The sequence below is a fragment of the Nannobrachium achirus genome, assembly GCF_963921795.1.
Source record: "Nannobrachium achirus genome assembly, chromosome: 19".
Lineage (NCBI taxonomy): Eukaryota > Metazoa > Chordata > Actinopteri > Myctophiformes > Myctophidae > Nannobrachium > Nannobrachium achirus.
The window spans coordinates 31,359,006-31,431,094 of record NC_137826.1 but is presented as its reverse complement, the minus strand read 5'-3'; the positions used below and the strand labels follow the sequence as shown (position 1 = coordinate 31,431,094).

At 41.9% G+C, this 72,089-nt stretch overlaps 4 protein-coding genes across 5 annotated transcripts; 2 read left to right on the top strand and 2 right to left on the bottom strand.

The window, feature by feature from the left end:
- Window positions 1-2,162: 2,162 nt before the first annotated feature.
- On the top strand, window positions 2,163-5,207 carry LOC308304765 (dicarboxylate carrier UCP2-like; the record flags this gene model as incomplete). The annotated part of the gene is made up of 6 exons (XM_080749395.1): window positions 2,163-2,288; window positions 2,518-2,737; window positions 3,393-3,590; window positions 3,718-3,819; window positions 4,140-4,320; window positions 5,093-5,207. The coding sequence occupies 6 exons, from the start codon at window positions 2,163-2,165 to the stop codon at window positions 5,205-5,207; spliced, it is 942 nt and encodes a 313-aa protein (XP_080605521.1).
- A 995-nt stretch (window positions 5,208-6,202) lies between these two features.
- Window positions 6,203-11,872, bottom strand: dnajb13 (DnaJ heat shock protein family (Hsp40) member B13; the record flags this gene model as incomplete). The annotated part of the gene is made up of 8 exons (XM_080749394.1): window positions 6,203-6,356; window positions 6,543-6,619; window positions 7,213-7,326; window positions 8,038-8,151; window positions 8,890-9,050; window positions 10,171-10,332; window positions 11,588-11,691; window positions 11,805-11,872. The coding sequence occupies 8 exons, from the start codon at window positions 11,870-11,872 to the stop codon at window positions 6,203-6,205; spliced, it is 954 nt and encodes a 317-aa protein (XP_080605520.1).
- Window positions 11,873-12,696: 824 nt separating this feature from the next.
- On the bottom strand, window positions 12,697-28,026 carry LOC308304992 (ras-related protein Rab-6A). 2 transcript variants are annotated; one of them, XM_080749616.1, is made up of 8 exons: window positions 27,703-28,026; window positions 22,529-22,587; window positions 21,530-21,583; window positions 20,207-20,312; window positions 19,429-19,540; window positions 17,925-18,018; window positions 15,884-15,950; window positions 12,697-14,291 (listed from the first exon to the last, which is right to left on the bottom strand). In XM_080749616.1, the coding sequence occupies exons 1-8, from the start codon at window positions 27,770-27,772 to the stop codon at window positions 14,227-14,229; spliced, it is 627 nt and encodes a 208-aa protein (XP_080605742.1). In that variant the 5' UTR covers window positions 27,773-28,026; the 3' UTR covers window positions 12,697-14,226. The 2 variants fall into 2 exon arrangements, with proteins under 2 accessions (XP_080605742.1, XP_080605743.1); XM_080749617.1 differs by lacking the exon at window positions 17,925-18,018 and adding an exon at window positions 17,381-17,474.
- Window positions 28,027-35,971: 7,945 nt separating this feature from the next.
- LOC308304989 (gap junction delta-2 protein-like) lies at window positions 35,972-54,927 on the top strand (the record flags this gene model as incomplete). The annotated part of the gene is made up of 2 exons (XM_080749613.1): window positions 35,972-36,042; window positions 54,072-54,927. 2 exons carry the CDS (start codon window positions 35,972-35,974, stop codon window positions 54,925-54,927), a joined length of 927 nt encoding a protein of 308 aa, XP_080605739.1.
- Window positions 54,928-72,089: the final 17,162 nt, after the last annotated feature.

Sequence of the window (72,089 nt, the reverse complement as noted above, 5' to 3'; positions counted from 1 at the left end):
ACAACAACAACCTGTAAAGGTTAAATATGGACAGGCTACTGACTCAAAACTAGGACTAACTGTTACGTAAGTAATAGAATAGGCACTAAGGTTGGAATGGGGACACGGGCAGTGGTGAGATGCTGTAGTGTTTCTGAACATATGGATGTACTTTTAGGGAGGGGGAGTGGGGCGTATTTTGGGGGGTGGGCCTTGGTTTCTCATCATGACTCAGCATTGTACAAACACAACAAGCACATTCTGTAATGGGATGTCCAGATTAAGCACTATCAAAAACTGTAACTATTACAAAACAAAGTTCCAATTCAATTGGATGACACAGTCCACACCACAACTGAAGACAGGGGTGAACAATATAGTTATTGTAGTCAGAATTATTAACAATTGTTTTTATTTTAAATGCATTGTCTTTCTCTATGCAGCTAATCTAATTTCCTTCAGTGGGTCTAGTTCAGTGGGCACCATTTGTGCATCACCATTTCTAATGGGTCACGACTGGAATAAAAATCCCATTTTATTTTCCTACATTAAAAAAATATGTATATTTCAAAATATAGAAAATATAATATAATTGTATAGATTTTAAAACAAAAAAAAAGACATTTCCACCAGTAAAAAATTATAATAGGCTAATTAAGAAGTAGTGAAAATAGCCGATCTACAAGCTCACAACGTTGTGCGCTTGCAGATCTGCTATTTTCACTAGTTTGGGAACCACAGGACTAGTTGATGAAAAATGTTATATAACGGCATATTTATTTAGCTCAAGTACTGAGAATGTCCAGAATGTTGTCAAGGCATTTACTAGATTGTATTCTAATCATCAGAGAACTATGAATAGATGACTTGTGAGGGCCATACAAGGTGCAAACCGCAGCAGGATTGATAGAAGGTAACATGAGGCAGTAGATCAGAAATTTAACTTTTGCGTAACTGAATATTCTTTCCATTGGAGCCACCCATTTCTATTATGAATGGATCAATGAAAGAATGAATGGGTCTTGTATTATGTTTCAGTGCTACACGTTCTATTGTTGTGCAATACAGATTCGGGGTGTTGCTGTCCAACACGTGCATAGTATCATCTCATCTGTACAGGTGTCTCATCTGTAATGCAAATGAGGTCTCACAAAGCAATGCAGGAGGCCTTGACAAAACAAACCACACAGCCATACACAGCTGCCTTGCTGTGATGTAATAATGTGGGGGTAATAATGGGGGTATAAAAGGCAGCAGCTTTCTCTTCTTCTCTCTCAGACCAGCGTTCCATCCAGTGGCATTGGCTCAGGTTTTATACTCAGGTTTTTTGTTGTAAGAAATTGCCTATTGATTACATATACATTTTAGCCAATTGAAACATTTTCAGAATTTGGAGTATGTTTAGGCAGATACTTTTTGAACGGTTTTCTATGGACATACACGAAAACCAATTAATAGCTGATGGTAAATTCAGCCAGAGGGACGCCTTTAGAGAATCTTGATCTCACACTGACTGATGACTGATTGTCATTGATTGAAGGTAAGAAATTGTTTTTAACAGGCAAAACTGTCTTAATGTTGATTAAAGGTACAAGTGATATTTAGTTTAAAACAAAAGTTTTTTTGTTTATTGTTAAATAGTTAAAGCTCTATTTTCTCCTATTAATCACTGCTATGGATGGGTCTCTGTCTCTCCAGCTCTTTAGTAAACAGAAACTGTTTATCCACATTGATGCCAATTTAATCTATCAACTCCAATTTATTCTGCTCATTTTAATCACTTCCAATACATCACTTGTTTAGCCTGCACAAGTTTTATCTCCTGATTGGATAAAATTGGTATCCTGACATTATCTTTGCTGCTCATTTGAGTAACTGTAGGCTACCTACCCCACTTTACACTTGTGGTTCTGGCTAGTCATACCCAGGCTGGACAGTCAGATATGAAGGAGAAAGAAGGCCATAACATGATCCATTCATTGTGACGTTTATCTTTGACTGGTTCGAAACCAATGTACAGGACAGGTAACCTGCTATACAGCCTGCTATACATGGCGAAAGTTATGTGACGGTCTCAATCCTTTCTTAATTTTGTTTTCAGATTTCATTGCCAGCTGATCACTTCCATTCCACACACGAACAACAACCGTCACATTTGGAGGTATCTTGTTTAGTTTGTAAAAATGGTTGGATTCAAGGCCGCAGATGTCCCTCCGACGGCAGCTGTGAAGTTTGTGGGAGCTGGAACAGCAGCCTGCATCGCTGACCTCTTCACCTTTCCTCTGGACACCGCCAAAGTGCGGCTCCAGGTAGGCTACTGAAGTTCTAAATATCCAATAGAAAATTATTTTAGGTTGCTTGGGGCGCTCTATACAGTTCTGTAGGTAGATATGATACCTCACCTCACTAAATGTGCATTTTACTCACTTTTGAGAAAAATAAAAATGCATAATATATTTCATCAACATAAATGCATGACACAGTCTTAATGCTTCTGTTGTAGTGTTTTAATGTTTTATGACCATTTCTCCTGCACAGCTTCAGGGGGAGGGTGGAAGCTCCTCGGCTGCAGCAGGCAAGGGTCCAGTACTGAAGTATCGTGGTGTGTTCGGCACCATCACCACAATGGTCCGCACAGAGGGACCCAGGAGCCTCTACAACGGCCTGGTGGCTGGACTCCAGAGACAGATGACCTTTGCCTCTGTCCGCATTGGTCTTTATGACTCCGTAAAACAGTTCTATAACAAAGGTTCCAACAGTGAGTACATGCCATTTCATCTTTGTTACTCCAGTTAAATTTCAATATACTTTGTTGTCAGTGTCAGAAAATAGTTTTTCAGTTGTTTGTCCATTGAATAATGCGTGATGAAGAATAAACTCGAAAAAGTGCTCTTCGGAGTACAGGTCTCTGGCAGATCTGATCTGGTTGTTGTGGGCCAGCAATGTCTGTGGAATCTGCTGCGTTCATGGTTTGAAGCATTTTGTAGATGCCAATCTTAGCCAAATAGGATGGACACACGTGTTGAAGTGAGCGGTGCTGATGATGATAGACCCACATGACGTCTCATCATTATATTGTCCAATCAGAAAAGGGACATATGGTTACATAATAAGTATTTGATGGCCTGTCCATTTTGCACGGACATACGCAAATGGATATACACAAAGCCATGTATTGAAGCGGCTAGCGTACCGCTCAAAAGATTGGACAGATCCATCTTGATCACACGACTATAGACATAATGTGTAACAATTTTGATGTTTGGACAAAATCTGTAGGAGTAATATCAAAAGACATGTTTAAAAAAAATTGGCCTCCTGGTGGCGTTGTAACTGTTGTAATCTGTGCTGCTATTGTTTTTAATATTATACTGTATATACCGGTATTTATTTCTTTATCATTTTCACTTCAGATGTAGGCATGGGAAGTCGGCTGCTGGCAGGATGCACCACCGGGGCCATGGCGGTGGCTTTTGCTCAACCCACAGATGTAGTGAAAGTTCGCTTCCAGGCACAGGTCAGGTCTTCTGGGCTTGCCAGACGCTATAATGGCACGATGGATGCCTACAAGACCATTGCTAAGGAAGAAGGCATCCGTGGCTTGTGGAGAGGTAGCTTCATTGCACTACTTATTGCATTTATAAGCATTTGGTGTACTGCATGCATTGTACATATTATTAATTATTAATGAATTGTTGAGTTATTATTAAGATGTTCTTCTTTTGCTGTGCTTTGCAGGTTCTGGTCCAAACATTGCTCGTAATGCAATTGTTAATTGCACTGAATTGGTGACATATGACTTCATTAAGGATACACTTATCAATTCCAAAGCTATGACAGGTGAGACAAAGAACTTCAGTTCAATACAATACAAAACAAATTTATTGCAGCCTACCTTTTTCTGTCATTATGCAGTTCAAAGACCATTCTTTTGGTAATAATAATGAATGATACATAGTTAGGAATGGACCCTTACAGGTCTGTAACTCAGAGTGTATGAGGGTCTAAAATTTGCTTCCGTTTGTACACTCTCAGAGTTAAATTAACAATGAGGACCACAATCTACAATGCCGATTGGAGGCCCAGAAACACAAATGGTGGGAGTCTGGGAGAATCAAGCCCTAGACATTTCATAACTATTGGCATTTACTCTTCTACAGATGATCTACCCTGCCATTTAGTGTCTGCTTTTGGCGCGGGCCTGTGCACCACGGTGATCGCTTCTCCAGTTGATGTGGTCAAGACACGATTCATGAACTCTGCCCTTGGCCAGTACAGCGGTGTCCTCAGCTGTGCCATATCCATGGCCAGAAGAGAGGGGCCGTTTGCCTTTTATAAGGGGTAAGCATTACTAAGCAATGACCTGATATAAAACAGTTAGATGTACACAAAATAAACACATGGGAGAGCGTTCAACGGCTTTTAGCCTGTTGTCCCTATTTTGGGCAAGTCAATATATAGCTAGACATCTTAACCCATTAAGACCTGGAACCACTTTAAACATTGTATTATGCTTTAGCTATTGAAAAATCAAACCTCGGTTCGAAGTGGAGCGGTGAATCTGAGCAGCTATACTGTGTGTGTGCGTGTGTGTGTGTGTGTGTGTGTGTGTGTGTGTGTGTGTGTGTGTGCCTGCACAACAGCGCCCCTCCTTTAACATGTGTGGCCAATCAAGGTATTGCCAGGCTACGGACATAGCCAGCCACATAGCCACATAGCCAGCCACATAGCCACATAGCCAGCCACAGACATACCTGTCTATTGGGAGCGCTTTCACCGCTCCAAAAATAGCAGAGATACAAGCTCACAGCAAGGCACCGAGTGCCTCGCTGTAAGCTTGTAGATCTGCTATTTATTTTTTTTAATCTGGAAATGTTTTGCAAATCTTTGAATGTATCTGTTTAAAAGTGAACATTTGTAACTCAGATATTTGCTTCTTGTACATCTGCTTCCAAAATTCTTCAAAAATAGCAGATGTTCAAGATCATGGCGGGTTCACAGAATAGTTTTTCTTTCTTTCTCCTGAATCAGATTGAAAACAGGGGTTAAGTGGTAAATGTTTCAAGTTGAGTGGGGCTCAGTCTAACATCATACCCTGACCCCGTTCATTCAGGTTCATGCCATCCTTCCTGCGTCTGGGCTCCTGGAACGTGGTGATGTTTGTCACATACGAGCAGCTGAAGCGGGCCATGATGATGGCGCAACACAAAGGCTCAACTACACTATAAAAGCTGCTGCTAACTGGCTGGATGACGATTCCCTACCATTACGGGAGACGTGCTGTTGTTTTGTTGTTTACAGGTTCACCTTCACTCTTGACTTCCATCCCAAGTGTGACAAAAGCTCTGCAATAAATTGTGGCAACAAGAAGAGAAATGTAACTTTATTTCAAATCTAAAGAGTCATGTCCAGATGGCAACGCATCTACAAATATTTATTTATACTGTTGTATTATGTCACATGACAAAAATTGAAGATCTACTACACATTGTGAGCTTGTACATCTGCTATTTTTGATGTGATGTGCCATATAAATCAAGCTTTAGTCAGTCATGAACTACCTCCTTCAAAAAGAGCACCTACAGGTGGCTGCAAATTGGCCCCTGTAAGAAGTAAAAAGTCTAAGCTCATCACCAGAAACGATACCCCCCCCCCCCCCCAACTATTGCTGTACATATCTTTCTTTCTTACTACTCGAATATATGATGTTTTTGCATATTACTGTATATTATGTTGATTGTTTGTCTTTAAATGTCTCGATGAGTTGAATACACAGGACCTTAAGGGGTTGGTCTTTTAGCATTCTTTTGTATGAATCTGTGCCACCTTGCCTTTTTTTGCAAACTGTTAATAAAGTATTCAATCAATCGAAATATATCACAGAGTACAGCTGTGGTTGTCAGTGGTGGGAAAAGTACTCACATTTTTTTTAAGTAAAAGTATCAATACTGCAATGTAGAAATACTCTGTTACGGAATGCAAAATGTACTTGAGTAAAAGCACAAAAAGTGTTGGCATCAAAATATACTTAAAGTACCAAAAGTAAATGAACAAAATGTTTGGAATTAGCAGATCTACAAGCTCACAACGCGTTGTGGGCTTGTAGATCGGCTACTTTCAAATAACCAAGTAGGGCAAAATAGGGCTAAAAGTGGTTAATGTATGTTTTATAATATAAAATAAACTCAGTATGTAGTTACTTTACACCACTGGTTGTTCGTTTTTAGGAAGTCAGGGCCTGTTTGATCACACGTTTCTTTTCAGCAGAGAGCTTCTGGGGGAATTGGGTGTCAAAGACAATGATTAGGTTGCCTCTTCTGGATGGGTCCTGGGACAATGGCATTCCTTCTCCAGTCACCACTTTATTGTACTGGGGGCTGGTTAAGATGTGACAGACAAGAACACATTAATTCCAGATATTAACATAGGATGCATTATTTACATTTACCTTGTGATTATGCCTAGGAGCTCAAATAGTATGTGTTAGTATTGTTCTGGGATAATAAATAATATAGCTATTCCATCTGCAATATCAGCAGCATCCATGATAGCAGAGCACTTACTGCACAATGTCATTGATTGGAATGTTGAGCAGCCTGCCATCTAGTGTCTCCACATCCACAGAGAAGCCAGTCAGAGCCTGCAGGAAAGGGAATAAACATGTCCAAAACCGTTACTTTTAAGGAAAAAAACTTCCAATGGATCCAAAGTACTTATTATTTAATCACAACCCACACTTAACATTTAACCATTTCACTTTCAATTTAATGTTTTCCAAAATATAAAAAATAACAGACCTACATGCTCAGAACGCATTGCAATGCTTTGTGTGCTTGTCGATCAGCTATTTTCACAGTTCGGAGTTCGCCACACTCTTGTATGATAGATAAAAAGCTAAAATATGGAGATATACAAGATTTCTGCCCAACAGTGACGATATACTGGATAATATACAACGATTCACAGAGGATAAACAGCAATAATGTAATGGCAATAAACAGTGATTAGTAGCCATTTGTGAAAATCCAGTAGCAGATGTTATGGATTTTACAGCATTTCAGCTTGAATCAAATATGTTCACAAATGTAACTTTATTGCTCTCAGAAATATAGAATAATAAATAAAAAAGTCAACAGCGGATAAAATATAAGAGGAAGTCATATGAAAACATATACACTAGACTAGTATCATTGCAGATGTAGAAAAGGTTTTGACCTTTCAAGCCTGACTCACCATTTCTAGAGCAATCTGTGCCTTATACACCAGGTCATTCTTCTGTCTAACAAACCAAGGATGACTTTTCTGTCGCACTATGAAGATGATGTCAGCAGGAATACTGTTTGGCCCCTAAAGACAAAAGGTGACATTGAAAAACATATTTGCACTTTTCCAAACACGAGCCTTAGGAAATAATTGGCCTATCATGGTATGCGTTCCGAGAGTGTGGTCTAGCCCAGTGTTTCTCAACCACTGCGCCGCAGACCTTTTGTGTGCCCTTTGAGATGCTGTGCTAAGTGAGTAGCAACTCACCTAAACAGTGATTTTAATGTAATTCACTCTTTAGGTGATAAGGTTATCACCTAAAAGGTGAGTTGCTTATCACCTAAACTGGATTATGTATGGGCCTTAAGCCTTAAGTGTCATTCACCCTGTCTAACAGGACGTTATTGAATTAAATCACTTATGTGTTTTTGTATTATTTTAGATATGACAATGTTTGTTGATGTTTTCATAGTCCCAAGTTGGTGTCGGCTAGACCAGTCTTTCTCAACTTTTTTCTGCCAGGGCACACTTTTTATAGCCAAAAGATCCCAGGGCACACCTAGATATACGGGGTGTGTGTGGCTATTTTCTAAATGTTTGCCTTTTTCTTATATTATTTTACAATTTGGCCAATGTTTTACCAGTTATTATATAGTTTGTTGATTATTTTTGGATGCAGTAATGGTCTATTTTCCTTTCTTTCTTGAGGTATTTAAAAGTTTTAAAAGTCCTTAAATTGTGACTTCACTGTCCCTCAATTACAAATTCAATACATTGGATAGTTCTCTTAATTACCTGGTCACCCTCCAGGGGGAAAGTTATCCTTGTGCCTTCATTCCATCCAGGCTTTACAACTATAGTCAATATCTTATCTCTGATGCTGGAGGTGTATCCATCCTCGTTCATTACCTGGGTAAAAATAAATAAAAAATAGGATATCATTTTATTATCATTCCCCGAACAAGGTGATTATGCTTGAACTTTATCTTGAAGTGCACAGGAGCTATAGTTTGCATCATGGATCATCCAATCTACACAGTAAAATCCTGTGTTAATTGAACTCAGAGTCTCCATTTGTACACTATTGGGAGTTACAAAATGGATAAATGAACACTACTTTAGTGTGTATTCATTCAATGTTAAAGATCAACCCAATACAGTTGCAAGATGTATCTGTATGTACTTGAGACAGATAGAATAGAATAATTGAGTACCTGAGACAAATAACAGTCTAAGTCCATATTCTAATTTTTTTGAATATAGATATTTTTGGATTTACCAGACCGTAAACCACAAACTAGTAATTTTTAATCTGTTAAATTGTTAATGCACTCCCCCTCATGTTGTTCAATTGTCTGTTTTAATGTTATCTGCTCCCTTTGTCTGCTGAATATTGCTTGTAAGGTCTTATAATGTTGTTCCACAAACTGTTGGAGATATACTGTTTTTTCCACTTTCCTTAAGTATTATGTCTTATAATTCCTAATATATATGAATTAAGTAAACAAATCTAATTCAACAAAATGAGGGGGGGTGCATTAAGAATTTAACAGATTTTTACAGTTTACAGTCTGGTAAATCAAAAAAATATCTACATTTGATTTCTTTTCCCGTCTCAGGTACTCAATTGACGTACATTATCCTTACCCTACGAGATATCTTAATCTTTTTTGTGCATCCATGGAAGAGGTCATCCAGGGACAAGTGAAGATCTCGCTCTATGGGAGGATCCTGTGTTTTCACCCCCTTGCCTTGCTTCAGGCCATTCAATCTGACTGCCATCTCTTCCACATCTTTTGAACGGAAGTCTTACAATAATAGCACAATACCTTTATTAATCTCAAATAGGGCATTAACGAAAAAGTCGACAAGTCGACTGAGTCGACTTCATTACACAAAAATCCTTTGTATTTTGCTCCATGTGTGCGTGTGTACAGCATTCAAACAGTAGGATTGCTTATTGTCAAGAACGGAATGATCCAATATTAGAGTGCTACATTACTTTTGGTATAACATGGTTCTATTGTGGAAAATAGCGGATCTACATGCTCACAACGCCTCTCGTGTAGATGGTAGCCAGATAAGTCGACCTCTTTCAAAGTCGACCCAGACTCTTTTCCCAACGGGTCTGTGGCTAAAATTAGCCACAGATTTGACTAAAATCAAATCTGTGCTTCTGGGGGTCCCTGGAACAAAAATGTTAGCAATAGGGGTCCATCCGTGGAACAAACTATTTTGAGATGGGGGTCCGCGGCCAAAAATACATTTTGGGGGTCCTTAACCACTGATAGGCACATTCTACAAATGTCTTCTAAATCATAACAATTTTCTGAAAAAAACTTATGTGGCCATCAGTGTTTCTCAAACTTTGTCATGTGAAGGACCCCCAGAATGATATGTATTTGGCTACGGACCCCCATCACAAAATATTTTGTTCCAGGGACCCCCAGAAGCAAATATTTGATTTTTGTCTATTCTGCATCTATAGCTAAAGGCCTCAGACCCGTTGGGAAACAAGTTTGGGGTCGACTTTGAAAGAGGTCGACTTTTCTGGCATTCGTGTAGATTGGCTATTTTCACAATTTCTGTCACTATATAGCTGACAATTTGGACAATGTTTAATTTGTCATTTTAGAGGTATTAAAAAGTCCTTAAATTGGCACTTAAGAAATGTAAAGATACCCTCTATACACTTAAACTTTGTTGGTCTGTTTACTGTTGAGAGAGAAAACAATGTTCCACATTAAATTAATTATCTGAGGACCCCCCAAATAATTGGGGGGTCGTGTGTGATGATGTCATCAAACGATAAAGTTGACTTCAACTCAACCTTTTACTGAGTCGAGTGGACTTGCAAAAATCACAAGTCGTTAACATCATAAAACATATATCAACAGCTAAATCGTACAATTGAATACTTTCCTTTACCTGCAAATGGATTGTCACCTCCAAAAAACTGTTGGAAGGTTTTCGCTGGGTTCCCATGATACACGTATCCAGATGTCCAAGCACCTGCTGCTCCAAACTCTGGTGGGATGCCAACTTTTAGTCCCTCTTCTCCAAACTTGTCATAAATAGCCTTTTTGCTAGCTAAAAAAAAAGTCACCTCAATGTTAAATTGTCTATTTCTTCCAAAATGTAAAAAAAAAAAAAGTATGCTGTGGAAAATGGTTGTAAATAATGGAAAGTATACATGATTTGAACATGCAGCCTCTAGTGTCCATAATGACTTTTGCAGCAATTTGTATAAATAAATATTATGCCTTAAATGTCATTCAAAATGATTATGTGTTTGCCACCACATTTGTAAAATAAAAGTAAATAAAACATAAGAATATAAAATAAAGAAATGCCAAGAGTTCTCAGATGCCCTCCCTTCCAGTTAACCTGCTTCCTACCAAGACATATGGGACAGTGTTGTTAAGGAGTCACACACCAAAAGGACAAATAACCAGTAAGACTCCCTAAGCGGGAGATAAGCGAGCGGTCAGGTCGCAACGTGATTTTAGGCCAAAATGTGTAGGAGCAGTGTCCAAAAATGTGTTTGAAAAAATCGGCCTGATGGTGGCGCTATTTGGGACAGATCCATGTTGATGAGATGAGTGTAGACATACTGTGTACCGATTTGCGTGATTTTAGGGCAAAATCTGTAGGAGCAGTGTCCAAAAATGTGTTTGAAAAGATCAGCCTGATGGTGGCGCTATATGAGACAGATCCATGTTGATGACATGAGTGTAGACATACTGTGTAGCGATTTGCATGATTTTAGGGCAAAATCTGTAGGAGTAGTGTCCAAAAATGTGTTTAAAAAAATCGGCCTGAAGGTGGCGCTAAATGGGACAGATCCATGTTGATGAGATGACCGTAGACATACTGTGTACCGATTTGCGTGATTTTAGGGCAAAAATTGTAGGAGCAGTGTCCAAAAATTGTTTTGCAAGAATCGGCCTCATGGTGGTGCTAGAAGAGGGCCAGGCCATGTGAGAATTGATGGGTGGAGGTTGTGGTTTGGCAGGCAAGGAGTGTGTGTGCAAAATTTGGCATGGATCGGGGCAACGGTTGGGGAGATATGAGCACTTGAGCAGGGCAAAAGTGTGACGTGTGACTGACTGACTGACGGACTGACGGACTGACTGACTGACGGACGGACAGCCGGTGGAGGTTTTGATAGTAAATGCGAACTGACGGTCGCAATAAACATTTGCCATCAGAATAAAAGTAGCTTCTTTTGTTACCTTTTTTGCAGTAACTGTTTTGTCTCAATGTCTATGTTCCTATCCTGTGATTACAAATGTAAGGCTATATCAACGCTGAAAAGATCGTTTAAGATGTTTAAAATGCTTACGGTTGCTCAGGACATCATAGGCTTCAGCAAGTTGACTGAATTTCTCTAGGGCTCCAGGTGACTTGTTTGTGCTGGGATGATACTTCAGTGCCAAACGTCGATATCTAGCCAGATTGAGTGAAAAATGGTTAGAAATGACCATCATGAACAAAGTGGTTATCTCAACATTTTAATTTACATCAATATAAAATGACACCTTAAAGACAACTAAACTTACGATTGCTTGATAATTGCATCAGTCGCAGTTCTGTTTATTTCCAATGTTACATAGTAATCCACACCCATTATGAAATTATGCTTATTCCTGACAAAGAGTAGCTATTCATAAAGTCCAATCTAGAAGCAGTTTGTTTTTGTTTGGGTTGGTTGCCATGGAGTCACCAAAGAGAGCACATTACCAGAGCGTCAACAGCAGTGGTTTATGGGTATTGTAGTGTGGAAGTAAGCTACTACAGCAAGAGCCAGCCAGCTATGATATAATATCTATACATAGCTATACATAATGATAGTCTGTTTAGCTGTTTGTTTTTGTTTGGTTTGATTGCCATGGAGTCACCAAAGAGAACACATTACTGCAATGGTCAGACTCTATGGACATCATTTTATGGTGCAGATTTGCTGTAAGTAGGCTAGAGCTAGTGTGTGTGCTTGTGCCATATTGCACAAGCTACTGACAATATGGTATTATAGTTATAATTACAGACTAATAACCAACAACACCAGCTGTACATTATAAAAAACCAACATACAGTATATTGTAATAAATATGTATCTTCAGCAAATTGCACTTACTGCTTAATCAGGTTTTTATACGGGAACGTATGGATTCCTTGTCATGTTTAACTCAACACTCTGTAATCTTTATCACTGGGCCATACCGGCAAGCCTCCTTCATCTAGGTAGGATGAGCTCTGGGACCAGTGTAGAACATAATAAAATAAATAAAAACTAAGCTCTCACTTTAACCGATATAAAAAATAAATGACTGTTTTGATCATGTGTCCAGCTATTAATTATTCAGCAATATAATTATAAATCACAACTGCAGTTACTAAATGGGGCTTACAGATGTCAATAAGACAATGATGAGACTTGACAGTGAAGCATACTTTTATTTCCACTTAAAACCAATTCAGACAAAAATGTTAAAGACTATGATGAAAAACCTCCTCCAGAGGTTCATACACTCTCAAATTGCACTGTGTCAGTCAGCTCAAATTGCATCTGATAAGTAGTAAACAGAATAGGATGATCCTGCATGGTGTCCTCATTACTGTATGTTAAGGTGGACCAGATGAAAGAATATCTTAATAGCAATTTAGGACTCATCCAACAAGGGAAGAAAGATATTAACAGCCTTAAAAAAGAAACCTCATCCAGTAGAAATAAATATTACAAGTCATTGTGGATTAAATACACATGTAGAATAATAATCACTAACAAAACAGATCAAAGCCAAACAAAAAGTATTGTTCATATACTTTCATACCAAACAGAACATATCAAACTAGGTAAACCCACAGCTGAGGAAGCCCTCTACAGTTACATTTTTTAAAAAGGCATGTCACCATATCTAATAATGATGCTGGGTTTTATAATGATTATGACTCTTAATATAATATGAAAGATCTCCTGCTTAAACACTAAAATTGCGAGCAATCTCCCCCCCATAATAGTTGTTCTCTTTAGAAAAGTAAAGATCTATCCCAAGAAAAATAAAATAAAATAGAAAATGGCAGCAAAGGTAAGGAGTTTTGTTCATCCCTAAGGACAGGTGTGAGAAGAAAGGACGGTAATGTGGAGGTAATGTGTGGTGTGGTGAACAGTAATTGGTGGTGGTTCTGTGCATGTTTGTGGGGTGTTAGTTTGCAGAGTCATCAGATCATGCAAGTATGCAGTAGCGGCTCCACCAGTGGAGCCCTCATGAGACACAGGCAGCTCGGGTTCAAACTCAGTTTAAAACAGGCCCTCAGCTGCCAGCTGTCACTAAACGTTTCCACACAACCTTGCAGCCATTTCAACATTCTATAGACAGTAATAAAAAAAAAAGACCCATTAGTAATTAAAATATTTTGTATTGGAGACATGTCACATGTCAATATTGTGCATATTAAACTTGGAAGCAATATTTCACTATTGCAGATAGGTTTTTAATCCTGCATACCTCAATTTGAATTCACACACAATCCTCCATCAATTTGGCGGCTTGGAACATCAGTAGAATGATCACATAACTGCTGTCATTTAGAAAACCTAGCCCCAACAGTTAGTTTTTACACACAAACACAACAGCCAGATGATATTATTCCTTCCATATCTACAGTATTACATTACTGATCATATTGAATTTGGACAAATAAGGCTGATGGCAAGCAGTGAGCATCTTTTCCAAGCACGGCTAAGGTCAGGGGCTGTTCATCAGTCACATCAAAGTATGCAAGTTATCCTAACATAATGACAGAGAAAGAATGTCTCCACAATGCTGACAATTACATTATGTAGTGTATTTTCAGGCCGTGGCTTTCAAGGTGCTGGTAAAAAAGGGAGGAGGGCATAGAAAGATACAGTACAGAGGATAGAGTGGGTCTGAGAATATGCAGGTAGGAGAAACAAAGAAAGGTAATAATTAGAGGTGGGAATTAACAGGAACAGCCTCCTTCACTGACAGGTTGTTCTGGTGGCTTCTCCAGTTTTATGTCGATCACTGAAGGTAGCAGGTGTTAAGGAAATAAAGTGATTTATGAGGATGGTTCTAAATTGTACCGGGTGTAAAATGGTATGCTCCTTTTTACCCCAAGCCCTTTAAAATGTACATTACATTCATCACATACATTACATTCATCACATCAATGGTGGAGGAAACCACACTAAGCACCAGCCTGCTCATCTGTAGCCACTAAGCACCAGCCTGCTCATCTGTAGCAGTTATGGGTTCAGTGTCTTGAAATGGGTCATTTTTTTATACCAATACTTTTGTACTTTTACTCGAGTACATTTAGAATTCCGGACTTTTACTTGTAATAGACAGAGTATTTCTATATTGCAGTATTGATAGTTATATGATATGTTTTGGGGCTTTTAATGCCTTTATTGACAGGACAGTAGACCGACGGGAAACGGGGAGAGAGATGGGGAGTGATATGCAGCAAATCTGGTCGGGTTCGGGAATCGAACCAGCGACCTGCTGCAGGCTAAACAAAGCCTATGTGGTATGCGCCTGGACCAGTAGGCCAGCGGGCGCTCCAGTATTGATATTTTTACTTAAAGGACCAGGTCACCTCTGGGACAACCAGATCTTATTTTATTGTTGTGTGGGACACGATCAACACAATCCTGAGTTATTTTTTGTGTTCAATCTGTGTTTTTAGATATTTTAGTATTTCAGCCGATTTCAGCATGCTACAACTGGTCATATGATGCAAAATGCATCATATGACCAGTTGTAGCATGCTGAAATACTAACATATCTAAAAACACAGATTGAACACAAAGAATAATTCAGGATTGTGTTGATTGTGTCCCACACAACAATAAAATAAGATCTGGTTGTCCCAGAGGTGACCTGGTCCTTTAAGTCAAATATTTTTTCCACCACTGCCCAGGGGGCATCGGGTATTGAAATGGCAACCAGTAAACCTCCGTTTCCCAAGCGGCCGCTCTACCACCTGAGCCACTGCCCCCCACAGTAATATAGGCACAAAAGGCCATATATTTCACAGGACAAGCTTATTCAGCACTTTCACCGAGTAGGGATGGGACGATAAGCGATATTATCATTTATCATGATAAAAAAACTCACAATAATCGTATCGTGGAAATGTAATTTATCATGATATCGTCCTCCGTCATGCACTGGGATCAATTCACCTTTTATTTGCCGAGCTGCATATCCGGTACCTCTTAAACACTCTATAATTGGTAAAAGGTACTTCAATATACTAGTCCCCCCAGGAATTTATCGCAGAATTCCGCAGAATCAGGATTGTTCTCCGCGGAATCAAGATTTTTTCTCCGCGGATTCCTGGGGGGACTAATATACGTACTTGATAGTCTTTTTTTCACTCTCTGTCAAATGTCTTTGCCAAAAATAGCCGATCTACAAGCTCACAATACGTTGCATTGCGACGCGTTGTGAGCTTCGTTCCACGAATGCCACCCAGGATAATGGATTTTGATTATCGCGATAATATCGTAAGTCACGACCTCTTTTGTCACAATTATCGCGATATGACATTTTCATATCGTCCCATCCCTATCACCGAGTCATTATGGCACATGCTTGTACTGAAAGGATACTGTCTTCTCTGCTCTTATCCTGTGTGCTGTCCATGCCAGGGAGGGCAGCTGCCACGCGCCGGAAAAGCTGAGCAGGAGAGAAGCAACAAATCTCCTCAGTAAATCAACTAAATACAATAATGTATTTGTATGCATTTAACATTTTCTGAGAGATAGAAGAAGGAAACTGAGGGCAGAGAGGAAAAGTAGACAGGCAAGACAAGACAGGAGTCGGATTCGAACTGCCTGAACCTCCAGGCACAACCGTTTATTTCAAGAACCTTTTGTCTTCATTTGCTCAAAGATTCTGTCCTTGCCAATTCACCCCAATGAGTAGTGCGGTTCCTGTCAATGCTAACCCCTACAGTTGGCTTGGTTGGGGATGGTGTCACACTACACTAGTGGTTTTCAAACGTTTTCAGCTTCCAGCCACTTCTTTACACCGACAATGAGGGGTTTCACAGGGAGGGCATAACACACATTGAGGTTCATGCTATCCTCCCTCGTTGCCCTCCCCAATGAACAGGCATCCCAACCAGTGGGAGTTGCTAGCGCAGTGACAAGGACACGATCTCCTGCCAGCTTCCCACCAGCGAGCAAACACTGCCAATTGTGTTTGTGCCCAGTCAAGCCAGAGGCACCGCTACTGGCTAATGGCTATTACACCCGGGCCTCAGTGGTAGTGGCTGAGTATTTAAAATATTCTTATATTTAGCATAATCTGACATTACACCTGCCAGCTCAGCAGAATGTATGTGGGGTGCTGTAAGCCAACATTTCCACTATTATGTAACCATTCAATTTTTCCCCAAAGCAGAACAGATCAAGTTAAGCTTTTTTTCCATTTTGAATGACGTAAGCAATATTGTGTGGTATATTGTACCACTGCAACAGGTATTGCTGAGTTCCTTATAATGCCTGTAGCCATGTTAAACAGTACAGTGTATTATTGCTTTTAACACACAACTGCCAGTAGGCAACCATATTTAAATAAAAAATGTAAGATTGCAACCCAAAAATTGGTCAAGTGCCGTGTAGGAGTGGTTTCATGAATACAGCAGAGAATTTCAATGAGTTCCAGTTTGACCATGTGATTAAGAATGATACCTACATTAATGTGTATCTTAATGGACAAATGATTTTGTGAAGATGCTTTGCATGCCCACACATATTTTAAGCAATATTTGAGACTTCAATTTCACAGCATGCTGGTTGCATGACAACAGAATTAGTGATACTATGCCAAACGGATGAGATGATCAAATGAAACCTGGGCCGAGGATTACAGGTATTCAAACCCTCACCCACCACTGGGGATTTAAGATCAAAGGGCTGACCAGTACAAATCAGCATTTGGGACAGATGGGAGAGAATTTGAAAACAAATCCGCAAACGCCCAGTCAGAGTGGGGGAAAAAAGCTGACATTCAAAGCAAAATCTATGTGAACACGCGTGCATGTGAAAAACAGAAGCCACCAGATGAGAGCATGAGCACTGCAAACACGCACGCGCATCTACCTGTTTGACATTGTAGCCTGTCTTTGCACTCGTTTCAATAAACAGAACATTCATCTCTTTCGCTCTCTGTTCTCCCTCCTCTGTGGTTATCTGTCTGTGATGAGCCAAGAGTCACCACACACAGCGGACATACAGACATGGGAACGCACATTCCAGCACAGACCACACACACACCGACAAGGACACAAGGAAAGACAGAGAGAAAAAAAACAGAACGTAATTATTTGGGAAGTGGATGAACAAGCCGTGCCCTTTCCACCAAACCACTGCCACCTCTGCTCTAGTCTAAGGGTTACCAGACATGCCGTGTTCATTTCAGAGTGGCAGGTCAACTCCATATAGGAGATTTTTATAGTCGGTTAAGTGTCTGTTCTGAACAGGATTATGCTCCAATGACCTTCTGCAGGCGCCAAAGATAAATTGAGATAAACGTGTCTGTCCACAACGTTCACTGGCATCTATCTGTCTGGTGACCTATGGAGGTGGAGCACACGCGGCAGCATCAGCGGCGAGGCCAAAGAGCACGACTCACACACAGCCTTACCTGCTTCACATTGTAGCCTGCTTTAGCGCTAGTCTCAATAAACATTACATTTAGTTCTTTGGCCTTCCGCTCACCCTCCTCAATAGATACTTGCCTGTGGTAGATAAGGAAGTTACAACAAAAAAGCACAGCAAATGAGAACACAGAAATTACTATAAAATGGATGGATGTCATGGGTCACCAGAAAGATACTACAGTATTAACAATAATGGATTATATATTTTTTAAACAATGGTATCCATTTCAATGCCATAATAAAATGACATACAAACACCATTGACTTATAGTTCCAAGACTCAGTGATCTTACCTTCAAAACCGGGTCCGCATCAATATGCCGACGGGCCGGTATTCCGACACTAAAACTAACCCTAACTCTAACCCTAACCCTAAACCTAACCTCAGTAACCGTGACGAGTAACTAACCTGACGACGCTAGTTGGAATAGCGGCCCGTCGGCATATTGAGTGGACCCCTCAAAACCGCCCTGAAAGCCCACCTGTTTAGAATAGCTTTTTTGAGTCGACTTTGATTTCAACTCGTCATTTTTAGTGTTTTACAGCTTTTAATAATTCTTATCTTTTGCTTATCTTGAATTTTTCTGACTTGTCCTCTCCCCTGGCTCCCACACACGTTAAGCGTACAGTACGAGTACTCAGAATAGTGCTATATAAATCCCAGATATTATTGCGACCGTAGGTCGCAGTTACTTGCACACTATCCAAACCTCCACCGGCTGTCCCTCCGTCACTCCGTCACTCCCTCTGTCACACGTCACACGTCACACTTTTGCCCTGCTCATATCTCTGCAACCGTTGCCCCGATCCATGCCAGATTTTGCACACACACTCCTTGCCTGCCAAACTACAACCTCCAAGGACCCCCGGAGTTTCGGGGACCCCCAGGTCCCTGGGGGACCCCCAGGTGTAAAAAATTACCAAATGTGCAAAAATGACCAAATGACCACCCCAACGGGGCTGCTCACGGGGCATTCCCGGGGACCACCCACTCCTGGTGCTCCAGAACGGATGCAAAAGTGGTGGCGCCCCCAGTGGAGGACCCCCTGCCACTGCAGCTCACATAAAATGCCGTAACTCGGGCTAGGAGCGACCGGGAGAGCCGGGGCCGGTACCTATTCGTCCGCCTTGGCGGCGAGGAGACCCCACCCCTCATTTCTCACATGGCCCTCTAGCGCCACCATGAGGCCGATTCAGATTTTGCCCTAAAATCACGAAAATCACTACACAGTATGTCTACACTCATGTCAACAACATGGATCAGGAAGATTTTGGAAAAACACATTTTTGCTCTATTTATGGAGATAAGCGACCAACGGTCGCTTATCTCCCGATTAGGGAGTCTTACTGGTTATTATGAATGCGCAAACAACCAAGTTTGTGTCAGTGGGAAATATTCTTCTGACCAAGTCACTCAAACCCTCCTAAATGTTTTCATTAGCATTCTCCTTTAGACTGAGTACCAAGGCAGGAGTTTGAAAAGATTACCTTTTGTCTGCAAGATCCGTCTTGTTTCCCACCAACATGATGATGACATCACTTCCTCTCTCTGTTCTGACATCATCAATCCATTTAGTGGTTTGCTGGAAGGAGTTGACATCTGATACAGGAAAGGAGAAAAGGGGGGCACTGGAAACTCACAATCAATATCTGGGAGATTAACAAATCTCAGTTATGAAGACACAGAAGAGACTGAGACACAATAAACCAATAATAAGCTAATATGTCATTAATAAATCCAGAACATGTTTGATGTTATCCCATAGTTAGACATTTGTAATGGCAACAGTTTACAATTATTCTACTTCTCTATAAAAAGCCCAGGGACAGTTCTGGATTAGGGAAGGCAGGTAAAGAATAATAGGTAGTAAACTGGTCAGTGGGTTACCCCAGAGGTTAGACAAGCAGACTAGTAATCCGAAAGTGCTTGGCCGGATGGCACAAAAACCTGGCCAAATGACAGCTGGCAATCAGAGGGTTGTCAGAGCGAAGATCAGGCACAAATAGTATTCTAATTCATAAAGAACAATTTGAAGGGTATAAAATATACATCAACCCTCTGACAAATATCTATCTCAACATATCTAGCTATTTTGAAGTAACTTCTTAGGGCTTTTAATTTATATGATTCAATAATAATAATACAAATCTGAATCTTTCTAAGAATGTCAAAGCAAATCCTGTTACTATTGCTGAAATATTTATATAAGCACAATTTATAACATTACTTGAGTAAGTGCTCATGAACATGGGAGAGGGTACCTACTTGTGATGTCGTATACGACGACGGCAGCGGCTGAGTCACGAATGTAACTAGGTATGAGGCTGCGGAATCGCTCCTGGCCGGCAGTGTCCCACAGCTGCAACCTGATCTGTGGGGTGGAGGGGGTCAGGTGGAAGGGTGGGGTGGGAGGATAAATAAAAGAAGAGGAAAAGAAAAACACAGGAAGAATGAAAACAAAATGACAAACGAGGTCAGGAAAAAAACAAAAAACAAAACAAAACTATGTTTAAAAAAAGCAAAGAAAGCTGAATGTAGCCATAAGAATGGGAAAAGGAGATGCAAGATGGACAGTTCAAGAGAGACAGAAAGGCAGACCGATACAGGGGAAAGCGGAGAGGTACAGAGAGCGAGTTGTGTATATATACTGAGTGACCAGCAACGAGGGAGATGTCTAGATTTGGGGAAATAATGCCCAGACCGCTGGCGAAGCGGCACGGGCACCTAAGCACCTAAGTAACCTTAAAGCATGTTGCAGGTTCGAGTCCCGATCCTGGCGGCCTTTGCTGCATGTCACTCCCCATTTCTCTCCTCTTTTCCTCTCAACCTACTATGCTATCAATAGCCATAAAAAAGCCCCAAAATAAATCTGCTCATTGACGTCATCACGCATCGAACAGATGTAGAGGTGTATGGAAGCAACAAGTGAGCAAAATATAAAGGCTTGGGTTATAATTAACATGGAAATGTCTTAAGGCAGTAGCCCCATTACAAGCAGGCATTGTGTGGAGAAAGAAGGGGATGGAAATGGTGAAATAAAAATATGCGATTGATTCACTATGTCATTGGAGTGCTGAAAAAAGTTGAAACCAGGCAGCTCAACCTTTTTTGTAGGTTTCGTAGCTGCATCAGAGCCTATATGTGGTATGCGCCTTAACCACTAATCTATCTGGTCCACCCTGTTGCTGCTATTGTGAACGATGCAGAATAAGGCAGGGCTCAAGACAAAAAAATCTTCACCATTCCAAAATACAAATTTAACTGTCCCAAAAAGTTCTCGTTGTCCCTTCTGCATCCCAGGGGAGATTTAAAAAAAACACATTTTAATGCCCCATGGATGAAAGGACATTGAAAGTCCTTAATTTCAATACAGGAATGCACAGAAGGAAGGAAAGGGAACATAATTTGTGTCGAGTGGAACAATCAAACAGAAGGATGTGGTTCCCGGTATTCAAAGTGTGTTATTTAACTGCTAAATAAGAGCAAGCAAAGTTGAGACAGTAATTCAAACTTTGATAGTACATGCTAGTTTATACAGTATGTTGGCATTTGTAATGTGTAAGACAGTATACAAAAACAAAAACTTACTGTTCTGTCTTCAAGGTACATGGTTTTCGACAAGAAATCTATTCCTATTGTTGCCTGAAAATGAACACCAGGTAAGATTATGAGGAAAAATCACATAAATTAAACCAATATACATATCAATGGGATACATGTCAGTCTATACCTTTACATTTTTATCCCACGGTGTGTTTGTATTTGTGACCCATTTTTTCACCCGGTGTCAATTGTCTAATCATGTAATCCTGGGCACTACATTCCCTCTGCCAACCTGGGGAGAGCAACGGACTGACCTCATTTTATGCATGAGGAGTCCAAGCCGCTTCTTTTCACTTGACAGGGGGGAGTTTCCCCGGTTGGACGTAGCGCGTGGAAGGAACACGTTATTCCAACCAGTTCCTTTCCCCTCCATCAGGCACCACTGTTGGCCAGGGGGAGGCAGTATAGAGACCAGGATTACTGCATTTTTTTGTGAGAGTACCTACCTTAGGACAGTGGTTCTCAAGCTGTGGGTCGGGACCCCCAGGGGTAGGTTCCCAAATTATTTGAGGGGGTCCCCAGATGATTAACTTAATGTTATTAACTTAATGTTAAACATTGTTTTCTCACTAAAAAACCAACAAAGTGTAAGTGTATAGTGGGTATCTGCACACTTCTAAAGTGACAATTTAAGGACTTTTCAATACCTCTAAAATGACAAATTAAACATTGGCCAAATTGTCAAATATTACAGGCAGAAATTGTGAAAATTGACGATGTGAGCATGTAGATCTGCTATTTTCACAATAGAACTGTGTTATACAAATGTAATGCCTTAACTCTTAGTGCTCGTCAGGGTGTGGGGGTCCCCAGTTAAAATATGATTCTTTTGGGGGTCGCGGCCTGAAAAGGTTGAGAACCACTGCCTTAAGAGACACGGGGAGAACATGCAAACTCTACACAGAAAGGCCCTTCACCAACCCCACCCAGGTACTATGGGCACTGATGACACGCCCCCCCCCCCCCCAGTGTTGTTCATCTCACCTGGTAAGTATTGTCAAAGCTGTCGTACATGAACCTGGTTATCAGAGATGTCTTCCCCACTGAAGAGAAAAAACACACAAAACAAATGCAAACACTGATCATCACACTTTTCAGTAAGAGTGTATTTGTTATTTCCTAAAACGTTCTTGATGTGAATTTAATAGATGATGGATGCAGGAATCATACTCTAGGTGCACAAATGCCACCAGTCTGATTCAATGCATTGACTGTCTGAAAGTAACAAATAAAAACAAGACATAATATATGTACTCGCCTAGGTCGGGATTGACTGCACAATTTAAGTTATTAAAGTGTGTCAACTCAACAACAATCATTGTCATCCAAACTGGCAATGTTCCCCTGCTTTCCTATCGGCTTACATCTGGAGGCAATGCTGGCATTACTGCAGAGCAGGCACGTGCACATATAGACTATCAAAGGGGGCTCGAGCCCCTGCCCTTTTATCCGTCTGTAAAAAGTGCCCTCTCGCAGTTTCAGGGGTTATAGCCAAAATAAATCCTAAGACTGAAATGTATTTTCAGACCATGTCCCAATATGTGATTTTTGAAATGTGGCGCGCGCAGCGTACACCAATATTTGGGGTGTTTCCCTGAAGTTCTGAACTGCTTTCACTGAATGTGTGTGTGCCAATCCATGCTTCATTTTATAGAAGTATCTTTTGTATTCTTTGTTAATCTGGCCAATGCAAATACTCATATCTTGAAATTATAACAGCTTTTTAGTTTTTAGTTATAGTTTATTATTTTGCGGATCTGCACTGATCTAAGAAATAGCTCCTATGGAATCCTCAAGACTGAAATCAGTCCCCAGGACTGAGAACTTTAACCCCTGCAGTTTTTACAATGGTGAAAGAAATGCAAATGCCCACTTTCCATGCCATAACTGAAGGCAGCATTCAAGAGAATTGCTTTGTCCTAACTCTTCTGAAGTTGAATGCAGCATCTTATGTTGAAAAAATTGCCCTCTCTATGTAGAAATCCATGCCGTTACGCCACATCTCCAGTATTCACTTGATTATGCTTAGTTCAGTGTGGTATCAAGCACTGAAAATAGCCGACCTCCAAGCTCGCGACACGTTGTGAGCTTGGAGGTCTGCTGTTTTCAATATTTTCACCAAAAGGCCCTTATTTCAGCCCCTGCCTCTCTAACATTCTCTGCACGTCCCTGCTACAGAGTGGTTAATATCTAGTTACTACATGTGGCACTGGTTACCATATGGACAACAGGATTCAGAAGACATTTCTTGTGTGTTTATCTGAATTGCTGGTTAAGTACAGAGACTACAGACTCGTAATACAGTTGGTAATAGCAGTGATGTCATTACGTGCGCATCCCGCATCAAAAACTCATTCAAGTCGCTCATGGACTCATTCATGTCATGGTCCTGGGGTCCCGGGGATGCGCCTCCATTGGAGTCCATGTTAAAATAATTTACCGGGTCGCGGTAAAAGAAAAACATTTTAAAATTCCACAGACACCACCATTGTTCATGGGTGAAAGCATCCTACTTTACCCTACGTTAACACAAATAAAATCCACGTAGAAAGTCTTAAACAGGCGATAGAAACGTCAATGTTTTGATTTCTGGGACCCATTTGAATGACCACCTGTGGGTCCCGGGACCCATTACATTGAAAACCTAGTAACATCACTGTAATAGTAGATGAAGTATCGCAACTCTGGAAAGCTAGAGGCAATAAGCAACATGAAGTGCCAACTGCCAACAACACAGTGTCGTGTGGTTTATGAACTACAGTCCAAAGTGTGAGCCACAAGGCTAACGCAAAAAAAAGGTGTTCGAAACTTTCTGAATTCTGAATGATTGATTGATTGATGATTTTAATGACAAAAATGCATATGCAGATCGATAAGTTCAAAACAAGTGGCTTTGAGCCGTGTTTCGAGCTGGCAGATCTGATACTTTTGCGACCCTGTAGTATGATTAAGTATGGAATTAATTTAAGAAAAAGAAAAAAAGGAGATATGAGGTTTCTGCCTGACATCAACGATACATTTTACATTATGTGTCAAAAGGATCAAACTTCTTGTCAAATAAATGTGTAAAGCGAGTGCCAAGTGCTCGGGAGGACGAGGACAGGGTGTGGGGGGGGGGGGACCTGTTACAGCTCAACTAATTGATTGTCCAGCAGCTAGCTATTCAGCCAGCTATTTATGGAGGACTTCAAAGTTAACAATGGACTGAATGGAGCTAATTGACAAAATAAGCCCCATTTAAAGAAGAATTTTGAAAATAGCTGATGTACAAGCTCACAATGCCTGTGTGAGAGGGCTTGGTCCATTTTCATTATTATATAATGCCCAAAATAGGAGGTCAGGTTAAAAAGGGTTTAAGATATTTCAAAAAACCACAAAGCAACAAGCACTGCCGGATGATTCAACTTATTGTGTAATGCCAGTGAAGGGTGTGTTGTGATCTCATTCTCCACACACACACAAACACACGCCCTGACTGTGAGCTGTGACTCATACGCTCAGATTTACAGAAGTGACACAGCTCTTGTGCTGAAAATCTGAAGTCTTTGTAAACACAAATATTTAACAGGTCATTAAGTCAAGTATGCCTGAGCAGGTGTTCTACTACTATACAGCTTCCCAGAGCTCCTGTCATGACTTCAAGGTAAGCCTTGGGGCAAAGCCAGAACAGTATGTCATGGAGCAATGGGAGGGTTCAGCATCCTTTCATCATTTAAAACTCTTGAGGTGAAAGCAAATATTTGATTTTTCAACAGTTAATTTTACTAGCTAAGCTTGATTTCAACCACAAATAGTATACCCACCCACCCCCCCTCTTTAAATGAGATCTGTTAAACTTTTGATAGCTAAGGTTAACTGTATAATAATATGTAAAAAAGTTACCAAACTTGAGTTTAGTCACACACTGTGGTGCTAAACTCAGATCCATAGCCAGCAACATATCCATCCAAACTCCCATAACCCTCCTCACGGATAGTCTTGATGTAGCCAAAAATCTCAACATCTACTTCACCTCCATGGCCAAAAATCTGGTCAATAAACTGCCCGCTCCATCTGGGCTGTTTGGTGTTAGGCACATCTTGAAATTCTACAGGAACCTTGGGGTATGCAAAGACAACTTTAAACTTGCCACGGTGTCAACTGATGAAGTGTTTAAAAAACTGCGCACCCTACCTCAATTCAAGGCCGCTGGCCATGATAAAATTGCCCCCAAATTTCTCATAGACTCAGCTGCCACCATTGCCCCAATCATTACCCATATTATTAATCTATCTATCAAGCAGGGTTATGTCCCCCAGGACTTCAAATTAGCCAAGGTAACCCCCCTGCACAAAAAAGGCAGTAAACTTGACCCTGGCAACTACAGGCCAATCTCAATCCTTAGTTCCATCTCTAAGGTAATGGAAAAAATTGTCTATGAACAGGTGGCTAGATATCTTGAAGAGAATAAACTGATCTACGAGTTCCAGTCTGGCTTCAGAGAGTCCCATTCCACAGATACATGCCTCATCTATTTGAATGATTACATCAAACGTGAAATTCACGATGGCAAATATTGTGGCATGGTCATGCTGGACCTCCAGAAGGCATTTGACACCGTCGATCATTCTATTCTGATCGAAAAACTCAAAGCTATTGGTCTTGATAGCACAGCAGTGAGATGGATGCACTCTTACTTGGTGGGGAGGGAACAGATGGTGGAAGTCAACGGAACCCTGTCCCCCCCCCTCCCAGTAAACTGTGGAGTACCTCAAGGGAGTATACTAGGACCACTGTTGTTCTTAATATACGTAAACGACATGTCATCTGCTTGTGACTGCAATCTGTTTCTGTTCGCGGATGACTCGGCTCTCCTAGTCTCAGGCAGAGACATTTTGCAGGTTGAAAAGGCCCTTAACTGTGAACTTAACAAGATCTGCACCTGGCTCAATGACAACAGACTCTCAATTCACCTAGGCAAAACTGAATGTATCCTCTTTGGATCTAGTCAGAAACTTAGCCTAGTTGAGAACTTCACAATTAAAGTAGGTGACACTGTGATAGAAAGAAAAAACCACATCTGCTACCTGGGTTGCATCCTGGAGGCTAACCTATCCAGTGAAAAAATGACCACCAAGGTAATCAATAAAGTCAATCAACGAATTCGCTTCTTGCAAAGAGTTGCCCCACTGATCAATATTAAATCCCGAAAGACACTAGGAGGTGCTCTTATTGGGCCCCTCATTGATTACGGAGTCCTTGTCTGGTATCGCGACGCCCCAGCTGCCTTAAAGCTAAAGCTCCAAACAGCCCAAAACAAACTAATTAGGGTTGTGCTTGGTCTCCCTCCTCTGACCCACCTTACCGAGCATCACCACGAAAGCGTGGGGTGGCTCAAAGTAGCTGACAGAGTACAGCATCTTGCAATGGGCCTGGTGTACAAGATACACTACACCTCCAAGATTCCCATGTACCTGACAAACTACTTCTTAAAGGTCAAGGATGTTCACGATCATAACACCAGAGGCAGCTCCACTAATCATCATCAGCGTAGATTTAACACTAAACAAGGCGCTAACTCGTTCTCCTGCTATACCATCAACATGTGGAACGCCCTTCCACAAGCCCTAAAGGAGAGCAAATCCCTAGCCTCCTTCAAAATTGGTATGAAAAGTCACCTTCAGACAGCAGCTACCCGTGACTTGTAAATAGACTAAGCCCCCATGCTCCCCCCCCCCTTTTTCTTTGTATTCTGCCTTTTGTATTTGATGTTATGCTTTTGAAACTGATATTATCCTAGATAAAGTACTATGTTCTATCCGTCTGTCTTTCAATGTTATATGAGATACTTAAAGTGTGGTTCCTGTGGAAATAAGCCTCGGCTTTCTAGGATCTCCTTTTAGTTGACCTTGTACCAGTGATTTGTACTGTCATGAAACTGTACTTTTTTCTATTGCAAACTTCTAATAAATTCTTCAATCAATCAATCAAACACATCAAAGACCAACGGGGCAGTTAGCCAAGTTAGCTTGCTGACGTTGTCAGAGTACCAAGACAGTGTTATGTTACAGCTAGCAAGCCCACTGTGTCTGACGTTATAATCACCCGACAACAATCGTTAACCTGTAATACACAGGTCTTCAACTTCTGTCAAAACCAAGCCATTGAATCACACTCACCGCTCTGCTCTCCGAGGAACACCAGCTTGAATTTCCTCAGAGGATTCCCGAAGTCTCCTGCCGCAGACATGGTGATGATGACTGAACCTGACTCTGTGAGAGATCACCACTACTAGCTAGCCAGCTAACAGCTAGCTAACCAGTTGGCAATTTTCAAAGTTCTTGGATCCGTGGACCTTAGCCAATTCGCCAACAATCAACGCGGGCACCCCTTCTTTGTCACGATAACTCGTTTTGTGCGACGATTCTTTCAGAATCTCAGATACGTCCGGGATAACTGAACTACGGCGAGTTTGACGTTAAATGCACTTTAGTGACATGTCTACTCTTAGCTAAAACTTAACTTAGCCAGCTAGAGCATTCCTTCTTCACGTGAAGCAAGTTGCATGCATAGGCATCTCAAGCTCTGTGCTGCCCTCTAGAGGCGATGAAGAGAAGCTCTATTTTGTACCAAGACATTTTTCATAAAACGATATTATAATTTGTAACAACAACAGTGCGCCCTAATTACTTATAATCAACTGAGTTTTTTTTTTACTTTTATTTTATTTCATTACATGTAGCGCAAGGTGATGCAATAATACAGAAGTAGCCTACAGTACCAGGCAGGCAGAGATCATTGGGAACATTTAATTGTGTCTAACACAAGAGGGCGTATTAACACTGTACCAAAACGTGGACCCAAGAGGTAATGATTTGTTTTAGTGGTTAAATAATGTTGCTCACTATAAGGTACTTGAAGAAACCTGTAAAGAAAATACCCAAACCTACAGATGTATGAGTATGGCCTGTAATATAACTTTCACAATTAAGGAAACTAGGCTAGCCCTATTCACGGCCTGCCCACTCAGCAATTTCTCAGCAACTTCCTGGTGGTCAGTTTTGAAGGGGAAATTAATACAGAAATAGCTGGACTTAAAGCCAACAAATCATTATTTCGAACAGTAAAGTAAATTATAATGCTTTGTGCCTTTTACTATCTTGTGTTCTTGATCATGCTAGCCGTATTTTATCCTTTACTATTTGGAAATTGCATTAAATTTGCGATTTCTGTGTTAACTCTATGGGCTTTTAGCAGGGTTTTTACCCTTCAAAACGTGACTTCAGCACCAGGGGGATGCTGAGTAATGGAGAAATACTCTGTTACAAGTAAAAGTCCAGAATTCAACATTTATTTGAGTAAAAGTACAAAAGTATTGGCATCAAAATATACTTTACTTAAAGTACAAAAAGTAGAAAGTAGGCTACTCATTGTGCAAAAAGTCACATTTCACAAGTTTTCAAATGTAAACATCTTTTGAAAATAGAGATGTAGTGGAGTAGAAGTAAAAGTAGGCCTATTGAAAATTGGAAATTTGTACAAGTAAAAATACCTCAAACTTATACTTAAACTTAAGTACTTAAGTAAATGTAGGCCTATTTAGTTATTTTCCAACACTGAATACACATGTGATTTATTGTTGGACCATGTGACGTAAGACCCATTTTCATGAAAACAGACAATAACGTTTTCTTTATCTTATATTTTTCAAAAACACGTATGTATTTGTATTTATTTATTTATTTTATGCTAGGTGGGATCAGGGAAAGAGGAAACATCTTAAATGCATTGCTGTTGGACCCCACAGGAGGGGCTGAGCATGATGATGACTTCTATGTAAAGACAGATACTTTTCTACTGAAAGGCTTGAGCTGAGCCATTTCAAATGTGGTGTTCCATGACTATGATACCCAAGGTGGCTTGAGACGGTCAATAGATAGCAGTACAAAAGTGACATTTAAAGGTAAATAAAAATGTCTTGAATTTGAAAGACATTATTGTTCTACAAAGAAAGGATGAAACTAGAGGATGATTTGCTGAATACACTTAACCTCTATGCTGAGGTGACCAAGTGATTCTGCAAGTGATTCTGCAAGGTGAAAGCAACGAAAGTTCAGACAACATATTATCTTAATATAAAACGGGCGAAGTGGGGGAGGGGACGCAAACCTCTAGTTTAATTTAAAGAAAGACAAAGCCTGTTTCTGCCCATCAATGCAATAATAATAATAAAAATAATACATTTCTCCTTTAATGGCATACCAAAAATTGTAATGCCAGGTTTTAAAGTGGTTAATCTTTATTGATGGAATATTGGGTTGCTTTGGTAGTGGGCAGAATGGCTTCTGCACACTGTTGCAAGTTTGTTGAGCAAGCTTCTGAGTCATCAGGGCAATTATGTGCACATTCATTACAATCATAATTCATTAGTATTCACTGGAAGCCTTACTACACCAGCCAACCGGTATTAGTATTACAGGTACTCATCATTGCCCGCAATGGTAAAAATGTATATCAGTACATGTCAAGCGTTTTGAATGATTGATTGAATAGAGAAACGGTGGCAGTGAATGACGCACTCTTTCGATGGGAATGTACATTTACCTTCCCTTGGCTTATGGTCTCCTGTAGATTTTTTTTTGTCAGGCCAATTTAGAAAGAACCGTGATTCACATGCTTTATTTTAATTTAGTGCAGAGTATGAGGATTTTCCCATGTTTGTTCAAAATTTGGGGCGGTACCAGAACATGTTGCCCCCTCTAGTATTGTGGATGTGTGGGTGTCATTCACTTTGGAGAGACACAGACAGGTAGGGTATTGAGGGCTTCAACTATCATAAATATCAATCCCATTGCTTTTCCCTTACACACGTCTTCTAACCTGAGCCATCACAAAGTAAATTAGAATTAGGTGGGTCATAGGCTTAATGCAGAGAAGTAGCCGAGTGGTATCAGTTTGTTTTGGGAGGTCTGAAGCTTACAGTAGACACTGAGATGTTGGAGAACCAAGAGGTGCAAGATAATCAAAATGACATTGAATTAGGGCTCCAGCTAGAGTCTTGTTGTCACCTTTTTCTTTGATTGACCTTCTTGATCACGTTTGATGTCACTTTTTCACATGTCAGTTGTCACAAATACAGCCCAAATAGGTAACCTCTTCTTTGCTTGTGATTACTATATTGTCAACTCTAACCTTGAAATCATTTGCATTACTAGGTATGTTTGGACCAAAAAAGAATGGATTCTGTTTTACCAAGGTGTAATGACAGTTTCTTATCGGAAAACCAAGTGTGGAAAGGATTTTGCTGAGTTCAGAACTGAGGGCTTCCTCAACTTTGATTTTGTCCTCGCCCGAGGCCAGGAGTGCTGAATCATCAGCGAACAAGAACAAATTGCAGTTACGGGCTGCTTTCATGTCCTTAATGTATGGAAGGAACAGAAACGGCCTAGTATGCTTCCTTGGGGGAAGTTGATCAGATCTGACCACAGACCACATTGACGGAAGCTATTTTAGAATTACTCTCATTTGTTCAGATTAAATATGATGACTATTCATCATGATCATAGTTATTTATTATTGACCTGTCCTTTGTTGGAAGGACAAAATGTAAAATGGTGTGTTTATATAGTGCCTTTATCCAAAGCACTTTACATTCACCATTCACACACCAGCGGGTGAGGCAACCTTGCAAGTCACCAACCTGCTAATCAGGAGCAGTTAGGGTTCAGTGTCTTGCTCAACACTAACCGGGGGGCTGGGGATCGAACCGAGAACATTGTTATTCTCAAGTCCCCTATACCTCCTGAGCCACTGCTGCCCAGATAGCCAGGATAGCTATATAAATGTTTTATAATGTTACATTTAAATAAAATCATTACATATATATTTACAAGCTAAACAAACCTGCGCTTAGATATTTCAAGAAAATATAGCTGGATATTTCCAATCATGTCATATCTTTTGGGACCTAACCATTCTGATTTCACCAAGGTCATTATGATATGAATAATGCGTTTGTGGCATCTCAGTTAAAGTACAGAATGTGGTAATTTAATGCTGGATATTGCCAATCATGTCATATCTTTTGGGACCTAACCATTCTGATTTCACCAAGGTCATTATGACATGAATAATGTGTCTGTGGCATCTGAGTAAAAGTACAGTATGTGGTGATTTAATGCCTTCATGACTGTGTGAATACAGTATGTGCGCGTTTATGCATGCTTGAGCTGGCTGTTCTAGGTCAATGGTGACACACCTGCCCCTCTCTCTCTCTCTCTCTCTCTCTCTCTCTCTCTCTCTCTCTCTCTCTCATGTGCCATCCAGCACAGAACTCTCTTCTCAAAGCGTGAGCTGTGCCCCAACCCTGGCCCAACCCGGCTGATGCCAGCATTTCAGAGGCTGTGTTTATCGCCCAGACCAGGTCACACCAGGCCCATCCACACTACAAAGCCTCCCCTCCCCCATTCCCTCTCCTCTATGCCACTCCTACGCCATGTGTCCTTGGTACAGCAAGAGACCCCAGGTTCCCAGCTGAAGATGCTGAATAAACACAATTCCATCATTCTCTCTCTCTCTCTTTCCCTCACCCCCTCCCTCTCTCTCACACACGCACTCTCGCACGATCGGCACGAATGCAAAAGGTATTCACGTGTGCACGTGCACACACCGAATGAGAGAGATCAATCACTAATTCACCGTGGAAGTTGCTGTGTAAGGATGTGAACTTGCTCTCCGCTCCACTAATTGCCAGTGCCTCTGCACATTTGTAAAGAAATACAATAAGATTGGATCTTGTGAGGGAGGATTCCTGAGGCTAACGCTACAGCATGACAAGACACATACCGTCGCTGTTGTTGGGGCAGAAACCTCATATCTCCATACTTCATCATACAAGAATGTCGCACAAAATTTGTGAAAATAGCAAATCTACAAGCTCAAAACACATTGCGGTGTGATGCGCTCAGAGCTTGTAGATTGGCTATTTTGATATTAAACAGGAACTGTTTTGGACATACAAGGTTTCCACCCGACAGCGTCAATATGCAAAAACTAGTCCAAGGAAAAAACTTCTCCATAGAAAACTATATATTGCCGTTGAAACATCACAGAAACACACTGGAGAGCAATTACAAGATTTGCTGTACAGGGAATAGAACTCGTCGTCACCTCAGGCAACCGTTGAACTTTGTATCGCTTGTGAAATGTCCGGCTGCTGTGTTATTTATAAAAACATCATCATCTTCTAGATGGAGCGACCATGGTCTGAACAATTGCATATTTAATAGGCATGTAAAGATTAATCATAAATCGATTTAAAACGATTCAAACATGTGACGATTTAAATTGATTTAATAAAAATTCAAATCATCTCCCCATGGATATATTTTAGTTTTTGTCACATTCCTGAGCCAATAATTTGATGTTCGACCGCAGTTCCCTATGGAGACACAAAGGATAGATGGGGTAGGAGAAATAAAAAATGTATATTTTCACTGTAATTTGTCTGGAAAATAATTTTGCGTTTAAAAAATCCTATTGTGAACCTAATATTGTGTGATGCGAATCGTATCGCGAGTTGAGCCTAAAATATTCAACATCTTCTCCTTTTCTCCCATTAGACCTCTCAGAAACTACTTTTTTGTCCTTGCTCTCTCTTCTCTCGTCCTTTCATAGGTCAAGTCACATTCATATACACCTGGGTTTTCTTTCTGTGTGCAGGCACATGACTGTGTGTGGTGTGGACAAATGCATGGTAACGATAAACTGTGCATGTGCGTGTGTGTGTGTGTGTGTGTGTGTGTGTGTGTGTGTGCGCATGCGTGCGTATGTGCATGCGTGCATTGTGTGTGTGCGTGCGTGCGTGCGTGCGTGCGTGCGTGCGTGCGCGCGTGCGTGCGTGTGTGTGTGTGTGTGTGTGTGTGCGTGCGTGCAGGAGGAAGCTCCTGCAGTCTACGCTATACCATTTACACACCACCTTAATATTAATCTAATGAATGCAGCTTTCAATGTCACGGCAAAGTACAGTACAGTGCTCATCCCTCCTGAGAGGGAGAGAGAGAGCAAGGGAGGATGGGGTAGGGGGCACAATAAAGAGGAGGAGGTGGGGGGGATACAGTAGAGTAAGGGCAAGAGGAGGGGTGGGTCAGAGAGACAACTGGGTGTGCTGTCACGCTGAATACAGAGAGATGGAGATAGGTGGGTTGTGGTATGTGACAGATGGTGCGTGTGTGTGTGTGTGTGTGTGTGTGTGTGTGTGTGTGTGTGTGTGTGTGTGTGTATGTGTGTAGGGGGGCTGACGGGGCACAGCTGCAATTTCCCAGTAAACCACTCCTTAGAGCCATGGGTTGAGTGATGTCACAGTGAGAAGAGAGAGAGAGAGAGAGAGAGAGAGAGAGAGGGAGGGAGAGAGAGAGAGAGAGAGAGAGAGAGAGAGAGAGAGAGAGAGAGAGAGAGAGAGAGAACTGGGGGGGGGGGGTGATGAACAAGGGAACGGAAAGCACTGCCTCAAGACTGAGACAAAGGATTGCAGAGATGGGGGGCTGCAGGAGGCATTGTATCATCACCCATCTCTCCTCTCCACAGTCTGTCAGAGGGGGAACAGACACAGCACCACGGAGGGAGGCTTTCTTGCAAGCATAGGTGAAGCTGCAATCAGGGTAGCAATCCAAGCACATTTACACCAGAGACAGGAGGAGGGAGGGGAGAGAGAGAGAGAGAGAGAGAGAGAGAGAGAGAGAGAGAGAGAGAGAGAGAGAGAGAGAGAGCAGGTCTGATCGGGGGGTGTTGCATGCTTACAGAGTGTGACAGAGATAGAGCGATTGCATGAGCGAGCGTGCGCGAGAGGGTGAGGAAGGGGGAGGAAGAGGGTGAGAAAGAGAGGGAAAGAGAGAGAGAGAACATAAAGCAGAGCGAGAGAGCGAGAGAGAGAGAGAGAGAGAGAGAGAGAGAGAGAGAGAGAGAGCACTGAACACAGAGAGACCAACATTACCCAGTCGTCAAGACAAGCTCTGCACAGCAGCACACAAACACCAGGCAAGACAGAAGGCAAGACAGAAGGAGGAAAACAAAAAGGGAAAAAGAGAAAGACAGAGAGAGAGACACAGAAACAGACAGAGAGAGAGAGAGAGAGAGAGAGATGATGGAACCCAGAAATAGGTTCTACAGGACAGCATCTCATCCTGACTCTCTGCGGCAGACATGACTCCGGGCATTGGACTGTGCTGAAATTAGCCGGAGGAGGGAAGGAGGGAGGGGGGGGCGACAATACAGGACAGCAGGTCTGCAGCACACTGCCTCCGTTCACCCTCACTGGATGCAGCAAAGGCAGCTGATTTATTACTAAGGGACTGGGTGGTGGTACATTCATGTGTGCGCGCACACGTGCACGCTCGGCTACATGGATGTGTTTGTGTAGGCAGGCTTTTTTGTGCAGTGTGTGTGCATTTTATGGCTCCTCGTAGCGCTTGGAGCTACCTCGCAATGACATTTAGCAGGCAAGGCAGTGTGCGGCACGGGCGTCGTGCAGTGGCGCGGATCTGCCGGCCCCTGTAGGAGATGGAAGAGCGGGAAGAATCAACGCCGCGGCAGTCAGTCGTCGAGGGTGAGCGCGCGTGGGAGTGTGCGTGTGCGCGCGCCACCGCGGAATAAAGGCAAAGGAGCGGAGGAGGACAGGAGGACGGTGAGGCTGAGAAGTGATGCGGGCTGGGGTCAGAGTAGCCAGGGTGCGGTAAAGGTACGAGACACTCTACAACAATGCAAGGACAAGCGCCAAAGCGGCACTAATGGCAGGGGGTGCATCTGAGGTACAAGGAGTGCCCTGGGGGTAGGGCGGAGGACAGAGAGAGAGAGAGGGACAGAGAGAGAGAGGGAGGGAGGAGAAGATAGATAGATAGAGGGGGAGGGGGTGAAGGGACAGAGAGAGAAATGAGCAAAGCGGAGAATAGGAGAGAGAGGGTGATCATGGCTGTCATAGAGTGAGCTATAGCATATGCTATGGGGTAGAACAGAGTGGTGCGGCAGGAGGAGAGAACGAGCATCGCGGCACAGGGGAGGGGGAAGAAGAGAGAGAGGAGGTGAGAGATAAAGGGGGGAGAGGAGAGGTGTTCAGCTCAGCACCTCTCCTTTTGCCAAGAAGAAAGGCATAACAGGACAGGCCTGTACACACACGCACACGCGCACACACACACACACACACACACACACACACACACACACACACACACACACTCACAAACTCACACACTCACGGACAAGCAGTCAGGTCAAAGAATAGAGGTCAAAAGGAGCTGGTGCGGGACAGGGTCGGGTGCACCCCTCATCAAACACCCTGCTTCCCCCACAGAACGCTGATACTGGGTGAGCAGGAGAGTAGGGGTACCAGGCCCCGGCCGGAGGAGGAACCCCATTTTCTTCTTCTAACTACTTGGACCAGACCCTCTGTGAACCATGGGCGAGTGGACCATCCTAGAGCGTCTGCTGGAGGCTGCGGTCCAGCAGCATTCCACCATGATTGGGAGGTAAGAGTGATACCCTCCCTCGCTGATGTGTGCAGGCTGGACCAGCACCCCCACCTCCCGTTGCTGTTGTTGTTTTCGAGTGCTTTTTGACGTGAATCACATCAAGCTGAGTGTTTGTGTTGTTTACGTGTACGCTAAAGATGTAACTGTACGTATGAGTTGACCATATCCCATGTTGGATACTCGGGTTCGTCCCTGTGGTCCCCTGTGCTCTGCTGTTCTCCCCAGTGAGCCCTCCCTTCGTCCCCCCCTCTATCCCTCATCCTTCACTCTCTACACTCCGCCTGCCGTCCTTCTTACCACTGTCACCCCCACACCCATCATTATTTCAAGGGGAAAACTACAGTAATTGCACATAATCGATCGGTGTACTGAGCGTTATTGTTAATTCAGCGAGACTTGTGACCCGTGCTGAAGCTACCTAATAGCCCAGCCATTGACAGATACACAGGTTTGACGATGCTGGCCGGCTGGACCAATAGGACAGAAGGACAGAAAGGGGGAGTGGGAGGGAGATCAGAACAGAGGTGTGAAGGATGAAGAGATCATGAGAAAATAGGTGAGGAAGGAGAAACTGAAGGTGGGGAGACAAGTGTCTCTGTGTCGGAAATTTACTTGGGAGAGAAATGGGGGGACGTAGTGTAAATAGATTGCTCACCTTCCGTCCGTCCGTCCGTCCGTCCGTCCGTCCGTCCGTCCGTCCGTCCGTCTGTCCGTGTCCGTGTGTGTGTCTGTGTGTCCGTGTGTGTGTCCGTTTGTGTGTGTGGACATGGTGACTGAAGCGTAGGTGGCAAAAGCATTATACATGAACAGAGGAGCATGCAGTCTTGATTAGCATTGGGGACATGAATTGTGCGACGTGCTGGAATATCTGGCGTGTGAAAAACATGCTCCATCATCTGTGTGATTAGTCCGAATCAAAGGTGCAATTTTCCACCTATTAAACACACGTCTATGTGTGAGAATGGCTATAAGCTCTAGCCGTAATTCTGATTTATATTAGCCGTGGGATGGTGTCCTGCGCCCAAAAGAGCCCATGTGTTGTGAGCTTGTAGATCTGCTATGTTCGGCACCGGACACCAGTATAAATCTTGTTTCAGGAAGTGAAACACATAAAGATACCGATTCACAATTTGAAGGTCACATTCCAGAAAAGCACAGCAGGATAAATGTGGCTTAACGAGATCAGCACAAGACACGAACCCACATGCACTGCTGTGTTCATTATCACAGACCACAGGTAGTCCACAAGGACACAGCCTAACCTATGCTCTCTTCCAAGTAGTTTGATTGGTGTATGTGTGTGTGTGCGTGCGTGCGTGTGTGTGTGCGCGCGTGTGTGTGCGTGCGTGTGTGCGTGGGTGCGTGCGTGTGTACGGTATGTCCATTTCTTTGAGAAACCGTTGTGGATAAAAGAATGAAAGGCTAGAAAATCAAGTTTACATTCATTTGGTTTGGGGATTACATTACACAAAGTTACAATTAAAAACATGGGTGAACTTAGGCAAATAACTGAACGGAAAACCTACAATCTTCATGTTTCACAATGTGGTAGCTGGAGTCATTGTTAGCACAAAATACAAACACAAAACATAAATCTGCGAATGATTCAGTGAATGAAAGCCATAGACCATTTTAGAAGCACAGAGATGACTCTCAGTTTGTCTGTAATGATCTAATCTGAGCTGGGTCATACACAGTTTACACAAACATATACAGTAGTTTAAATAAATGCGTTCCAAACCTGGGCTCATCCTCTTCATCTTTTAATCTCATTGTACTCTTGTTAAACGATAAATGGTGCATTTATATAGCGCCTTTGTCCAAGGCGCTTTACAGAGATTGTGCATTACATTCACCCATTCACACACACATTCATAGACCGATGGCGGAGGAAACCATGCAAGGCACCAACCTGCTCACTGGGAGCAACTAGGGGTTCAGAGTCTTGCTCAAGGACTCTTTGACACCTACTCTGAGGGAGCCTGAGATCGAACTCCATGTTCTAAGACGGCAACTCTACCCCTGAGCCACTGCCGCCCCATGAATGTTAAATGAATGAATATGAATTGCGAACTAAGTGACTGAAATAATACAGCCCTATTCAGGAAGGATCCAGGGACCGTTGTCTCCCACTATGGGGAATAGCACTGTAACTGATATGCATGTGTTTTGGCTTCCGTCAGACTGTGTTTGTCCTACATGGCACAGTAGTTGGCCGCAAGGCATTAGCTGTAACTGAATCTCAATCTATTCTGCTTCTTGTCAACATACAGTATGTGGTCCTCTTGTTGTCGAAACACTATACAGTATGTGCGGGGGCCAGATACCATGGAAGGCATTTATAGTTTACTAGTGCGTCTGTCTATATACGTCTGCACATGGGTGGGTGAGTGTGTGTGTGTGTGTGTGTGTGTGTGTGTGTGTGTGTGTGTGTGTGTGTGTGTGTGTGTGTGTATGTGCAGGTGGTGGTGGGTGCGTGCATGTGTGTGTGCATGCGTGCGTGTGCATGCGTGCATGCATGCATGCTTGTGTGTGTGTGTTTATGCGTGTGCTAGTCAGAAGATTAAAAAAACACTTCACTAGAAAGGGGCGCTCAGTGGAGCGCAAATCTCCACCAGGGGGGTCGCCCCTACCTCCCTCCATCATTGTGTCTGTGTGGTACATGGGGGGCTGCCCGTTAGTCCAACGTCTCAATAGTACAACGAATGTTAGGTTAGTGTGAGGGGATTGTTTTTGTGAGGTTAAAGGAGTAGTTCACCCCCAAAATGACTTTTTTCTATTGATTATTCACGCCATGGAGACTAGAGTTCAATAATATTTAGCATTCCTAAGACAAAAATGTCATAACAATAAATGTACCCCCATTCGTTCCGGATGGGGACCTGTTTCTAAACGGGTCCCCATCCGGAATCAATGGGGGTAAATTTACTCGAATCAAATCTTTGTCTTAGGAATGTGACAAAAACCAAAAAATATTATTGAACTTTACTCTCCATGGCATGAGAAATCAATAGAAAAAAAGTCATTTTGGGGGTGAACTACTCCTTTAAGGTTAGGGTTAGTTATAGTGCGCTGTCAGACCAATGGTACCTCGGAACAATGGACCGTCGTACTAATGCCATGGCCCCGGTGCATATGGTGACATTATATTGGCATTGTGGATGGATGGTGCATGTGTGTGTATGAAAAGGCAATGGGGAATGGGGAAAAAGACTTTAAGGATGCTGATCATTAATGCTGTGGGTCAGACTGGGTACACAACTGAGGGCGGAAATGTAAATGACAGCGGCCCCCCATGTCTATCTACCGGTACATCGACAAGTGTAACCAGCTGATCAGTAAGTCTATGAAAGTAATGCAAACTAGACAATTCAAAGAGATTGCAAAGTATGTTTGTCTCTAAACGCTTTGCTCAATGGAAACTAAGGACAATCTCCCAGCTTTCATTACACTGTGTGGAAACAATTAGACAAGCAAAAAAAAAAGGAAAAAAAAGAAAAAAGAATTGCAGAACAAATCCAAACAAGAAATCCAAAATCCATTCAGAGAGCTCTGATCGTCTGGCAAGTGGCAACGTGAGACTAGGCAGAGATAATAGTGCTAGTTCAATTAATAATGAATGTCTGCCCCTTTATGTGACCCTTGTGACAGGGAGATGATCGTCTAGAGTTCTCGAACGCATGTCTGGGGACTTCTAAATGCCAGGTAGTTGCAAGAACAGCAGTCTAAGGAACCTACTCCTATAAACTAATTATGTCACAATGCCCCAATATGGAGGACTGCCTTAAAGATTGTGGATTGGTTCTGCAATGCAGAACTTGTTGTTTTCACCCAGTTTTAGAAATGAAAGCTGGGACATTGTCCTCCATCTCTAAAGAGCGAAGCATTTAGAGGCTGACTTGTAAATAAGTCTATGGAGATGAGGGGTAGCTAGTGCTGACGTTAGGAACAAGGTTCAATAACACATGAAGTGTATGTGACTATGGAAGGGTTAAATAAATGTTTTAGCCACATAGGCTTGGATTTTGGTCTTACTTTGCCACAGCTTGTATCACAGAACCATTAAAGTGCCATTTCACGTCTGGGACAACCAGATCTTATTTTATTGTTGTTTGGGGCACGATCAACACAATCCTGAGTTATTTTTTGTGTTCAATCTGTGTTTTGAGATATTTTAGTATTTCAGCATGACTAGTGATGCATTTTGCATCATATGATGCATCACTAGTACAGGCTGAAATACTAAAATATCTCAAAACACAGTTTGAACACAAAAATAACTTGTGTTGATCGTGTCCCAAACAACAATAAAATAAGATCTGGTTGTCCCAGAGGTGAAATGGCCCTTTAATTTGTGCAATTGAGAGTCAGCATTTACAAAATTAGACTTCATTCCTCATCAACAGCGGCCAACAGTGGTGGAGATTGGATTCCCATTTCTTGTTTATTGTGGAGAAGACCAGGGAAGAATAGTTTGGAAAACCCCTTTAGATGTGCCGTTAGATGGCCACTATTTGTTGACCTGTAGGCCTAAATGCTATTTTTGCGGTCTAAGACTCTGAGCCAATCTAATTGTCTGCTCTAATAAAGACTCATAAACCAAGAAAAATTGTGTACAAGCTCAGCATCATTTTACAGAATTCTTATCCGAGTCTGTTTGATATGAAAATATTTCTGAAGGAAAACACAGTTTTGGGATAATCCGGAATTTGTATCACCCAAAAAAGAATGTTTACCAAAGAGAAGAAATGCTCCTCATGAACAATCATAATATTCGTGAAGGTACATTTGGGTGTGATATTGTGATCAAAATCATTATTTTGATTAAAACAAAGGCTTAATTAAACGTTTATACAAATGTTATCTAATTACTATAGAACATTTGTAGAGACCACAGATGTGTGTGCTATATGGGTTTGTGTCTCTGTGCGATCCATGTGCACGTATGCACACACACACACACACACACACACACACACACACACACACACACACACACACACACACACACACACACACTCTGTGTGATCTCCAATACAAAATGTTCAAGCACTCTACCATGACAGGAATAAGCCCTGCAATCCTGCATTAAGTCAGTGTTACAGACGTTGCAGGTAGAAAGGGAAGAAGGGAAGGAAGTGTGTTGATGCATCATTTTCTACACTGCAATGCTGTAGTGAGGTCAGTGCCAGAGACAAGTAGAGCGAGGAAAAAAGAGAAAATAAAAGGGGGGAGATAATGGCAGACTAGAGTGATCTGGTAAAGATGAAATAATACAAATCGGAGAGGGGGATGGAGACAGGATGACGAAAATGATGATGAGATAAAGGGAGACAGCGAGGAAATTAATACTTCATTGGCCGGAGTCCCCCAGGGGTCTATGCTAGGCACCCTCCTTTTCCCCCCTCTACATCAATATCTTTGCCAAAAATAGCAGATCTAGCTTGTAGATCAGCTACTTGCACCAAATGTTTGCCCCAGACTAGGGACGCTATAGGGTTCATGTAGTTAAGGAAGTTCCTTCTGCACAGCGAGCAGAGGTTATAATCACCGTATAGGATCTGTGTCATAGCTAGCAGCTGAAGCTGCTAACTGACACTTCTGCAGAGGAAAGAACACACTATAGGTCATGCATCTATACACATGCACATAGTGTACTGTACTGCACACACACACGCTCATGCATGCAAATGCACATGCACAGGGACACATTCACACACACCTATACGCACACACGCCAATCGATTTCCTGTAGCCGATGCGAGTAACCTTCATGATTGACAGGGAGGAACCCTTGCTGCTTTAGGTTTGCACACACTTGACAGCCAACCCAGTTGTAACGGGATACGTTGCAAATTAATTTATGTTTCCTTTTAAAGCATGCAGGGGACATTTCAGGTGATGCAGCAGCACTCAGTATATGTCATTGTGGCATGGATCCAAAATGGACTGAGTTCTCTCAAAAATCCCCAGCTCAGTAATGGATGGAAACAAAAACTGTGTGAATAAATCATTCATAAACTATGTCAAATTGATCCAATCTAAGAAAGTAGCTCTGGCAAATCTTAATTAGTAACTACTTGAACATTATAAGTAGTTAGCACATGGTATAATTAAAACATTTTTTTAAAGGTTGCACAGCAGGAATAAGGCATTTGTTCAGTATTATTTAAGGTTGTTAGACAGACCTCTCACTATAAGGTTTTTTGTGTATTATCATAATAAAGTATATACAAAGATGAATACATTCTAAGTCTATTGCTAAAGCTTTCTCTTTCTGGTGGATTTCTAAAACAGAGCGGAATATTCATGACAAAGAGGAACCCTCCATTCTCAAGGACAACCTGCTTACTCCAAATAATAATCTAATATGGGAGAATTGTCCTTTATGCTTGAGGTATGCCCAATAAACACCATGCGTAGGATTCTCTCGGTGTGTGTGTGTGTGTGTGTGTGTGTGTGTGTGTGTGCGTGCGTGCGTGCGTGCGTGCGTGCGTGCGTGCGTGCGTGCGTGTGTGTGCAGTAGTCTGTATGTATGTAAGGTCTATGTACTGTATACGTATGTGCAGTGCAGTATATATGCATATTTATGTATCTATGAATATGTATGTATTCATGTAGATATAGCATACTGTATGTATGTACTGTATGTATGTATGAGAGGTATGTATGTGTTTTTGTACGTATATAAGTATGCTTACAATTTACAATTTAGTTATTCAGATGCTTTTATCAAGAGCAAGTGTGAAATCAGTCTCTTTCAGAGATACGTTCCTTTGTCAGAATATGAACCACATATTGCATTCTATACCACATCGATTCAGCATCTGATGACAGAATTAATTATTTACCTCCCTGTCTCCAGGAGCTAAGCTTTCCCTTTTTTCCGGTTATTAGTTTGTTTGCACAGCAATACCTGATGTTGAATGCTGTTGAAAGTATTGACTGAACTACTGGAGCAGAGATTTTGCCAACAAAGCTGATCTCAGCTTTCATTTGATACAATCATTCTTTTGGGCAACAGGATTTGACTTGAACTTGAGTGAGACCCTTTATTTATGGCAAGAAGATAGTGTTTCAATGATGTTACAGTTAACCTCACCTGTATAAAGAAGGTTCATCAATAGTGTACAAAACAGATAAGCAATGATGATTAGTGGGCCTATTTGTAATGCTAATCAATGATTTAACTTCTCTCCCTCCCATGGACGAATTACCTTCCTACTCAAATCAGAACAAGATGACTCACTCTGTCTTCCGTTAATAAAAAATCACACCCGTGTGAACTGAGCGGTGGTTTACCCACCTCATAGATCATGTGTACCGATTTTTGTGACATTTGAAGAAAATATGTAGGAAAAGGAGCAAAAAGTGTGTTTTGGAGAAAATTCAAGATGGCGGAAAATCTATCCTGGCGCAAATGGGCGTGGCCTATATGGGGAGATGCGTCTTGACCCAAGGAATCCAGGGAAAAAAGAATTTTAATTTTCCGATCTACGGTTCAAGAGTTACGGGGCAAAACGTAAAGTGGGCCGTTATAGCACCACCATGAGGCCGAGTGATGTAATTATTTTTCGATTCATTCTTAAAATCATTATGAATCTCCTCTCCGAGGTTTGAAACTGTAGCTCCTATGGTTTACGAGAGAAAAATACTTGAAAGTGATTTCTTGCATTGTCCCATTATAAGTCAATGGGGACAATTAAGCGTCGTTTTTTGCCGATTACGTCGGCATGGTAAGGCGGATCGGAACGAAAGGTAATAGAACACCATTCCCGGCCGAGCCGCACATTTTGATGTATATATTGCGCGAGTGGCGTAAATGGTGCGGCACTAGTTACGCGCCGAAGTTTAGGCTACATACAGACAGACAGACACGGACGGAGACCCACACACACGGCCACGTATAGGAGCGTTGTGACCACCGCTCAAAAATTGGAAACACATCTCTTTATGCAGTGCCCTCTTCTACCCTCCAATCTGATTCCTTCTCCAGTAGAATTCTTCTCTTCCCACTAGATAATGTCCATGTCTTGATTGATAATACTTGATTACTTACTTCAGATTTCCACTTCATATCAATTATCCGCTATTATTTGTTGTTGCGCTTCTGTACAGGCTCACACTACAGACAATCGGGGAGATTTGCTGTCGGGAATGCCCCTCCCGAAAGTTCCTGGTTTGAGACTAATTGGAACTGATTATTTCAAAATGTATTTCAAAGATCTGATTTTAAAGCTGGACTATGTAACGTTCCTCTTCTACCCCGGATTTGATTGATTGAGTACTATTAGCAGTTCGAATAGGAAAAACACAGGACAGTGCAGGGTCTGCCTGCTTGCTCAGGGGATAAATCTAATCTTGTCTTCATGTCAGATTCTGTGTGTAGGTGAGACATGACCTTGACACAAGATAAATGTCTCAGTAGAAGAGCAGGGAAACACAATACAACTGCCCCAATTATATTGTAGTATTACACTCTACCTATACAGATTGGTCAAAATTACAATTAAAAAAAAGAAGAAAAACAAATCAGAGGCATTAAAACGGCAAAAGAAAAAATGAAGTATGAAATAAAGATGGAATGGCTTTTCAGTCTAGGCTTTCTAGAAATGGAAGTTTATCAGACCTATGTGTAAATGATACTATCATCCTTAGTTTAGAGTACCCAGGGGCCAGGGCTCCAGGCCTCCTCCTGATTTCACTCTAAATGTAACACAATATGCTTGTAGATCGGCTATTTTTGTTGAATGTTCCCTCCTAGAACAGTGACGCTAGGATTCATGGTCAAATCACACTGTAGAAAGAAATTAGATAATTCAAATCTTGGCGGTTTTGAAGGTTGGCAAGTCAAGCTATTGTAAAGAAGGTTCTATTCAAGCTCTTGATAGAAATTTGACAATTTGTGCTCATTTGTATCGATCAATGAATCAATTTTTACATTTCTGTGACACCCCTACTCATTCATTGTGTTCTCTCAATGAGTTGTTGGGTTCCCAGTAAGCTATGTATTTTGCCACTGCAGCTGTAGCTAAACCAACCTTCAAAAACATGTCACTCTCTGATCACATAAAAGGCGCTTTTCATGCACCATACATTACAGTATGTAGATTGTGTCTGTGAGAATGTGTCAGTATGTGTGTTTTCTTTTGCACCTACTGTGATGCTTAGGGGCATTGTTGTCCCTAGAGACTCATAGCAGCAGCTGCTGAATGGAGCGTGTGTGTGTGTGTGTGTGTGTGTGTGTGTGTGTGTGTGTGTGTGTGTGTGTGTGTGTGCGCGCGCGCGCGCACGCGCGCATGTGCAGTGCACACCATGCAATGCCATGGCCAGCCAATGCACCAGCCTAAGAGGAACTACCTTTGCACTAAACACAGTCTCACAGGTCAAACAGATGCCGTCCAATCAATTAGTTAGACATAATTAGCTGCATTTTAACGTGTTCATATTATCATTTCACTGTCAAAATGTTAAGAGTGTTTAAAATACCAATGGAGCTGACCCTCCATCAGTCGTTCCAACCTTTTCTGGGTAAGAGCCCACTTGGAAATCTCTCTCCATGTGTTCCGGCCCACACATATGACCTCTTAACACGTTTAGTGGTCATATGGGTGGGCCGTTTATTTTAAGGATCAATCAATCCATTGTATTCCGGTTTGGATCAATGGAGCTAATGTATTTATCGGTATCACAATGACAACTCATTCTTTCGAGGTTTTAAAGAAAAAGTATATTGTCACTATCAGGCAGACACCTCGTATCTCCAAGTTTCAAATTTGTATGTTTTTTTCCCGTAAATTAAAGTCCTACATCATACAAAAGTGTTGCAATTTTTTTATTTTATAAAATAGCAGATCTACAAGCATACAACGCCTCGCGATGGGAGGCGCTGTGTGCTTGTAGATCACCTATTTTCAAAATAATAACAAAAAAGGAAGGTTTTGGACACACAAGGTTTCCACCCTGACCCAACAACGGCGATATGCATTTTTTAACGTACGTTTTTTACTATTAATGTTATATTATAAAGATCTTAGTGTTTTCCAATTATTTGGGGGCCCACTTGCAATATCCTCACGGCCCACCAGTGGGCCCCCCAGCCCACAGGTTGGGAATCGCTGCCCCACATTATGATAACATGATGACAGCCAACATGTCCTCATGCATGTTATAGCACCCCATTTGGGTCAGTCATGTCAGTCCGTCAATCATGATCTGAGCCTTGATCTGAACAGGAACGTCAGCAAAGCTCACAACAGATGGAATAACAAGCTCGTCTGTGCTTACATATCTTACTGTCAACTTTCTGACTGCCAGCCTACGCACTCATGTATATTTAAACCGGTTGCCTGTTGATATGCTCATTGCTCAACATTGAAACAACCCAGCCGATGAAATCCCCCAAAACAATACACATTAAGGGTTTCACAGTCTAATATTTGTCTCACTTTCATGCCAGCAATCATGTGTCAGTGTAGGTGTAACATACAGTACTTAAAATGGTCGAGCCGATTTTGAAATGCTTTGTTAGACAGTTCAGGTACGCAGTCGACCTTACACACAAATTGACTTAAGAGCTGCCATAGACATCGAGTGAAACGCACGTATTTAGAAAAACGCACGCGGCATTAGCTACCTAATGAGCCACATAACTAATTTGGCAAAAGATGAGGTAGAGAGTACGCTGACCAGGCCAAGAGCTTTCAGGCTAGCTCCATGTGAGCCGAGCTGTATGCTCACATGTCTCACAGTGATGTATTAAGCCTTCCTCCTTTATTAGCTCCTTGCTCTCTCCTCATCCTTCCACTACATCAAATGTCAAGGCCTGTAGGTTTGATGTGGCCTATATTATAACTCTATGGATGTGGCCCGGAAACTAATTTATCTGTTGATGCCGTGTTGCGCTCTTGGCTAGCAGAAACCAGCCTCACGTACAGCAAAACACGCTTTTGTATATTGTATACTTTTGTATACTAATGTTTAATTTTTGTCTTGGTTTGGTTAGTTTTAACATGTGTATGTGACCTATGGAAACATGGGCAAATGAAAACTATATCACTTTGATGTCCCCTAAGCTCACTTTTTCTCGACGTCGGGTCTGTCCGGGGACGGGGGATCACCAAGTGTCCAAATGAACCCTCTCTGAGAGTGTTTGTTTGTCGCTTCAATCGCTTCACTTTGGTTGCGCGGGTCAGCATTGGGAAAAAAACATGTCACATCAGAATCAAGGCGAAACACCTGGCAAAAAGGGAGTCCCAAAACCAAATACCCAAAACATTTCCGTGTCTCAGGACAACATCAACGCTCATTGGCTGTCAGGACGTGATGGGTGGAGTCGGGGGGAAGCGAAGCGATTTTTCCAACTGGGGCGAAGATACCGTATAGCGCCCGTTCGCGCGTCGTCTCGTCTTTGCATTCACTTATTTGTATGTAATCGCACAGCTCTAACTATCCAGGTTTGAACGCAGCTTTACGGGTCCATTTGGTGCTAGCCACTCCAATTCGTGACTTTGTGTGTGTCTGGGGAAAATAAGTCATTGATACACTGTCCATTTTGAATGGAGAATGGAGAAAAATTGCAGAATGGAGAGGTTTCCCTTTTCTGATTGGACAATATAATGGATTTGAGGATCAAGCTTCACGTGACATCACAATATACAGTATATATAGATAGGTAAGACGGAATTCTTCAGGAACAGTATTTTCTTAGCCTGGCATTAGCCATATAGTCCAGTAGCCAGCCCATAGAGCCCCATTGTGAACCCGGACATTTTGAGTACCCTAAAGTTTTATGTTAGAAATGTTGAGTATGGGTCCCCAGCAGTTAGAAACTGCCGGATGCTAACTTGCATATGTTGGGCAATTTTCATAATTAGCATAATTAGATTAAATTAGCATAATCACCTATAATAATGAAGAATATGTCAAAAACTGATTGGACGATTTGAACAATATTGGAGTGGTTTTGGGGGTTATTGAGGATGCTGAATACATTTCTGACATTTTCTAAATTCAAAACGTCCGTTTTAAACCGGAAATGGCCATATACCAACTTAAATTTGGATGATTTTGATACTTTTTTGTTGATTTTGATTATGAATTAAATTATAAATGTGGTTATTTATATGCTTATAGATTATCTGCATTTCAAAAGCAAAATATAGACAATCCACACAAATTATTAGAACAATGACTGCCACAATAGCCTATCAAAAATAGTCACTTCATCATTTGGAAAATCAACAAAAAAGAAAAAAGAAAAGAAATCAAAATCATCCCAATTTAAGTTGGTATATGGCCATTTCCGGTTTAAAACGGCCATTTTGAATTTAGAAATGGATTCAGCATCCTCAATAACCCCCAAAACCACTCCAATATTGTTCAAATCGGCCAATCAGTTTTTGACATATTTTTCATTATTATAGGTGATTATGCTAATTAAAGCTAATTATGCTAATTATGAAAATTGCCCAACATATGCAAGTTAGCATCCGGCAGTTTTTAACTGCTGGGGACCCATACTCAACATTTCTAACATAAAACTTTAGGGTACTCAAAATGTCCGGGTTCACTTTCTGGCTACTAGACTAATACTAATGCCATGCTAAGAAAATACTGTTCCATTATGAGCCATACTCATAATGTGGATTCACTCACACACTCACACGTTCCTGCACTGGAGCAATGAGTGAATGAATCCACATTATCAGTAAGGCTAATGCCAGGCTAGTATTTTCTAGCACCGCTCCCTTCACACCGGTGTGATTTTATTTTTTATCAAATGGGGTTCCGTGGCAGATTACACTGGGGAGCCTCAAAGTGAAAAGAGTTTAAAATCACTGCCCTAGCTTTTCTAGGGCACACTCATGGCAGTGGAGAGATAAAAGGAATGACACATCTTAGACATGGGCCTCTACTGACCACTCATGAAGTAAGGAATGAGATGCCACATGATCTGCTGCTGCTTTTTTTAGCTGTCCAAGTTGGTGGCCTCATTTTATATAGATAATAATAATTTTGTTATATGACAGTGTAAAAGTAAAAGGCGCCCTACAGTTTAAGCTCAATTGTGTCATTTAGTTTAAGACAATGTGTCGCATTGTAGATCTGCTATTTTTGCTACTTTTCAAACACTTCAAAATAATAACTAGCTTGGATCCATAATTCTTTCCATTTCCCGAAAAGTAACGTGTGTGCACATACAAGGTTTCCGCCCGACTGCGACAATATTATCCCTTTGGGTGTGATATCATAGTCAGTTCCTCTGGTCACTGAATATTCTAGTATACAGTGGAAGCCCTCAGGGCTCTTCCGCCTCAACCTGCAGTAATGTATGAGCCCCTCTGCAGCATTTAAACACTGATGTTTGCAGATGACCTCTCACTGCTTTCTGCTAATGCAGCAATTTGTTCCCTGCTGATTATCCTGTAACCACAGCAGCAGAACACTAAACGCGCGCGCGCGCACACGCACGCACGCACGCACGCACGCACGCACGCATGCATGCACGCACACACGCACACACTCACACACTCCTGTGTGTAAACATGCATGCCACAACACCCTATATTGCAGCACGTTGGATCTTGTTAGTGAGAAATCCAAAGCCACTGCAGCAGAACTCTGCATACAGTACAGCAGCCACACTGCATGCGTCCTCATAGTAGGCAACAGCACTGAGAAACCTGCAGTGCTTAAAATGGAAACATCACAGATTTCGAACCCAAATCCCATTTGTTCTGACGTGATGTTGAGGAGTTTCCCTTTAACAGACGAGAGGACAACTTAATGAGCTCTGTGCTTTATCTACAGACATTTGTTACGACAGTGGTTACCTCACTAGCAGTTTATGACAATCGAAAATGACAGTCATTTAATATTCTGCTCTTTTTATTATGTTAAAACTATATTTACTTTTAACTACTTAAACATACTTGGTCCTTCTACAACAAATCTCTTCACTGTAGACAGCCGATCTACAAGCTCACAATGTGCCGCGTTGACTATTTTTCGCCAAATGTTGGTCTATTATGACATGCCCAGAATGGGGATGCTAGTGTTCATGTGGTTATGGTAGCCTATATATGAAGTTATACCTTATACCTGAAGTTATATAATGGCTGTCACTCATCGACTTGGTCTGGCTGAGAAAGGTGTCTGTTAAGTGAATGTTATGATTGTTCTTATTATCACTGACACAAACACGTGCTGACAGAATCAGGGGGTACCAGGAACCTGCCTTGTATTGTAGATGCATTATTTTTCGGCATACGATTTCAGTGATCAGGTACAATTCGCAAGCATGCAACTTGAAACACCAAAGGTGAGGTAGAGGCTACATATATATATATTTTTTCTTTTACAAATACACTGAAAGGCAATGTAGCGTACACAGCTAGCTCACAGCTGCTCCAAGCACAGATGCTCAGAGGCGAGTGCCATCCCGCACCAGGGATACACATGGCTCTCTCTCCCTCTCTGCACTCTCTCGCCTTACAGTATGTGTGCCGTTCCCTCCCTCCCTCCCTCTCTCACAGAAATACACACACTCGCAGGTGGTGCAGGAACAGTCCTGCAGCAGCACGCTGCTCTATTTTAAGTCAGTTCCACGGTAACATGTTCTGCCCTGTCCGACACTTTTGCCCTTGTAAGAATTTATACCATCACGTCCTGTGATTTCATTGTTGTTATTTTAACGTAGTAGTTAATTCCTATTCCGTCTTTAGGTACCGTCTCCTCTTCCTTATCCACAATCTATTTGATTTGATTTCCCCAGGATTTCACAAAACTCTTTTTTCCCCCCCTTCCATGTCTCTATTTCTGTTATCCCTTCTCTATCTGTTTCTCTCTGAGCCTCACCTCTCACTGGTTCATGCGGTGATGGTTACTGTGGTAACTGGTCACGAGGAGTTTGTGTTAGTGGGGCTCATTTAAGACACACCAGACTCTAGAAGATAAAGAAAATCTAATCTGCCGCCCATCAGGCATTCATGGCAGTCATGTTGTTCCCCATGGTCAGTCATTTACAAGCTGACCCATATGCCCTCAATCCTAATGGTGGGTTCTAGGTGGTCTTTTTTAAAGAATGGCGTTCATTCTTCTTACTATAGAATCAGCATAGGTCACAGCCATAGAGTTATAAAAGAACTAGTGTGGTAATAGGAAATCCCAGCCCATTCACTACTATGGAGTTGCTCGCCCAGTGTATACTGTTGGATATCAGTGATTCACAACTTATTGACTGTTTATTTGAAAAATATGTATTTAAACTGGCAAACTACTTAGAGAAAGCCTGAGACTTGAGGAAAAAAAACCTTGTACAGTACAGCCAGTACTGTACAAGGTATTCATTCATTCATTCATTAATTCATATACTCCGTCGTCGTCCCCCCCCCCCCCCCCCTGTTCAGTGTTTGGGGATGATGACGTTGCAGGGATTCTCTGCGTCGTGTCACGTCATAGAGTTATGTATCGCATGCGCAGTAGTATCACCTCTGTGCGCAATCTTGTTCGCAAGCTTGTGAGTCGAGCCCATTGGTCGAAAATGTATCTGTGTCTGTAGATCTGTTGTTTGGAAGAAACTGTTTCAAATGGGGGGTCCGAGGCCTAATGCATATCAAAATGAGGGGACATATTTTGAGAATGACTGTCATAGAGCACCGGCCCAAACTGTGACATCCGTACCTCTACCATCAGCCTCTCCAGCCGAGTCAGTGAGGTCAGGTCAGTCTGCCGTGCTGTGCTGGTTCCCCTGGGGGCATTCTATCTATGTCCCCCCAGTTGCCTCAGGTGGCCTAGTAGTGTGATAACAAGCCACTCAATGTAGCTCCACACCGTCAGTGCGTGGGTTGTAAAGAAAATTGGCTCCTCCATGCTCATCCCCCCCTCCGTTTCCCTCCCTGCAATGAAGCATAAAAAAGAAGAGGGAGTCCCACAGTATTCAAGGCTTTCCTGAGTCATCAGAAAATGCTGACAGTCCAGCCTCAAAACTCTGGGCCCTCCTCTGCAGTGCTGCCGCTGGACCGACCCCAGATGATGGAATAATTGTACATACAGTATAGCAAGCCTCGGAGCGGTCTCCACTGTATAAGCAGCATGCAGCTCTAGTCTCTTTAAGTCCACCAAGCCTTTCTGTGCGCTCCTATGCAGCACTGCAGCGTCAGGAGAGATCTGCAGTTCTGCTCGAATAATCTCACCACTTTCCTCTGTAATCCCTCCAAAAGGCTACCTGGGGGATTTTAGGAATGCTATCAGAGAGAGATACTGTACCTCCACTTTTGCCCATCTTGATGCCAATGGCTACAGTTTACCCTGTTTTCAAATGGACCCTTACGGGTCTGTACTCTGATAACACAGAGGATTTTAGTGTAGATTCAGATGCCAGAGATAGAAACTGTATCAAATGGAGGTCCTAATGTGCCCTTGGGAATCAGCCAGCCTCCCATTAGGTACTCAGTGCACACCCTCTGTCTGTATGAGTCATGGGAAAGAGACATCTCCATTTTGCCAATCCTTATGCCAATGGGTACAGTTTCGCCGTTTTTTTTTTTTTGGCACAGTTCTCAGAGCACTGGTGCCCCCCCACCCCCAAACACACACACACACACACACACACACACACACACACACGCACGCACGCGCGCACCAGTGTTGTTTTTGACAGCAAATTTTGATTTAGTTTTAGTCATAGTCTTTTGAATAAAATGTCTTTTAGTTTTAGTCATAATTTAGTCACCTGAAAATCTTTAGTTTTAGTCAAATTTTAGTCATACGATTTTAGTCAACTAAATCTACAGTTGATTTAGTCAACTGAAATGAATATTGGCGGGCCTTGATGGCATCGTAATGACTGATTCTACACTTGGTTGTGTGCTGAAAATAGCAGATCTACAAGCTCACAACGCGTCGCAGTGAGCTTGTAGATCGGCTATTTTCAGCACACAACACCTGAGAGCAACCAAATGACTTTCTTCTCCACTAGTCCCTCCCTAACGTTTTAGTCTAGTTTTTATTTTGTTGACGAAATTGTCAATATATTTAGTCTTAGTTTTAGTCATCACAGCTTAGTTTTTATTTCGTTTTTATTTAGTTTTCGTCAGTGAAAAAAAACACAGTCGACAAACATTTTTAGTCATAGTTTTAGTCGAAATCAACACTGGCACGCACGCACACGCACACACACACACACACACACACACACACACACACACACACACACACACACACACACACACACACACACACACTGCAGCTCCCTTGGTGACTGTGACACTGTGCCCTCTAACCACTGACCCATATAATAGTGCATTGCCACTGCCTCTCTAAAGTGCCAAAGAGAAAGCTGAAGGGAGAGAAGGATATGGAGTGAAATAAATACAGTAGGTCCATTCAGTGGTACTATAGGTGTTCAAGACTCGAGAAAACAACAGCTATACTTGGATGAGTCATAATTAAAATTGTAATTGGTTAACACACACACACACGTGCGCGCACACACACACACACACACAACAGGTGTGAATGTGAGCTGATCTTCCCTTTCACGCTCAGTAGTGATAAATCACCTCTATCTCGTGACGCGAGTTGTTAATTCGTGTGAGCATGCTATGTTGAGCACAGCAACTCCACCCTTCTTTAGCACTGCAGTAACTGATTGACAACACGTACATACATGCGCGCTCACACACACACACACGCACACACACACGCACACGCACACGCGCGCACACACGCACACGCACACGCACACACACACACACACACACACACACACACACACACACACACACACACACAGCACACAACCAGAAACACACACATGCATAGTACATGTGGGTGATGAACACAGCCTTCTGCATGTGAACTGCTTTTGTTTCTATTGATTTGAAGTGGTTGCGCTGAGAACAGCACTCAGTCACACTGTGTACACTTATCTACCCATCCACATATCACTGACATGCTGTCTTTCTCTACCGTGTCGACCCCTCCCCATCCCCCCCTCCGCCCCTTCTTTCATCCCTCTGCAGGATCCTGCTGACAGTGGTGGTAATATTCCGCATTCTGATAGTGGGCATAGTGGGTGAAAAGGTGTACGAGGACGAGCAGATCATGTTTATCTGTAACACCATGCAGCCCGGCTGTAATCAGGCTTGCTATGACAAGGCATTCCCAATCTCACATATCCGCTACTGGGTGTTCCAGATCATCCTGGTCTGCACACCTAGCCTCTGCTTCATCACCTATTCTGTTCACCAGTCTGCAAAGCAGCGCGACCGGAGCTACTCATTCCTGCACCCTTACATGGATAAGAGTCAAGGTCACCACGCTCCCAACCACGCGCGCAAGCTCCGCAACATCAATGGCATTCTGGTTCAGAACCAGGACAGCGGCAAAGAGGACCACGACTGCATGGAGGTCAAGGAGATCCCGAACGCGCCCCGCTCAGGATTCACGCAGCAGAAAAGTGACAAGACGCGGATGAAGGAAGGCATCTCGCGCTTCTACGTCATCCAGGTGGTGTTCCGCAACGTGCTGGAGATTGGCTTCCTGGCCGGGCAGTACTTCCTGTACGGCTTCAACGTACCGGGGATGTACGAGTGCGACCGCTACCCCTGCGTGAAGGAGGTGGAATGCTACGTGTCTCGGCCCACGGAGAAGACCGTCTTCCTGGTCTTCATGTTTGCCGTGAGCGGCATATGTGTGCTGCTCAACCTCGCCGAGCTCAACCACCTTGGCTGGAGGAAGATTAAAACAGCCGTCCAAGGGGTGCAGGCGCGCAGGAAGTCCATCTGTGAGGTAGGACGCAAGAAGGACGTGTCACACCTGTCCCAGGCTCCTACCGGACTGGGCAGGACCCAGTCTAGCGAGTCAGCCTACGTCTGACAGAGGCTCCTCTGCCTGGGGGCTCCTGGACCTCGAGACCTTTGGAGAAGACTCAGAAGAGCTTTTCGCCGGCCCAGAGCCCCCATTCACAAGGGCACAAACATTAACTGCAACACTGCAACATTATTCACTTCTCAGAGCCTCTTTACTCTTGGAGAAAGAAAAAGAAAACCCTTGTCAAGGGCAACCATAGTATAACAACGCAAAACTCAAAGCGGTCATGGGGATTTCTACCGTGCCTAGGTGACACTAGGTGCCTTCAAGGTGTTCACGACAGATAGAGTTCTGTTGTGAAGTGATTATAGATATTGAACTACAGTCAGGATAGGAGGAAGAAGTAACTTAAGTCTTTTTATCATTTGCCTTTGCTGGAGGTCAAAAATAATCCCTTCATTTTCCAAGTATGTGTGCATATGCAAGTGCTTAGGCGTGTGCATGCATGCGCATGTGTGGATGGGACAATAGGACATGTCTGACTTCAGTCAGAAAAGGGAATGCTGATTTGAGCTACTGAGGGAATGAAGATTTTCTTTCTGACTGTTCATAATCTGGGAGTAAGTTCATTCAGAGGACATCTAAGGGATATGCGCCTTTTTATCAACCTATATGAAACTTGAATACTGTAGGTAAAACGTAAAGACAACTCTAAAACTATTTATTGTCATAAAACGGAATCCCGATTTACTGTCCCTGCCCCAGACTTGACATATACATATTCTACATCTCACTGTGTTCTTTGAAGCATTAGGTCAGACTGAGGACAAAATGCCCTGAAGCATCTGCTAGAAAGCAGTGCTAGGACAAAAACCTATGCTATGGCAGAACACTTCATACAGTACATTGAATCTGAATTGGGTTCAACTGGGTGTCATGCACCACAGCACTCCCAAAGCTTGAGTGGTATGCCATTTACACTTAGAAGCCATTGAACACACTAAAGCAGTGTGCGAGAGTTTTTACTTTGGCTTGTCAGTGTGATCGCCATCCAAAGGAATGAATGGAACAATGAAAAGATTTAACTTTTTTCCATTTATACGAGAAACAGAAGTATTATTCTCAAAGATATTCTCAAGTGTAACCACAAGTGTTTTTCTTCACAACCAAATTTGGTGCCATATTTCCAAGTTACTGTAAATAGATAGTAATTACATTTAGCCTTTTCCCTATGAGGTATAGGTGAGTTTTAACTGGGGTAGGAGTTGGGGATTGGGTGATGGAAATTACTCATAGATTGCCAGCTTTAACAATATATATTATTAATGTGCTCTTTGTTAAGCCTTTGTCCTCTAATGGAGACTGTATGTTCCAAAAAGTGTTTTCCCCTATGGACTTTGAAAAAGGCATGTTACTGAAGAATTAATAGAATGGATAGATTATGTCATGACATGTAACTTAAAAAGAGACTGTTTTATTTATTTGCATCCTGCTCCTGTGAAATGTAATACTCAGCATGCATTAAGATGAAAAATGATATATGAGATATGAACATAGCACCCTGTTGTGGGAATATGGGAAATGAATACCTGAAAGGCTCCGAAATTGAAGCAATAATAATAACTGTTAAAAAAAATATGTGAATAAATTATTATGCAAATAAGCAGTGTTTCCAGTGAGCCACTGATCGTTCCAAACAAGCTCCATGAAAGCCCATAACAGTCAGACTTTGACCTTGATCTTTGACCTTTTTGATCCAAACGTTAACATAAATAATAATAATGTATAATGACCCCCCTAATTCATAGCCCCACAGTCCATTATGTGACATGCACAAAAAACTAAAACACAACCAGAATACGTACATCTCTCAAGACCCTTCAACACAAATGGCTTGGATCAAGCCCAAGCCCAAGCACAAATCACAACCCAGGTGCTTCTGCCTTTCATATCATAAAGTCTGACGGAGGCTTAAGGCCCCACCATGAAGACGATGCTTACCTGGGAAGGTACGGACATAAAGGGTGGGCTACAGGCCAAAGGTTTCTCTGTCTTACCGGCAGAGACAAGGCGGAGATGGAATGCTAGATGTTAATCTGTCACTGTCTGTTGGAGACACCCTCAGGGCTGCCAGCTGTACAGAAATGAAAACAAGTTGCTTTCCATATGTCTGAAAATGCCTGTGTCCTCACTTGACAGGGGTGGGGGTGGGGTGGTCCACTGGATATTCTCACATGCAAACCTATGTCATGAAATGGTTCCATTATGCAACGATGTGTGGGTCCATCACGAAAGGAACATGATCTGCTCGTCCTCGTACAACTTTTCTCTGCCAGTAGTACATGAATAGATTCTAGACTAAAAGCCCTGGATTCTAGACTCTAGAATCCTGGGCTTTTAGCTACACAGATTCAATACCGGGATACAGGTTAATTATTTAACACTGTGCGGTGATACAGTACATCTCTGGGAGGCAAGGATGTGTTGGTATATTCTGAATATTTCACAAGCTCAGCCATATAATATGACGATGTAAAGCTGCTGACCATACAGAATCCATGACTAATGCAGTGATCCATGACTAATGCTGTGTTGCGGCGATGAAAAGCATTTATATTCAGCGGGGCGAAACTGTTGTGCCATGACGTATAAATTAAGTGTTTTCACTGTGATCATTTGAATGCAGTGTTGGCTGATCACATCATCTGATCAACCGGCATCATGTCACCCTGTATCTTCTTGTCAGTCTTCATAAACATCAATGCAGCAAGAGTTTGCTTAAAGGGATGGTTCACCCCAGAAATTACTATTTTTCTATCGATTAATCACCCAATGGAGACATGAATTCATGAATATTGTTTTGTTTCTGTGGTATTCCTAAGCCAATAACTTGATGACCAGCAATGGTTCCCTATGGAGACACAAAGAGCTTGCTTTCGTCCCCATGGAGACACAAAGAGTCTCCTCAAATTATTGGCTTAGGAATGTGACAAAAACAAAACATTATTCATGAATTCAAGTCTCCATGGGGTGAATAATCAATAGGAAAAAAGTCATTTTGGGGGTGAACTCTCCCTTTGAAGGGCAATTATTTAACGTGATTCCTAGCATTCTATTGTGAGGAGGACATGTGAAAATCAGACACAACACTTCCCAGTGCGTGTTGTGTGCATAGAGCTGTAAAATCAACGGTAGCCTACGGTAGGTTCAATGCGCTGAAGCGTGTCATTTTACATTGGCTGCTCGCACATACTGTAACACGCTGGGAACGTGTTACGTGCCAAATTGTTCTCCGCACAATACAACAATGGTGTTTACATAAATATTTCTGAAATCAAACACCAAACCTTGTAAAGTTCATTTATGTTTGAATGATCTAACGATAATGCTATGGTTTCTCTCTGCCTTAGGTTGCGTTTTCTGTACTGTAGGAGATGAAAACAGCAATGATCACAGACCCCAAGGAGCCACAGGAGAGGTTACTGGGGAAGAGAGTGGTGTGGGGGTGGTGAACCTTTTAGCGGTATTAAACCTTCAGTCGGAAGACGCGGCGTGTGGTTTTAGTCCTGGGGGGAACAACTGAAAGCAAAGGGGGGAACAGAGGAGGTGGGCTGAGGGATGCTTGTGTAATAAAGTTGATGCCTGATAGGATGTAGAGTAATGAATTTAGGGTTATTCATTCACTTAAAGGCCATGCTCTGTGCTTATTGACATGTGGATAGCAGTGATTGAGTCAGGCCCGAGTGTGTGATATACATTCTTAACAACAAACACACTCTTGCACGTGCATAGATACAGCATGCTATGTAGACAGATGTCAGGTTAATTTGTAGACCTGGTATCCTAAAGTGTTTCAATGTACAGTAACACATTATGCATGTTTTGATGTTATGCTCTTTAGACTGATGATAGGTTTTGCTATGATCCTAGATTACTATTGCTATGCATTTGATGTATTACCTTGCTTACTGTAAATCACCCTGGATTAATGCCTAAAGTGTAAATTGCATGAGTAGGGCTGACCAATGTAACAATAATATTATATTATTATTTTTGAAACATTTCTAAAAGTTGTGTTGTGTGACTTATCACATCACAATAATTACAACATGCAAAGATCCCAGACAAATATATAGTCTCATAATGCAGATATCAATATTATATAGATGTAATAATGCCCAGCTAATGCAGAGGCAAGTATAGGTACTGTACGTATGTGCAGTGTGCACACACGCACGCAAACATGCTTGCACGCACGCACCCACACACACGCACACGCACACGCACACGCACACGCACACACACACACACACACACACACACACACACATGCACACTCACACTCACACACACACGCACACACACAGCATCACCATCAATAAATAACTAAAACAAAAGCATTGCTGAGGATGTGGCTGACTGGTTGCTGTGGTGACAGCAGGGTGGTAATGATGTTAAGCACCACAGAGACTACAGTATAGTGAGAGCCTGCAGAGACACACAGCACTGCAGCACATCTACTGCTACACATCTACTACTCCAAACCTTCAGCTCCACAGCACTGCTTTTCACAACTTTTCCTACGTCAAAGAGAAACCCCAATGTATTTGGCCCGGATACACCCGTCTGAAAATATAGTTGTGCTAGGGACCACTGTAGTACTATTAGGCTTGTGAAGATTTGTGATTAATATGATTTGCCATACGAATATAGTCATGCATGCACTTGGACATTTCTCCTTTCCATATGATGTTTCTTTCTCTTTTCTCTTTTTTTCAGGTGGGTGGTGCTAAGCTGAAAACCAGGTATAGTGGACAGGTGGGTGTGGCCACATGAAAACATAATTTTAACGCTTTCTGTACACTTTTTTGAAACGAATCTTACTCCTAGAATAATCATAATACCTGATGACTTTCTTTTCTTTTTTTGTTCTTTTTTTTACAAATTCCGCCGAACATATTGAAGCAGTCTGGATCCCAGGCTACCCTTTAACATTCTCAGGATAAATATCTTTAATAAAGATATGCTCAAGGATCCCTGGGGGTCCACGGACCCCACTTTGAGAACCACTAGACTGCAATACTTCACTACCTACTTTAACTTCATCCTCACTCAAAGTCTAGAGCAGCGCTTCCCAAACATTAATGTTCATTTTCTTTTATTTGTAATTCCCAAATATTATTTCGAAATATTTTTAGAAATGTCCTAGAAAAAAAAATTATAATAATTCTGAAATACTTTCCAGAAATGTTCACAACAGCTTTTAGTTCAAGAAAAGATGCTTACACTCAATTTATTTGTCACCACCAGATATGGTGTTACCTCCCACTGTAAATACATTTTAACTTACTGCAGTAAATCTAACAACAGTGGGATGTAAAGACAGGATACCCTGAATATAATAGCACAGGTCTACTCTCCGCCAGGTTAGGTAGGCAATGTGAAAAGGGTGCCATGTCTTCTCCGCCAATCTTAGGCCTTTCACGGCAATCGGCCGCTGCTTGTATGATTTGAGGCATTGTGTTCCAAAAATGTGTTTTGCTAAAGTCTACCTGCTGGTGGCGCTATAACAGGCCAATGTGAAAAGGGTGGAATTTGTTCGTTCTGTTGACCTAGTGAGAATATGTGTGCCAATTTTACAGTAATCACAAGCTGCGTTCATGATTCGAGGCATTTTGTTCAAAGCGGACCAATCCTGCAAACTTTAGAAGCCAATATTAGCCAATTAGAATGGAATATGAAATATCAGACAGATCCGTCTTGATCACATGACTATAGAGATACTGTTTACTGATTTGCGTGATTTTAGAAAAAATAGGATTGAGTAATACCAAAGAATGTGCTTTAAAGAAGTTGGCCTCCTGGTGGAGCAAATTTTAGCCAATCAGGATGGAATATAGAAAATCAGACAAATCCATGTTGATCACATGACTGTAGAGATACTGTCTACCGATTTGCATGATTTGTGGACAAAATCTGTAGGAGTAGTGTAAAAAATGTTGGCGCTAGAACAGGCCCTTGTGAACAATGTGGGGCAGAGGTTCTGAATTGGCATCCAGGGAGTGTGTGTGCACAGTAAAAAAAAAATTGTTTTGCAAAGGTCTACCTGCTGGTGGCGCTATAACAGGCCAACGTGAAAAGGGTGGCATTTGTTCCTTGTGCCAAATGTCATGGAAATCGCAAACTGCGTTCATGATTTGAGGCATTTTGTTCAAAACGAACTAATCCTGCAAATATTAGCCAATCAGCTGGGATATGAAATATGGGACAGATCCGTCTTGATCACATGACTAGAGATACTGTGTACTGATTTGCAGGATTTTGGGATAAAATATCAAGTAATATCAAAGTAATATCAAAGAATGTCTTTTACATAAGTTGGACTCCTGGTGGCGCTATAAAAGGCAAATGTGAAAAATGCTGGGCAACGGTTTTTCCTTGGCCTCTAGGGCAGGGTGGGTGACAGTGGGTGCTAGAGCACCCTGGGGTGCCGTGACGGCAGTCCAGGGGTGCCGCAAGATAATTTGATAATATTTGGAATTTGTCTAGACACTTAAAAAAATATTTAGTATCATTTTAAACTTGAAGTACTAAGTTATTTTTAGTCAGTTCTAACCAAAATGGCTATTATCTCAATGTTTTCCTCGCAACATAATTGCTAAAATCTGCTATAAATATGAGATGCTGGGTCTGGCTGAGAGGACGAACGGGGAGGCGGGGGAGGGGGGAACCACACGAACCAGCAGCTCGCGGGGGCTTAAGTTGAAGTAGTTGAAGGCACCTGTCGGTCATTCTGACTGTGTGAATTAATAAATAGCAATAACATTCATCAACACGCATTACGTTTTTGTTTAGGGGCTGGACTTATGGCAATTGTCTTGTTATAATACACCAGGGGGCCAGTTCTCCAGATTTAACATGAAACAAACCTGGAAGTAAGTGTTCCTAAGTTTCGCTGTTTCCCCTCCGGCTGGTACCAAAATGTTCTCCATTGGACCCCATTCATTTTTCCTGAACTTTACATTTGAAAATCTAACCCTCCGCGATGCTCCGTCCCACCGTGGGTGAATATCGAACCCTCCTCGATGCTCCGGACATGAGGGGGCCAGCTCCAGCTCCAGTCCGCTGCGGGTGCCGCAGTACGGGACAGGGCTGCGAGAAGATCTCTGCCTTCCTGAAAAAGCTTCCATATATGGCAATAAAAGGGAATTAATTTTCTCCATTATCTTTAATTCATTACTTTTCCCAAATATGGAGATGACTGACATCATAGATGTCTGACATCATAGACCACATGTGACTGACACAGTATGTCCATATAGGGGCATTCCAAGATATAAAAAATGTTTTCTGGGTATTTTCCTCCTGTATAGAAAGTCGATGGGAGACCGACTCTAGCGGCTGATAACACCAATTAAGCTGGGTCTCTGAAAGGGTTATCATACCAAAATGTAAACTAGAGACATGTAGGAAGTCAAAAATGTAAAAGATGTACGGTCACCTTGGGTGGTACCAATTTGTGAAGATATCAGAATTGGCCCCAGGCCTATTTATATTGATGGCATCAGAGATCTCCATATATGGGCATTAATTTAATAATTTATTATTGAATGGGGGAAATTCAAATGCTAAGATGAAATTCATTTGCAAGTGTGACTCGCGTCACCGCAACCACACTTGCAATTTCCAATTGCATCTTTCCAGTTAGTGTGGTTGCCCGACTCACTACACTGTAGGCTAGTCCTGGGGAAACTTTATTTTCTCCACTAGATAAACGTTTTTTTTTTGTGAATCATACAATAACAGATATTGTATTATTGTATGCTGTAATGCAGGGGTGGGCAACTTTGATCGCGCTGCGATGCGTTTTGAGCTTGTAGATCGGCTATTTTTGCTTCTTTTGAATTGGAATCCTGAAATGTAACATTTTGATTTAATTTCAAACGCATTTAGTTATATACTCATGTTAACTTTATGAACCTAAATACAAATACATTGGACATAAAAGAAAATACATTTTAATACTACTATACAAGTCATTAAGCTACTAATATACACTGACGGAATTAAAGTAGGTCATTTTTGGAATTGTAACAGCTGTAATCAATAATATATCAGTATTCCGGTATTAACCTGCGTGCCGCATGAAGTGAAGGTGGGGGTCACATGTGGCCCCCGGGCCGCCAGTTGCCCATGTATGCTGTAATGTAATGTTTTGTGTTTGCTGGACTCTTGGAAGATCAGCCGTTGGCTAAAAGAGATCCAAATGAAATCAAATCAAAATATGAACGATTGACATGTACAGCCTTTAAAATCTGGGCCGGGCCACTGGCGTGGTGGTCCGGGCACCCTAGCCTGCAATGCTGGCCTGACAGTGTGTCGCTAGCCTGCAGGGGCGTCACAAGGGTGCTGCGCTGTGAGTTTGTTGCGACTGTCAGGTCGCAAGTTACTATGAAAAGCTCCACCGGCTGTCAGTCCGTCAGTCAGTCAGTCTGTCCGTCACATCACGTCACGTCACTCCACACTTTTGCCCTACTCTTATCTCGGCCACCGTTGCCCCTAACCAAACTTTGCACACACTCTCCTTGGCTGGTAAACCACAACCTCCACCCCTTATTTCTCACATGCCCCTCTTCTAGCTCCACCATCAGGCCAATTTTTGCAAAACACATTTTTGGACACTGCTCCAACAGATTTTGGCCTAAAATCAGGCAAAGTGGTACACAGTATCTCTAAAGTCATGTCATCAACATGGATCTGTCCCATTTCCCATATTCCCTCCTGATCTCCATAAGTAGCAGATCTACAAGCTTGCAGTGCTAGCTCTTTTTCAATAGTTAAAGCACAAAATAATGCGTAATAATGCGTTCTCAGTCTAAATGGCTTAAACCCCCTCCCCCTACGAAGAACATTCATGGGGGGGCCCGCAGTGAATCCTTGTACCCAGGGCCCAGGATTTGGTGTGACACCCCTGCTAGCCTGCATGGGTACCAGCCTGCTACGCAACGTTCCGTGGATTGGTTTTGTCACTTAGCTTCTCGGCCAGGCTCCTATCTCCAAGGGAGGCGGGTCATAGAAAACGAGTGGAAACCACTTGCTGCTTCCGATTGGTCTGTGGTGCATTGGCTGGCTGATTACGGCTACCCTAACCCTACTCTGATTCGTTGGAACAACATCCAATCAGCAACGACGGCGCCTACATAACAGGTGACATTTGGAAATACGAGTCAATACCGAGAAGCGAAGTGAGAAAACCAATACACTGAACATAGCGTAGCAGGCTGGTACCAAGGCTTGTGTGTGGCGGGTACGAATCCCGTCCCTGATGACCTTTGCTGTATGTCACTCCCCATCTCTCTCCCCATTTCCTGTCAGTAACCCCCCCTATCAATAAAGGCATGAAAGCCCAAAAATAAACTTAAAAAAAGAAGAAAAAAAAGAAAGAAAGAAAAAAGAAAATCCATCAGAAGGACATCTGACATGCAGTCGGTCTCTCTGACCATCGGAAAGTTTATTTTTATTAATGGAGATGAGGAGATGGCATTACCGCAGGTAGGCTCACCCAGGGGTGGACTGAGTTACAAGGGCCCAAGGTGGAGGGGTCTTAATTATTTTATACTTTAGCTATTGAAAAATAGCAGATCTACAAGCTCACAGCGCAGCACCAAGATCCGCGCTGCGAGCTTGTAGATCTGCTATTTTTGAAAAGTTGTGAAAAGGTGTGCAAATGGGTCCTTCACATGAAAAGGTTTGAGCCCCACTGACATACATAGGTTTTTCCTAAACCTTAGAAGGATTTGAAATATTCGAGGACTTGCACAAATTTTCACGATTTTTAAAAAATCTACAAGCTCAGCGAGCTTGTAGATCTGGTATTTTTTTATATTTAAAGCACAAAATAATGCGTAATAATGCGTCCCCAGTCTATATGGGTTAAACCCCCTCCCCCTATATGAAAAACATTCATGGGGGGCCCCCCAGTGAATCCTTGTACCCAGGGCCCAGAATTGGGTGCGACACCCCTGGGCTCACCTCCCACAGATGTGGAGATCTCTCTCTCCCTCCGTGTGGACTCTGACACAGCTGGACTGTGCAGTGCGCCAGGGGCGTCAATTGGGTATGGCAGGGGTATGCAGCTGCCATACCCTGGGTCCAGGGGGGTAAATAAAAGTTACTTTTGAATATAAATCCATGAATGTGTATATATGCGCTGCTTATTGTGTTGTTAAATTACAGTAAAATAACTACAAATGCTAAATTTAACTAAATGGTCACTTTAACAAGGTATTATAATTATATTTTCCACACTTGTATTCTCCCCAGTTTGACAAAATGGTATATTCCCAGGTTACGCAGGTCAGCTGCACAGGTGCAATGCTTTATTGTTAATTGTGGCACGTTTACTAACATGCTAAGTTTAACTGCACTTGAACAACCATTCCAGGCTGCCATATCCAGCCCAAAAAACGTAGAAACCTGTGTAAAAAACTGACAAAACAAAAAAAAAAAAATCAGACATTGTGAAAATAGCCGATCTACATGCATGTAGATCTGCTATTTTCACAATAGAACCGTGTTACGCAAAATGTAATGCCTCTTTTCCATGATGACTCCCATCTTTACCATACCCTAGCTTTTGCTGAACTGACGCTACTGCAGTGCGTGTTTAATGCACTGTTTACATAACATTATCATTCTTCTGTGTGAATGGCACTTACTTTAGACATGTGTAGTAAAGTGTTTCAGCCACAGTTTGACAGAGTGACATACATAAAGGCCTACAGTCAGACAGTCTCATTACTATAACTGTACGGCTAAAAATAATAGTCTTATAATCAGAAGAATATCTGATTGTGTTAGTTGTTCCTGAAGTAATAGCGATATCATTTAATACATACAATCTGTAATAATATTGAATTGTTAATGGTAATGGTAATGGTAATACTGGTAGTAACTACTATCTATGGCTTTTTTGAATGAGTCCTTGATTAGCAACAATTTACAACTCTAAACATTGTACCTATATCCATATTAATTAATTAAGCTGCGAAACGTTTAAAACTTATTAGCACTTTGCCTCTTTGTTTTTTCCTTTTTTAAATTGAAATCCTTATTTTCATGGATATAGCTCTGTTATAAATACATGTAGACAAGATCCAGAGACTCGGGCAAAACTACAGTATGTGGATTTATTGGTGCAGTAAATCAATATTGCAGTTCAACCCTCCCACCCCCACCTCCCCTTCCCTCTCATTGACTTAGCATGTGATTGCGTGCAGGGTCCTTAGCATTGTGAAAACATGTATTGTGCTACAGTGAGTCTCTCAAACCTATTTTCTGCCCCAGTAGAATTATGCAGAGCTGTACAGTATGTTTTATGTCGACTGTGGCTCGTAGCAGTACAGTAATCATTCCATAGGCCTGACTGTCACAATTATGACATAATCTCCAGATCACAATTATTTGAGATAATCACAATTATTTTCGTTCATAATCGTCATAATCGTCAATCATTTCGATGTTGAAAAGTGTTCTAATATTTTTAAAAAATGTAGGAAATAGCAGATCTACAAGCTAAATTGAACTTGTATATTGGCTATTTCCACTATTAACATTATAAAGTAACATTAAAAGTATGTGTATGTTATAAATATCTGCCCTGTGCACCAACACAATTAAATCGCAATTATTTAAGTGATTCGTTATTCGAGGCCAAGTAAAATGTCATAATCGCAACAGCCCTACATACAGATAATGATTTCAAACCCTGCTATGGCTTAATGCACATTCTCCCACTACGGTATGTGTGCACACGTAACAATGCACATGCATGCACAGAGTGATGGTAACTTCATGCATTAAAGCATGTAAAGCAATTGTTTATCCCAGTGTAGAGTCACAAGAGAATTTCAGGGCACTGTGCTCATCTCAAATGAAGGGAGATTAATTAAACGCAATTATGAAGCTGGCACGACAGAAAATAGTGGAGAAATCCTCAAATACAGCACAGATTCAAAGACAGGGTGCCGTGATTTTTCCACCCCTACCACAAATCATCAAGTATTACGATTATACTTGGAGGAAGGTTTTTTTTTTATTTATTTTTTTATATGTACAGAAAGTGTTGAAATTATGTTTCTATGTGGCCACACCCATCTGTTCATTGAGACGCTGTTCACACAACGCTGTTTTCTAGAGAAACCGGCAAAATAAATTGTTAGATATGCCATCCGTTTAGACGACAACAGCGTTTTCAGGGGCTGAAAACACAACAAAGTGAAATCTCCTTCCAGGGTGGAAATCTTTGAAGACATTTCTCCTTGCGTCTCCATGAGAACAGGAAAAACGGAGGAAACGACAAAACAGACTACGTGCAGCAACGTTACCATGGTAATGTAAACAAGGAAGTAGAACGGCTACCTGTGCGTCACTGCCACGTAGCGACATGGCATGCACACTACATAATTTTCAATGCTGATGCGTTTCCATGTAGACGCACAATAAAAAGTGCGAACTGAGAACGCAACGAAATTTTGCCGTTTTCTCTAGAGACCGTTATCAAGTAAACGTGGCCTAAGTATACCTGGTTTTCAGGTGGGTGGTGACCCAGCTGAAGTTAGCCACGCCCACAGTGTTGCTGTATGATAAAAAGGGGATTCTTTTATGATGTCATTAAATCTGTGTATTTCAATTGGGCCTTTTGACTCAGAGGCTTTCAGCTTTCAGGAAGTAACCCAAAATACTCAGGGAAGACATATTTGCATATTATAACCACACCTGGGGGTCTATTAGAGTAATGCTAACTCCATAGACACATACAAAACAGAAAAAGTACAAAACTATGCCATCACCTCTTTAACAAGGTGGCACACTGACTTGCCTTCCAAGCTATCCATTTTGGCAGGAGTCAGGGGCATCACAAGAGGGGGGAAAGTGGGACTGAGTTACTAGGGCCCAAGGAGGAGGGGCCTTAATTTAGCTATAGAAAAATAGCAGATATACAAGCTCACAGCTGCGAGCTTGTAGATCTGCTATTTTTTTAAAGTCGTGAAAATGTGTGCAAAGCGAACATTTGTAACTCAAATTTTGTTTCTGGGGGGTCCCTGGAACTAAATATTTTGAGATGGGGGTCCGTGGCCAAATACATATCATTTTGGGGGTCCTTCACATGAAAAGGTTTGAGAACCAGTGAACCACTGACATAGAAACATACGTAGATTTTTTGAAAATAGCAGATCTACAAGCTCACAGCGTGGCACTCAGTGCCGCACTGTGAGCGCGGTGCCCACAAGGATTCACCACGGTGCCCGCAGTGAATCCTTGTACCCAGGGCCCAAAATGTTGATGTGACACCCCTGGCAGCCAGGACCAGCCCAGCTGAAGTGCCATATGTTGGCTTCAGCTCAAATCATTTCCACTGGGGTGGATTAAGGAATGCATTAACCCTCATTAGTATCAGCACTGCAGTAAATGTCTTTGAGGTAGAGAACAAGTTCGCCAGTGAGAATATTTCTCCAAAAAAAATGCACTTTGTGTTTCTTTACTGGCTGTCAGTGGTGTAGTAACTATAGGACATTTACTTAAGTACTGTACTTAAGTAACATTTTTAGGTACTTTTACTTTACTGAAGTATTTAAAGTTTTCAGTACTCCACTTTTACTCCACTACAATTATTTAAAATGTTTAGTTTACTAGTTACTTTGTAGATTTTGATTATTAGTACACATTCTACAAAACATTCATCAATAAACAACTTCAGCCCTATAGGCTACCCCTACCGGTATATAAGCTCACAATGTGTCGCAATGCGGTGCATTGTGAGCTTGTACATCTGCTATTTTCAAAATATTGTATACATTTGAAACTTGAGAAACTGGACATTCTGCAAATGAGTACTTTTTACTTTGGTACATTAAGTACGTTTTGATGCCAGGACTTTTGTACTGTGTAAAGATAATGATGTGAGACAGGAACAGGGACAACAAAGGCAGTAACCTGAGGATTTAACTTCCCGTTTTTCTCCACGTTCAAACCACTGGTGATCACATTTCACCACAAAGACAAATCTCTATAAACACAGCACTCAGTACGATTTGATTCTTTCAGCAGCTATTTTGACATGTTGATACAAACACTGCTGCCTTTCCACTCTCTCTGCTCCTGTACCACTGTATCAGCTGCTCAAGTAATATCATGCAGAAATTCAACATACTGTAAGATAAAACGTTATATATATCTTTGTTTGTCTCTGAGTGGAATTTCAGTTGTAACAAAAGCCAGTAGGCAGAATAAATTAAATACTGTAATAGTATAAAGATACAAAAGGAGAAGATAAGCATAACTATACTGTAAGTTATACAAGAAATCTTCAAAAACCTTCACTTTACAATTTAGGCATTTAGCAGAATCTCTTAATCCAGAGCGATCTACAATAAGCATGGTAATACATCAATACATCAACATAAATACATAAAATGCATAGAAATGGTAATCAATTCAGTAAGCATTACATGTATGGTCATTGAGGGTAGTCAAGTGCTACGGGTAAGTGCTATGGGCTAAGGTAGAGTGATTCTTCAGACCAGGGAGTGAGTGATTCTGCAGTTCTAATTGCAACAGGGAGTTTATTCCACAGTTTGGGGGGCAAAGAGGGCGAAGAGTCTAGGATGAGTGGATCGTCCTAGTGTTGTGTTGTGTGTGTTGTTAACTTTTCCACCACAAGAATACTTATGTGAGTCTCCCAGACTCCCACCAGGAACATTTCTACTTAGGCTGAACTCTGCACTTCAATGGGATAAAGGTACTTTTATAAATAAAGAAGATTATATCTAAAATAATTACTGCCTGACATTGACCATATTCACAGGGCGGCCATTTTGCTCTTACATCATACTCGGGGAGCCTGTGTGCATGTACAACCTAGCTCATGCAGCCTCCAGTACATGTGCATCTCCTTAATTTCCTTTGACATCACACTCATGTAAGCACAATGCTGAACTTCTCTTTTGTCCAGGGGTCTTCAACAGGGGGTCCTCAGAGTTACTACAGGGGATCCTCCAAATCTTTGCATGATAGAAACTTTTTTCTCTCTTTTTTTATATTAACCACTTGAACCTATAGCGTCCATATTCTTAGAATTCTTTTGCCAAAAATAGCAGATCTACAAGCTCACAACGCCTCGCACTGCAAGGTGTTATGAGGTTGTAGATCGGCTATTTTTGGCAAAGAGCTTAGGTAAAGAGGGGAAAAAGAGCAGACTAAGTACAGAGTAAAAGGTCAAGTTTATTAAAGGATCGAGCTATAGTCAACTTTTTCTTGAAAAACGGATGCTAAAATAAAAATAATGTTTCGAAAATATTTTATAAAAAAATACGCTTTATATACATGTTTCAATTCAAAAATTACCACGTTACGTTAGTGCGGCCCCCGGCCCCTTGGTTTTCTGTCAATGTGGCCCCCTGGACAATTTAGTTGAATACCCCTGTCCTAGTCTAACACTATCAAAGAATAGACTAAAATGTAAACAAATAATAATCATTTTGGCCGAAAATGGCCAAAATGATTATTTTATTATTATTTTACGCTTTTTGTTGTCATTTTTGAATTGAAACACATCTATGAAGCTTATTTTTTTATAACATATTTTCGAAACATTATTTTATTTTAGCATCCGTTTTTTTCGTTTTTGACTATAGCTCCTTTAAGTATTGACGGTTCAAATATCAGAAAACACAAATTGTCTCTCAACTAAGGGGTCCCCGGCCTGAAAACGTTGAAGACCCCTGCTATTGTCCATCAGAGGGGGCTACTACACTCTAAACACCCCCCCCCCTCACCCCGATTAGTATTACACGAAAGCCATTCTCTTTAAAGTACATCAGAGGTTTCAATGAAAACTCACAGTAAAACAAGGGTGCAAGAGGTCATCATGTTTTTCTAGTTTTCCTAGATAGCCTTATGCCTCATTCACACTACAGATATAGTTGAACGTTTTGCTTGGTAATTCAATGTAATCTCAATGGAAACCAGCTTTAAAGATACAGGACACACAAAGAACAAAGCTTTGAAAGCTTTAAAGCTGGTTTCCATTGAGATTACATTGAATTACCAAGCAAAACGTTCAACTATATATCTGTAGTGTGAATGAGGCATTAGTCTAGTTAAAGATATTCATTGTGGCCAGTAGTTCTTTCTATTATTAATTATTCTCCACATCTTCAATTTGCCACTCTTCCACTTGATGTTTTCCTATAGGGCGCCTCCCAGTGGTGATACTATTTAAGTGATCTATTTTTCAGAGCAACCCTAGCCTGTCATGGTCAGCACTGATCCGTCTTGTTTCTAGGCTAGAGAAATCCTTCCAAAGCTGTTGCAAAAATATTCCTGAAAAATGGATACAGATCAAACTGTGCTCCCCTATGACTTTAAACACCCAAACTGCTGCTGTGAGCCTGACTCAGCCATTACAACAAGGCATTTGCCTTCTAATCAACATTATTGTATTAGATCAGGATGATAATCTGAGCCATCATCACCCTCGCCCCCCCCCCCCCCCCCCCCCAATCTGAACAGCTTTTCAGTATATTATTATGTAAATAAATAATATGATATGTTGCAATCTTGTGGATCTGCTGCTTTTGCTTAAAGAAATATTAAATGTTAAAATAATATAATAAAATATATTTTTACTTTGTATTACTTGAGCCAGCAGAGCGCACAAGTACTGCATTTGGCTGCGTATGTAGGTAGGTAGGTATGTATGTATGCACTGTATATAGGTAGGTAGGTATGTATATAGGTAGCTGTGTGTGTTTAAGCCCGTAGCCAGTCTAGCCTGGTTAATAAACCAGACTGCACAACACCACCCCCTGTTGGTAGTGTGTGTGATAGAGTCTGACGCTTGCAGTCAGGCTATCCACGAGTTTCCTACGCCCCATAGTGCATTGTGCAAACGTCTGCATCGAGGTTCCGCCGCCGATTTACAAGCTCACAACGGGTTGCATCTGCGACGCGACGTGAGCTTGTATGTCTGCTGTTAAACCCGGAAGTTTGGTCCTGATAGTCTCCAGTAAACCCCCGGGGAAACTTGTGGATAGCCAGTCAGGGACCAGCATTTCTGGTAACATCATCATTAACAGCCAATGAGGGACCAGCATTGCTGGTGATGCCAGTGGTGATGTCACTGAAGGAACAACCCATGGCGCGTTCTGATGGCGCACAAGTTGTCA

Bases quoted from the DNA above. Each gene is read 5' to 3' on its own strand.
- LOC308304992 (XM_080749616.1), bottom strand. From the start codon at position 27,772: ATGTCTGCGGCAGGAGACTTCGGGAATCCTCTGAGGAAATTCAAGCTG. The intron at 19,541-20,206 runs GTAGGTACCCTC...TTCCTGTATCAG, and splicing joins CGTCGTATACGACATCACAA to ATGTCAACTCCTTCCAGCAA. The intron at 14,292-15,883 runs GTATCCTTTCAG...TGCTACCTTCAG, and splicing joins GGATAAGAGCAGAGAAGACA to TGATCGACATAAAACTGGAG.